General features: G+C 46.3%; 1 protein-coding gene and 1 non-coding gene across 2 annotated transcripts; one reads left to right on the top strand and one right to left on the bottom strand.

Annotated features, from left to right (window-relative positions):
• The first annotated feature begins 25,174 nt into the window (after nucleotides 1–25,174).
• HEY2 (hes related family bHLH transcription factor with YRPW motif 2) lies at nucleotides 25,175–36,600 on the top strand. Its single transcript, XM_029596534.1, has 5 exons — nucleotides 25,175–25,324; nucleotides 26,722–26,800; nucleotides 26,899–26,982; nucleotides 30,213–30,294; nucleotides 34,525–36,600. The coding sequence occupies exons 1-5, from the start codon at nucleotides 25,242–25,244 to the stop codon at nucleotides 35,199–35,201; spliced, it is 1,005 nt and encodes a 334-aa protein (XP_029452394.1). The 5' UTR covers nucleotides 25,175–25,241; the 3' UTR covers nucleotides 35,202–36,600.
• A 34,747-nt stretch (nucleotides 36,601–71,347) lies between these two features.
• TRNAE-CUC lies at nucleotides 71,348–71,419 on the bottom strand. The gene has a single exon. It is a non-coding gene; the product is annotated as a tRNA-Glu (tRNA).
• Nucleotides 71,420–71,860: the final 441 nt, after the last annotated feature.

Genomic DNA, 71,860 nt, shown 5'->3' with positions numbered 1-71,860 from the left:
TATATTCTGTCTCCTGTCAGTCAGCCAGTTTATAGTCCACTCCACCACCTTGGCACCGAGTCCCAAGCTTCTCATTTTATTCATGATCCTCCTATGCTGGACCGAATCAAAAGCATTGTTGAAATCCAAGTAAATCACATCGAGCACTCTTCCTTGATCCAATTTTCTAGAAACCCGATCAAAAAAATCAATTAGATTTGTCTGACAGGACCTTTCCCTGGTGAATCCATGCTGCCTCAGGTCCAGCAACCCACCGGATTGTAGATAGTTCACTATTCTTTCTTTCAGCAGTCTCCATTAATTTTCCCACCACCAAGGGGAAATTATGTTCTGTGATTTTTGTTCTTTAGAATAGTTTCTATGATTTTCCCCAACACTGAAGTCAGGCTCACCAATCTATATTTTCAAGTGTCATCCCTGGAGCTCTTTTTAAAAATTTGCATTACATTGGCCATTCTCCAGTCTTCAGGTATAATAGATAATTTTAATGATAGATTACAAATTACTAATAATAGATCTGAAATTTAATATTTTATTTCTTTCAGAACTCTGGGGTATATACCATCTGGTTCAGGTGATTTGCTGTTGTTTAATTTATCAATCTGCCCTATTGCTTCTTCCAAATCACCGTGATTTGCTTCAGTTCCTCTGAATCATCACCATTTAATACTGTTTCCAGAACAGGTATCTCCCCCAACTTCCTTCTCAGTAAAAATCAACACAAAGAATTCATATACCGGTAGTTTTTTCACTGTGCCTAATCTTCCCAAAGTACTCCGTTTACCCTTTAATCATCTAACCGACTCCCTTGCAGGCTTCCTGCTTCAGATGTTTTTGAAAAAGGTTTTATTTTGAGTTTTGCCTCTACAGTCAGCTTCTTTTCAAATTTTCTTTTTACCTACCTGATCAATGTTTTGCATCTAACTTGCCAGTGTTTATACTTTTTTCTATTTTCTTCATTTAGATCCTTTTTTCATTTTATGAAAGAAGTTATTTTGGCTAAAATAGCTTCTTTCACCTCATCTTTCAACCATGCCAGCAGTTTTTGGCCTTCCTCTTGCCTTTTTTAATGTAAGGAATACATCTGGTCTGGGCTTCCAAGATGGTGTTTGTAAACAATGTCCACAGTTGTTGTAAACCAGGTATGTACATTGGTTCTATGTACTGACACTTACCAACCTAGTCCAAGCCCTATATGAGAGGGACAATTTTTATGTATTAATCAGTCTTCTCAGCTTACTGCAGAACTCTTGAGTATCATGCCTGCAGCTTCTTCTTCTTATCTGCTACAAACTTTCTTCCTGAAGTTAATCACATTCATCATTGGCACATTCAGCCAGTGCACAAAAGTGCAACCAGCAAAACTGAACCCATAGAGAAAAATAGACTATGGAGTTAGATAAAAGGGAAGATTTATCAAGCCACAATAGTTTATCATGGGAGGTGCAAAATATTGCAGGGGGCTTTTCCCGCAATGTTCTGTCCCTCCCCGATAAAATATTGCAGCCATATCAATGTGTTCTTTTTTTATCATAGAAAAACTGCATGAGAGAAAGGAAAGTGGCAGAGTCCGCAAAAACACACAAAGGTGGCCCCGTTCACACAAGGCTGCCATTGTTTTAAACGGCCAAGCGGCCTGACACCATCCCCAACAAAAAAAGTGTCAAACCCCTCCCGATAATCTAGTAAGACCCCCACTCACCCATTCCCCACCACCTCCAGAATAAAACTCGCATGGTGATGCCCCGCCCTCTTCCCACACCCCCCTTCTTTTCAGAAATCCCCTCTGCCCCAAGCAATGACCTCCCCATTAGCAGGACCCTCCATGCCCCTCCAACCCCCTTCCAAAAAACCTCATAACCCTGCTTTTTGTTAAAAAAAAAAAAAAAAAAGTGGGGAAAAACAAACACATGGCTCTTCCATTGTCATCTTGTGACAGCAATTTGGGGGCAGCACCAGGGATGGGTAAGAGGACCTTCAAATCTGCCCTTTACTAGTGTAGCAACCCTGTAGGTTAGAGTCAGTAGTCTCAACAGACCTTACCCCTGTGAGGTCAGTGAAGGTAGGAGATTTTAAGGAGCTGTGGCCCTCACCAGTGGGAGATGCCATAGGTCTGATAAAACTCTTGCACCCGTGTATTGCCGGAGGAGTCTAGGAAATCTGAGTTGGAAGAAGACAGACTGCTAGCCGCAATCTGAGGGTGAGTGGCGCTGGAGTGGGACCTTCTCACAACTGAGAAGAGTCTGGAAGAAGAGCGGAGTCCTGTCCAGGGAAGGATACTGAGTGCTTCCAGGAAGGAAAGAGGTCCAGGGGTCTCAACAGGGAGATACGAGGTTGCTAGGAAGCAGAAATGTTTGGCATTCCTCGTTTGTCGTGGGAGAAGTTGTGGTGAAAGGCTCATTGAGAAGAGATTTTGCACTTGACAGGAGTTTTGAGAAGGGAATAAACGGGTTGAAGAGGAGTTAGCCAGAAGCTCTCCAGAATTTGTGAAACCGCTGAGAGGAAAAAGAAAGCTGCTTTCAAAACAGGTACCTGGGAGGACTCAAGGAAGGAGGGTCCCTGTCCTGTAGAGCTGACCTGTTTGGAAGGGCAGTTGTCATTGCTCCTGAAAGTGGCTGAAATTTCATTTTTGTGCTGTTTTAGATTTTGTTTGCTGTTCGATTGCACTAGCCATTAGCGTATTGCTGTTGTAGATTTTATTTCTACCTTCCATCAGTGCTAGCAAACAATTTTTATTTTGAACAACAGCTTTGGAGCCATGTGATGATATGTTTGTGTTTTTGCCTGGGTCGATGAGCAGAAGAGCCCCAGTGAGGAAAAACCCTAAGGGCCTTGAAGAGTTAATTGTTTTGCCTTGAGAGGTCATGGGGCCCTGCACTAGACTAAGAGCACCACCCCCATCCCGTGAGCCCCTGTGTCCAGGACCAGATCAAAACAGGGACTACACGTGAGTAGACAGAGACTTGCCCTGATGACTCTATTGGCCAGCAACCCAAATCTCAGGGAGCAGAGAAGAGTCTGCTTTCTGCTTCAGCCCCCTCCTCTCACAGGGAGGGTGCAGGGACCAAGAAGGGAGAAGCTGGACCTGGAGCAGACAGAACAAGAAGAGCCATTCTGCTCCCCAATCCATCCCCTCACCTCCTGTCATTTCCCCCATCCCAGCCTTCCTGGCTGGAGGGAACAGGATAGGAGGAGGGGGTAAGGCTACAGTGGACAAAGCAAAGAAGAAGCACTCTTCTGTGTAATCCCAGCCCTCCTCTCCTGTTGTTTTCCTCTGGTCCCCTGTCCTTGTCGCTGGAATGGACAAGCTGCATCCCTCTCTCTCTCTTCCTCTTCCCTGTAGGACAGGGGAAAACTAGGAGGGGAGTTGCAGGATTAGTCTGTTTATTTCTATTTATAATTTGTGATCACTTATTCTCTATTTGATGCAGGGTTTTTTTGTGTCCTGTAGGTGTGAGAAACATGAAGTATTCTGCTGATGCAAGAATCCCCAAACTATGGCCCAAGAGCCAGATGTGGCCCTTGGCTGAATTTCACCCAACCCCCCTCCAGCAATCCACTGCTACCACCAGCTCAGATTAAAGTCAGAAGTGCAAGGGGCAGCACATCTGAGCAGCGTGGGCAGGGAAGGCTGGTGCAAGGCCAGCACTAACTGGCTGTGCTACGCGCATTGCTAATGCTAGTGCCGCGGATGCAGATGGAGCCACTTGAGCTGACGCGGCTCCCCCTGCAGAAGCAGCTCCGCCTCCATAAGGAGCTTTCAGCTGCTGTGGAGGGCAGTGCAGGCCACGGGGTGGAAGGGACTGGCAATACTGAGCTGCGTGGATCTGCACTGCTGGCAGAGAAAGCCAGGTAAGGACGATGGCTCCTGGAGCTCCCAGCCACGCTGCCATCTCTTCGTAGCTGTGAGGGGAAGAGGCACAGACATCATCCTGTAAGGACGCGGGCTTTGGAGGTGCAGAATGCAGAACTCCTCATTAAACCAGATACCAGGTCTGAGTGTCTCTCCCTGGATCAGGGTCCTCAGTGGGGGTTGTTATGCAAGAGAGGGGAGGGAGAGGAGGAGGAAAGGGAGAAGGGGTGGAGGAAGCAGATGAGAAAGAGGAAGAAAGTCGAGATGGAGCAAGCGTGTGCATGGGTGGGGTATGGGACAGAGAGTACACACAAAAGCACTCCATCCCACCATCTATTCACCCTCCGCCTTCCCTGCACTCTACTGGTAAGACATTGGGGAAGAGGGGGCAGGCAGGGAGCAAGGTTGTTGGAGATGTATTAGGGTTGCCAACATTGGAAAAATCTAGAAATATAAATGAAAATGTCTGCCACGCCCCTGCACCCCTGGGAACCCTTCTTCCTGCCTCTCCCCTTCCCTAGTATTTAGAATCATCTAAAGGGCCAGACATTATCCGCATTCCCCCCACCCTTCTCAGCAAACAACTCTGAGGGTCTCTCGCTCTCCCTCCCTTCCCTCTCTCCCCCAATTCAGCAAACTCTGAAAAGTTCCCTCTCCCAGCCCTCTCAGAGATTTAAAATGTCCTACGTGGCCCATCTCTCGAAAAGTGTGAAGAGGAGACCCCTGTGCTAATCTGTAGTTTCTGCACAGTCCACCGGGTACTGTTTTCACAATAGGAAATATCTTGCTAATAATAAAATAAATATTTAACTCACCTTTCCAAATAGCCCTCAAGGGAGCTCACAGCATTTTTCGAATTCATGTACAGCAAGTCTCTTCCCGAAAGGGATTACAATCTATGTGTGTACCTGGAATAATGGGAGAGAAAATGACTTGTTCAAGGTCACACAGAGCAACAGTGGGGGACGTTGTTTCCCAGGCTCACAACCTATTACTCTAACTACTCGGACACTTCTTTTCCCTGCTAAATGCCACATTGAGCTTGTGTAGGATTTGTGGGTAATCAAGGACAACTAAACTAAACTAAGAATAATAATGCTGCTCTAAGGCCCAATATAATATTTGCATTACTGCCTTTTCCTAGGTAGAGTTGTTGCAGTTTGAGTTCTGAGAATTAGTGCCGTTTTAGTATGGCAGGTTTGCTACATAAGGTTCTGAGTCTCTTGGCTATATTGTAAATTCGGTGGAGCAGATGCTGTGTCTTATCTTGAGCACTTCATAATATCACAATCTGATTTCCAAATGAGGATCTTGTGACGTAAACCTGCAATCTTCTGGCTTTGAATAAGAGACTCTGCCGCACAGGTGAAGCTGGGCTCACAGAAGAAGACTACTTACACTAGCCTGGTTGCTGTAATTTATCCCCTTATCCCTTCATCTTATCACAGGGGGATTAAATAATAGTGTCAATCTTGATTTCTCTCTCTCTTGATTTTTAGTAAATGTTTCCCATGCATCATGAACCCTAGTTCAACAAGGTTTTTCGAAAGGAACTGTTTAAACTATTGATTACAGAGCTCTAGACTATAAAAGCAAAAGAAAGCTCCAAAACAAATATCACAACCCGTCTGAAAGGGTGAGTCCAGTATGGGCTCTCCGCCCAGAAAGTCATCCGTGGCAAAAGCTCAGGAGTCACTACCGTGCGTCCCAGAAAAACCTATGGTGGCTAGGAATCCCAGGAAAAGGTGTTGATGAACGTGTCTAATCTTGTTTAAATGCTTGGGTAACTGACAAGGTGGCCATGCCAAATATTACTTTGCTGTTTATGAAGCTGAATATCTTCTTTACAAAAGTTCTCCTGTGTTCAGTGCACAGACCTTCCCTCGTAAATCTTAGGGACACAAATCCCGACTCTGCTCTGTAAATACCTAAAAGAGAAAGACAGAGTCTAAGGGAAAAGCAAGCTATGCAACGTGAGCTATTAGCTCCATGTCCTTATGGGCAGGTGGTAGCAGATCTGATTTTAGTCCCATTGCCTCTGTGGACCTGTAGTTTCCCAAGGAAGGGAAGAGCACTAGCCCGAAGATGCAGTGGAGCAAAACAAGAACTGGCTCTGCCTGCCTCTTAGAGCAAGGGTAAGCAAACTTTTTGAGCCGTGGCCTTCCTCTAGCCATGCAATTGGTACATTATTTATATCTGCCATTTATTTATTTACTTACTTACTTATTTATTTATTTGATAAAGGCTTAGGTTGTGTTGGTCAGTCACACTGCTGTGTCTGTGTTTAGCCACCAGGTGGCTCCTGGAACAATGGAAGGTGCACTGTTCAAAGGCAATCCGCTTCGTCTGCAAAGCCCTGTCAGTCTTCCACACACACAAGCACATACCCAGGCACAGACAGGCCACACAAACATACACACACAGGCAGGCACAAGTGCATACACAAACACACCCATACTCATACACTGGCACAGGCAGAGACACATACAGAGATGAGCAAACACAGACACATAAACACAGGCACACACACACAAGCACACACCCAGACACAGACAGGCCACATAAACATACGCACACAGGCAGGCACAAGTGCATACACATTCACACACTCACACATACACTGGCACAGGCAGAGACACACACAGAGATGCGCAAACACAGACACATAAACACAGGCACACACACCACATGTACACACACGGGCACAATCAGACACACAAATGTTCCATGTCGCTTTCTTTCTAAGTTGTTCTTAGTTGTTTTCACAATAGCTTGTAGTTTATTATAGATTACCCGTTCATTATTCACAATATGTTCCATGTAAACCGCCTCCCTGGCGATAGTTATCCATGTTAAATGTGAACCGGAGTGATATGTATTGTATACAGGAACTTCCGGTATATAAAAACCATAAATAAATAAATAAATAAATAAATAAATAAATGCAGGCAGAGGTACACACACAGAGGCACTGGCAGATGTAAAGGTAGGCACATACACAGAGGCTCCCAAACACACATGCACACACAGGAATGCACACACACATGGACTCCAAAGCACATAGACACAGAGGCAGACACACAAACAAACATAGGCACAGGCATACATACACAAGTGAATACTCATAGGCACACACACAGGTACACACATAGGCAGGCAGGCAGAAGCACAAACAAACCGGCACAAGTAGACTCATACAAAGATATGCACAGGCAAACACACATGCACAGGCAGACACATACCCAAACACACACACATAGGCTCCCAAACACACATAAGCACGCACACATACACAGGCTCACACATACACACATATACATGAGTAGGAACACACACACAGCAAATGCACACACACAGGCAGACACACACACAGGTAGACGTACCCACACATAGACACACACACACACAGGTGCATGCACAGGCAAGTACTCCAAACACAGGCAGGCACAGATACATATACACACATAGGCATACACACACACACACACAGGTAGAGACTCGCACACACACACACACACTCTCATACAGGTTCCCCTAAACACACAAGGTATATACGCAGGCAGATACACACACATGCAACACAGGCGCACACATACACACCCCATACACACAAACACAGGCTCCCATACCCACAGATACAGGAACATACACACACACACACAGGTTCCCCTAAACACACATGGTATATACGCAGGCAGATACACACACATGCAACACAGGCGCACGCACACACACCCCATACACACAGACACAGGCTCCCATACCCACAGATACAGGAACACACACACACACACACAGGTTGTTGTAGACCAAACTACCCGAGAAACATTGGGCAATTTTCTCTAGTATATATATATATATATATACATACATACATACATACATAACACACACACACATATATGAAGGGTATCTTGGATTTTTGGCCTGCTGTCAAATTCTCTTGCCAACCAACAAGCTCTTGGACCAGATGCCAAGCCACCAGGAGACATACAGCTAACTGCTAACCAGTGGCTCAAAGCCCTCATTTTGTTTCCCTTCAGACTGCAGAAAGGAGCTAGCATGCATGCATACACAGAAACATGGGCATGGAGAGGCAAATACCCCACACCTAGAGAAGAGAGAAACATATACCTCATACCCAGACAGACACAGAAAGATACAGACAATCCACACCCAGACATAGATACAGATAACCCATACCCAGGCAAATGCAGACAAAACACACCCAAACACAGACACACACACAGCGCACCCAGAAAAACACAGATCTATTGCATTCAGGCACACCACACACAGACAGACACACCACACCCAGACACGGAGAAAGACACAGGCAGACACACCACACACACCAGACAAACACAGACAGGCTGTGAGCCCTTTGTGCTGCGGCATAATTGATGAAGCCTCGAGAGCGAACCCACGAGGCCTATGCTGGCAGCTGGTGATGGTCTGGAGCTTGAGCCGTCTCCCCCGTACGTTGAGCCCTTGGGTTCTGGCAGCCGGCAGGACTCAGGCAGCTCCCTAGGTCGGTGAAGAGAGCTAGAGTCCAGGGCAGGCAGCAGACTAAAGGAGTCAGAGACAGGCCAAGGTCAGGGCAGGTGGCTAGCAAGAGTGGCCATGTCCAGGCAGCAGGCAATCATGGTCAGGTCGAGGTGGCAGGCAATCATGGTCAGGTTCAAGTGGTAGGCAATCGTGGCCAGGTCTAAGCAAGGGGTCAAGAGCTAGAGATTGAAACCAAGGGTGAACAAAGACATACTGAAGATGTGGACAGGATGGACAGGATGAAGCAAGGCTGGAGGAGACAGGGCTGAAAGGCAAGGCTAGACGAGGAAGGCTGGAAAAGACAAAGCTGGACAAAGACAAGCTGGAGGAGACAAGGCTACACGAGGCAAGGCTGGAAGGCAGAAACCAGGATCACAGAACAACAGGAACCATGAACGCGGGACACCAGGAACGAGAGCAACATGTACTGCAAGGCAGGAGACCTGTTGCTGAGCAATGCTAGGGTGTGTGGCTGGGGCTTATATACCCAGCCACATGACATCATCCAGAGGCACTGGCCATTGAGATTCCCACTGTGAGACCTTTAAATGGCGTTACCACTGCACAAGAGGAGGCTGGAGGTGACTGTTGCCGGTTGCGGGATCCTTCCCCAGCTGGCAAACATAACATCCAGACCTAGTAAGATGGGTCACATGCTACAGACAAATGGTAGGAGCTGGGACATTTTCCCAAAAATTTTAGGTTGTAGCCTAAATTTTTAGGAGCTGGGAAAATCTCTTTCCCAACCTGACCAAGATATTTTTGTTGTTGTTGTTGTGTTATCATTTTTATTAATTGTTCCTATTTTTTCTTTATTTTTGTATTTTTTCGTCTTAGTTTGCTCATCTTTTTTATTTTGTCACGCTTTGTTTTGCTTATTTAACATCTTTAAACTTTTTCCTTTATTCTTACCCTCACCTCCACCCAGGGATGGATTTAGGATTTTGCCACTGCTAGGCACTTTGATACTTTTACACCCCCACCCTGTCATAGGGAAGCAGAGAGCTGTTGTCTGCTGAATGAACTTCCACAGAGCTGGAAGGCAGCGAATCCTAGCCAGTCTGCTGCCCCTAAGTGTTTGCCTCCCTCGCTCCCCTCCACCTTCTCCCTCTGGTCTCGCTGTCCATTCCTCTGTCTCCCCTACCTCACCACCTCCTCTCCTCCTCTGCGATCTCTCCTCCCGGGGAAGGGCCTGCAGGCAGCAGGAAACCCTTCTGGGCCGGGGGCCTGACGGTGGCGGCTCTTCCTGGGTCGTGGAATACCACAGCAGCTCCTCCCATGTCTGGGCCCTCAGCAGTGGACAGAAATCCTTTCCCGGGTCCACTGCAGTGCAAGGGGCTCTTCTCCTGAGTCCATTGGAAGACGTGTGGCTAAGCCATGGCGTGCTTACGGCAAGGTCACTATGCTCCCTCCCGCCTAGGCTTACAGTGCCTTAGAGTCACTGAGACTGGACAGTGTGGCCTTTTTTTTTACTTCCTCAATTGATCAACCAGATGGTGCATCCCCTTCAGGATCATTTACAATCTCCTGGGGAAGGGGGGGGGGCTGGGTTCCTCTCCTTCATTTGCATATCCCTGCCTTAAGGCATGGAGCCCTCTAATCACATCATCATGGTACAAGGAACAAATAATCATGAGAGAGAAAAAAAGGCCCTTATAGTTGTACTACTTTAATAGATATAGAACAGAGTACGACTACTTCTTATCATTTCTTTTTTTTTTTAACCATCTATTTATTGGAGTCAACAAATTCATGCATAAACATTCCAAAATGAGCAAGTAAGAAAATATAAAAGTATGACCCAGTTTTACATAGAAAAATACACCAGTGCAACTCACATTCTCAATAAGTCTCCACAAACACTCCATACACAAACCACACACACACACCCAGAAAGCCATCCCTGAGTGCAAATAAATCAAGTACAATAAACCAATATGAAGTAATATAAAACAAAAAATAATGCAGAAAACAAAGTTAAATCCATTAGCCAGTTCTTCTGACAACCGATCAGAGCTGAAAATAACCTTGTTGTGCAAGCATACTCCAAAAATGACATAGCTCCCTCTTCTTTGATATTTCTAATATTGCAGTCTGTTGCATATTTTCCTTCTAAAACTGAAATGTAGGCAATTCATCACTTTTCCAATAAGCCTTTTTGCCAAGAGAAGAGAAACAAGGAAGATTTTCCTGTGTCCATTCGGTAGTACCTGATTTCTGTCAGAAAGGTTCAAGTATATTAACTTACCAGACTAGGCAAATGAACAACCAAAAATATTATTTATTTATTTATTTATTTATTTAAAGGATTTATATACCGGAGGTTCCTGTATAATATACATATCACCCCGGTTTACAAAGAACAGTAACTATCGCTTCAAGTTAGCGGTTTACAATGAACATGGTTAATCCAAATAACAGGAAAATATATATAATAATGTTAACAATTAAGAAGTAATAATAAATAGATAAAATAACAATTAATAAATAAATAAAAAAAAAATATATATATATATATATATAAATAAATAAATAACAGTGGACATCCATGAAATAACAGTAAATAAGATAACAAGTTATGTGAAATATGCTGGGGTAAACGGCTGATATGTGACTGACTTTCTACCTGCTCTTAGCTCTGCGGGAATGCTTGTTTAAATAACCAAGTCTTAAGTTTCTTTTTAAATGTGGAGTGGCATGGTTCAAGGCGAAGGTCTGTGGGAAGTGAGTTCCAGAGTGAAGGGCCCGCTGTGGATAGGGCGCGTTTTCTCAGCGCGGATTTAGCTGGTTGGGTGATTAGTCTGTTTTGATAAGCGCTTCTGGTCGGTTTCATGGATGTGTGTAGTTGAATTTGGAATGTTAGCTTGAGAGGCGCGATGTTGTACAAGGCTTTATGTATCATCATTAAAGATTTGAATTGGATCCTGAATTTAATTGGGAGCCAGTGGAGAAGAAGAAGGATTGGGGTAATATGATCTCTTTTTTTGGCATTTGAGAGGATTCTTGCTGAGGCATTAAGGACCATCTGAAGTGGTTTTGTGGTGCATGCTGGTAGGCCTAAAAGGAGGGAGTTGCAGTAGTCCAGTTTTGTGAGTATGATGGCCTGTAGTACCATTCGGAAGTCTCTGTATATTATTATATATTATATATATTATTATTATATATTATATATATTATCTGTATTATATATATTATATATATATATTATTATTATATATTATATATATTATCTGTATTATATATATTATCTGTATATTATTATATATTATATATATTAGCCAAATAAGCAAAAATGTATCTCCAAAAAGATTGCAATTTATGGCACTCAGTGAAAGTACACTCTGGCTAGTACATTTTAAACACAAATCAGAGTCCCAAAATTTCATCTCAACTCCCACTACTCCAGTAATATTAAGTCAAAGAATTTTAAACTGAATTTATCTCATATTGGCAGACAAAAGGTACTTATAAATTGAAAAAAAGCATGAGAAATATCTACATCTTCGAAGTGATTCACAGATCCCCACTTCACAAGAAGGCCAGCTTGGTTAAATGGGCAGCTTTCACATTTTTTTTCATCATGATGACCCAAGTACTGATCTCGTTATATTTAGGAACAGTATCTGTGAAACTTTCATCATTATCTGTAAATACTATCTGAGTAATATCACCTTGGCACATTTGTTGACTGTAGTGTTGTGCCTGCAAATAATAAAAAAAACCCACTAGATTGGATATCCGACTGATCCCTCAACTGTTGAAATGAGGTGGTCCCGCTTAATAAAAGTGGGAGCAGAAAGGAGGCTGGAAACTACAGGCCAGTTAGCCTCACCTCGGTGGTGGGAAAAGTAATGGAATCACTGCTGAAAGAAAGAATAGTGAACTATCTACAGTCAGAAGAAATGCTGGACCAGAGGCAGCAGGGATTCACCAGGGGAAGATCCTGTCAGACAAATCTGATTGACTTTTTTGATTGGGTGACTAGGGAATTAGATAGAGGAAGAGCACTCGATGTCATCTACTTAGATTTCAGCAAAGCTTTTGATACAGTCCCACACAGGAGGCTTGTGAATAAAATGAGAAGGTTGGGAGTGGGTGCCAAGATGGTGGCCTGGATTGCAAACTGGTTGATGGACAGAAGACAATGTGTGACGGTAAATGGAACTTACTCTGAAGAGAGAGCGGTGTTAAGCGGAGTGCCCAAGGATCGGTGTTGGGACCGGTCCTGTTCAATATCTTTGTGAGCGACATTGCGGACGGGATAGAAGGTAAGGTTTGTCTTTTTGAGGATGATACTAAGATCTGCAACAGAGTGGACACGCCGGAAGGAGTGGAGATATGAGACGGGATATAAGGAAGCTGGAAGAGTGGTCGAAGATATGGCAGCTGAGATTCAATGCCAAGAAGTGCAAAGTCATGCATATGGGGTGTGGAAATCCGAAAGAACTGTATTCGATGGGGGGTGAAGGACTGATGTGCATGGAACAGGAGAGAGACCTTGGGGTGATTGTTTCACCGACTTCAGGTCATTAGACACTATGTGAAAAGGCGATAGCTACAGCCAGAAGAATGCTGGGCTGCATAGAGAGAGGAATATCTAGTAAGAGAAAGGAAGTGATGATCCTCTTGTACAGGGCCTTGGTGAGGCCCCACCTGGAGTACTGTGTTCAGTTCTGGAGACATCTCCAAAGGGACAGAGACAGAATGGAGGTGGTCCAGAGAAGGGCAACCAAAAAGGTGGATGGTCTTCATAAAATGACTTATTAGGAGAGATTGAAGAACCTAAATTTGTACACCCTGGAGGAGAGGAGGAGCAGGGATGATATGATACAGACTTTCAGATACTTGAAATGTTTTAATGATCCATGGTCAACAACAAACCTTTTACGCTGGAAAAAAATCAGTAGAAGTATGGGTCACGATTTGAAACTCCAGGGAGGAAGACTCAGAACCAATGTCAGAAAGTATTTCTTCACGGAGAGGGTGGTGGATGCCTGGAATGCCCTTCCGGAGGAAGTGGTGAAGACTAAAACTGTGAAGGATTTCAAAGTGGCATGGGATAAACATTGTAGATCCATAAAGGATGGGAATGAAGAGTAGAGCCATGGGGGTGGCTTGCTGGAATGTTGGCTACTACCTTGTGATTACTACCCTTACTCAATAAGTCTTTGCATGGTTAATGAAACCCCAACATTGCTCTCTGCTTCAATGCCAAAGGGAAATGTGGAATAGAGGATTTGCATTCAGATAACAACCAACAAGGACTGAACTTCACAATCTGAGTAAACAAATAAGCATGGGGGTAGCTTGCTTATCACGGCGGTTACTACCCTAAACAAATTAAGCCTGATAAATCACTTTGAATACATATACAGCATTGCTCTCTGCTTCTACAGCAGGGGGAAATGTGGAAAACAGGATTTACATTCAGGCAACAACCAACTAGGACTAAACTTCACAATCTGGATAAACAAATAAGTGTGGGGGTAGCTGCTTATTATGGTGGTTAATACCCTAAACCAATCAATCCACATTATCTACAAAAGACAGAAATGGAGAAACAGAATTATTTTGTAGACACACACCCCCCCCCCCCCCCCCGCATGTCCACACTTTCCTTATAGCAGTTAACCAGAAACTGGAACAATGTAATGGAGCCAGTTTACCCCAGGATAAACGTAACTAATTACTGGGCTTATAAGGTCGAGTCCATTCTGGTTTCAAACCCTCTACATCAAATTTAGTAACCAAAGATATCCAGTCTTGGGCAAACTAACATAAACGGGCAATATTATAAAGTCACAAGTCAATTAAGGGTAGCCAACCCACTTTCGTATCATCCTTCACAATGTCAAAGCTCAACCACGCTCTTCTATTATGCCAAATAAAAGCTGATATCAATGATATAAAACTTTTAACATCTGATCTTTTAATCCACAAGAGCATCATCTATAAAGAATAAAGTAGCTTGGGCAAAACCATCATTTTAACTAATGCACATCCACCTATAACCAAAAGTGGAAGAGATATCCAGTGACCCAATAATGCTTTGATTTTATCCAAAACAGAAACAAAATTCACAGAGTACAAACTTTTCCTCATATGAGCCAGTTGGATACCCAAATAACGCATAAAATCCATGGCCCATATTAAAGAAAATGGTCTGTCCCATTGATCCTTGAAAGGCTTATTTAAAGGAAATGCCTCAAATTTATTATAATTCACTTTCAATCTAGAAAAGGACTCAGAAAGGATAAAATCATTGATACTCTCCGAGAGACTAGTTTCAGGATTGCCCACAAATAATAATATGTCACCTGCAAATAAACTCAGTTTAACTATTTTCTTTCCAATCAAAATCCCTTTGAAAGAAGGAAAATCATGCAACCTAACAGCCAGGGTTTCCAAGGAAAGTACAAACAATAAAGGGACAAGGGGCAACCCTACGGAGAACCTCTACCCAAAGCAAAATGAATAGACAAGGTTCCATTAACCAATAATTGAGCCATGGGATTATTATAAAGTAACTCCACCCCAAAATTATATTTTTTTAAAAACCCACATTAAATATGACCACTCTACTCGATCAAATGCTTTTTTGGCATTCAAATTAACCAAAAGCCCGTACAGGTTACCCTGTTTGGTGGTTGGGAGAGCCATCAAAGCCTTTAACAAATTAAAGGTGGAGAATCTCCCTTTAATAAAACCCAACTGATCTGAAGATACCAAGGATTGAATTATATTCAACCTGCATGCCAAGATTGCCATCAAAATCTTTATATCCTGATTGAGAACTGAGATTGGTCTATAGGATTCAGGAAATGTCAGATCCCTTACAGGCTTGGGAACCAAAAAAACAACTGCGGCCAGATTATGTTCTTCCTCAAACAAACCAGAGGTCTGTGCTGCATGAAGGAGTAAGAATAGAATCACCCCAAATTCTGTAGAACTCAGTCCCGAGCCCATCTGGCCCAGGTGCCTTGGGGAGTTTCAACTGTGTAATAGACCTTTTTATTTCCACTTCTTGAAAAGGAGCTTCTAGATCTATTTTACATGATTCATCCAGCTGAGGAATATTTAAATCATGCTGAGCATGTAAATAAGAGGGTTCAGCAGTATAAAACTTTTTATTGAAAGATTCAAAAGTGCCCAGAATAGAGGAAGTGGAAACATGAGTCTTATCTTGATAAATAGATTGTTACAAGTGTCTTAGATTTAGAATTTCTAACCAGTCTGGCCAGGAACTTGCCTGACTTGTTACCCCATTGAAGAAGCTTGTACTGAAAAAACAACAAGCTTTGCCATGCTTTACGATCTACTGGTGCATCAAGGTCTTTCCAAATGGCAGTAATTTGTTCTTTAATAAGGGGAGAAAAATCATGAATATGAACACGCTTTAATTGCGATAACCTTTGGTAAATTCAAAGACGTGCTATTTCTCTCTTTATGTTTACATGCTTTGTATGATAAATGACTTCTCAAAACGGCCTTGCCCACATTCCAAATGGTTATAGGCCCAGTTTCCAGCAAGGAATTGAATTGCTTCTGCTCCTCCCAGTTTTGCCTCCAAAATTGTACAAATACCTAATCCTCATAAAGCAAAGGAGTCACTGTCCACAGAGCAGGCTTGATGCCTTCCCTGCCCCTGTTGACAAGGTTGCAACTACCAAAGAATGATCAGAACATGGCCTCCTAACAACTCACTAAAAGTGAGCTGGTCACAAAGTAAGTCAGACAAAAGAATATAATCCAGGCAGGAATACACATTAAGTACATGTGGAAAGAAAGAGAATACTCAGTCATCCATGTATAAACTAATCCAGGAATCAAACAAATGCAGTTCTTTGCATTAAAAAAAAACTATCCCTGATTTCTTTTAGGGGATCTTGAAGGTTTGCAATCAATCAGAGGATTGTATGTGATGATGAAATCACCATTGGTTATAAGAGAATAGCTTTCCCACAAAGTTAACTTGGCTGGAAGATTAGTAAAAAATAAAAAGTCTGAGAATACTGGTTAGGGGCAAACAACATTATCAAGTAATATTTTCTTCCCATAGTGAGCCCATAACAATTATATTTCTACCATTAGGATCAGCAATCTGGCATTCCAGTTCAAAAGGAGTATTTTTGTGTATTAAAATAGCCACCCCCTCATTGTCTAGCAGAAAAAGAGGAGAAGTAACATTGTCCTACCCATTTTTCATGTTCAGAGTCAGAGTGAGTTTCTTGGAGGAAAGCAATGCTAGCCCTGCACTTACAGAGTTCCATCAACACCTCTGTCCTCATAATGGGAGAATGTAATCCATCTACATTTAGAACATAAGAAACTGCCATGCTGGGTCAGACCGAGGGTCCATCAAGCCCAGCATCCTGTTTCCAACAGAGGCCAAACCTGGCCACAAGAACCTGGCAAGTACCCAAAAACAAAGAAGATCCCATGCTACTGATGCAATTAATAGCAGTGACTATTACCTAAGTAACCTTGATTAATAGCCATTAATGGACTTCTCCTCCAAGAACGTATTGAAACCTTTTTTGAACCCAGCTACACTAACTGCACTAACCACATCCTCTGGCAACAAATTCCAGAGCTTAATTGTGCATTGAGTGAAAAAGAGTTTTCTCCGATTTCTCTTAAATGTGCTGCTTGCTAACTTCATGGAGTGCCCCCCTAGTGAACATAAAGGGTTATCAACCATTCAAAACACAAGTAAATGTAGAAAATGCAGCATCTACTGTGATAGGCTAAGGAGTCCTCTCTCTTGCCAAGTCCCTCTTCCTGAAAAAAAAAATCAGATCATTTCCCCTTCTCCAAAAGATCAACAACATGCAATAAACCAGCCATAAAAGCATTCATACACATTCAGCCTTACAACAGCCATGCATGCTCCCCAACCTTCCCACCAATACCTCAAATATCCCCCCAAAACATGCCCTAAGTCAATTTCCCCAAAAAGATGATTAGGAACCATCAAGCTTCCTATTCCAAGGCTCTGCATCTTTCTTCCACAGAAGACAGCCAGCTTCCCAATCATGATGAGGGAGCTCCAGGAATCAGCGGCCTAAACTGGAACCATGAGAGCATCTATTGAACATCAACCACAAATGAGGATACTTGCCGTGTATAGGCATCACTGCACAAAAGGAAACTATGACTGAGTTGCTGCAGCTGCACGACACATCAGAATGTGTCCAAAAGAGCTTTAATCTCTTCCATGTTCGAAAGCACTTGGATGTCGCCTTTTATTGAAAACGCGCTGGGAACTGAAGAGAAAACTTGACGCCCTCTAAAAGGGTTGAGTACAATACGAGGCATCAGGTCACATGCTGAAAAATCTGGGAAAATCAACAGCTTATCTTTTTCATCCAGTTTGCAATAGGCATTTAAGAGTTTCATTTTGTCGGTAAAATTCAGGAACTTCGCGATGACTTGCCTTGGCTTGGGCATGGCTGACGTAACAGGCCCCAGGCGGTGTTCGCGCTCTACCAAAATCGGCCTTTCCTGCAAGTCAACGCCCAGGGCCTCAGAAGCCAGTCTTCGCACCACCAAATTAATTCTGGCAGACCCAGGAGTCACACATATTTCCTCTACTTCAATTTTCTAAATCATCCAGCTTGTCTTCCAGTACTTGATTTTTTTTTTTTTTTTGGCTGCAACTGCATCAGCACTGTTATCCAGTGATTCCAGGCACTCTTCATGACCTCCCTGATTGATAGTGGTCATAACTGAATGATGATTTTCTAGCATTTCATGCAGCTCATCAAGGGAGGACTGAAGCTTTGGAAGCTGATCATTAACCGCAGCCAAAACAGCCTTTGTTAACTCCCTCAGCAGATCCTCCGATATCCCCGCGGTCGCCAAGCTTTGACTCCGGCAACATCGTGTCATCCAGGGCACTGCTTTTTTAGCTCCTGTTCTTTTTTGTCAACCTGACATTTCCAAGGATTTTTTAGATGTATGAAAAAAAAAATGCCTCGGAGGCAAAAATATAGCCACAGATTCCAGAGGGTAGTTAGATAAATACAATTTACCGCCAATTCCCAGGGAGCTCAGATGGATGATGTCCGCTCAGACAGCCAGAAGTCCACTACTTCTTATCATTTCTATAGCACTACTAGATATACAGAGCACTATACAAGTACAGATGCGACACAGTCCCTGCTCTGTGGAGCTTACAGTCTAATCAAGAGACAAAGACAAGACAAGAGGTTTCAGGGAATATATTTATTACTTTTTTTTTTATTTGGCTAAGGCCTTATCATTGGGAGCTCAAGGCAAGTTACATTCAGGTAACCTTTCTCTGTCTCCAGAGGACATTTACTAAGCATCTTTCCCATAGACACAGAATGGGAGAAAAGTCTCAATAAATCAGGACCCTTAGATCGTAAACTCTCTGGGGACAGCAAACATGGGGGGTCAAAATCAACAAGGGTTAAAATCAACCAGGCTATGATCAGGAAGAGCCAGGGAAAGTTGGAATTTTAGGCAGGAGTAGAATACAGCCAGAGAAGCGGCATGCGAGGCCTGTGCAGAAAAGTGCATTCAGCCAAACGCACAGGTTTACCTGCTCTCGAACGCTCATTTTGTGAGCATAAGTCTTACTGCCGATGCAGCAAGTTTTATGCCTACAAAGCGAACGTTCATGCAGTCAGCTTAGCGCCCTTGCCTGTAAGTTCCATGCTAATAAGGGTATTAATTATTATGCCCTCCCAATGCAAGAGGTGCGCTGGCTGAACATGCATTCTTTAATGCTGGAAACCTTACGCCTGCTCAGAGGTGGCGTAAAGTTTCCAGCTTTGCTATCTGGCGATAGACAGGCAAAAAAAAAAAAAAAAAGAAAAAGTTTGCCGAGGCTGGCCAGATAGCCAGATAAGTACGAACTTATCCAGGTATGTGGCCGAGGTTAGCCTAAGTGGCGGCAACATGCCATCGGCCTGACTGTTCCTGTGGCGCGTCCCTCACTCGCCCCGAGTGCTGAATGCATGTTTTAACTCATCAAACGCACATTTTAACTCTCCCTGCATTAGCATATCATTAGCTTACTGTATCAGGAGTTAAAAAATGCAATCTGTGTACTAAGAAGCTGTGCGCTGGATTTCAGCTCACAGTTTAACACAGAGATTATTGCAGGGAGCTTGTTCCAGCATGGCATACTTTTTACAGCTGAGCCCATAGAAGGTCAGACAAGTTTGCAATAAACTGTAGATAACAGTTTTAATGAAGGTTTGCTTAATTTGTGATCTCCTACCAGCTGATATTTATTCCCTCTTGTCTATTCTTTTTTAAAAGCCTCAATACATTTTTCAGCATACAGCTTCTTTGTTGAATGAAAAATTATTTCTAGGAACTCGGGTGCTTGGATTGCTCAAGAAGAGTAGAGATTTGTTTGGGTTTTCTAGTTAGAACGCTCAAGTCGTTTCTAGTAAACAAGAAATAATCTCAAGCTCCCTACAAGCTCAACCCGGGGGGACAAATTTAAGCACTGAGCAAAAGGCCTATGGTCCATTTGATTCCCTCGCGCCCACCGAGTCACCCAAATGTGGATGCACCTTTTAAACATCCCCCCGAGAGCTTTTTGAGATGAATCGGTTTCTAGACGTATTCCTGCCTCGGGCAGGAGCAGCTCGGGCTCAGACAGCTGAGGCTGCTGCTACCAAGTGCACGTGGCTCCCGTTCCATCTCCATGCAAGCAGATTTAAGATTTCTTCCTTCATTCCCTGATTTTTCCCAGTAGCTTTCTCTTGCTGTAACCTTCCCTCTGCTCTTTCCTTGTTTTGAACTTCCCTTCTATTTTTGCCTCTTTATAGGCACTTCTTAAAGGATAAGTGCCTCTTAGGCTTATCCTTTTAAGAAACAGTTCTCTGTCTCCCCACATCATTCCTCTGTTTTTGTTACCGCAACTAACATTTTTTTTTAAATTGAGATACATACTCCATTATTCGATAAAATAGTGTAGTGGTTATATCGTTTTATTTTTCGTTGTTAAACTTTATTTCCATACCTCAACCAATAAACTTTCAGAAGGTCATAATCATCACCCAAAAAATAAAGCACCCAGTATGAATATATTCTTTGTATACTCTTACACACTTGATTCTTGTGCCTGTTTTTCTATTTCCTCTACATCCCTTTTTTTTAACTCACATTTTCCCATTCACATTAACAACAGAATTGGAGCTGACTCTTATCATTTTCCAATTTCTTTTTCATAAGCCCCACATGGTTTTGCCTTGGCTGCAGCTCTCTGTACGCTCCAGGGAATCCTGTTGTGTGCCCTATAAATCAGTGACTTTGACAGGTCAAAGTTGGTAACTTTGGAAAGAGAGGTTTATAGTGTACAAAAGCGCTTCCCTTGGAAAGCAGCAATTTCTGGGGGCCTCTGTGATATTTCTAAAGCATTAGCCTGTAGATTGCTTGTTAAATGTACTTCTAAATTCATCATTTTTCAATATTCTCCCTGGGGAGTGGCCATGTTTGGAGCAATGTCACAAAAAAAACCTCCCCACTGGCAGCTGCCTGGGTCATGAAAATGTGCCAGCCCGAGGTCACAGCCAGTACTGACCAATCTGACCCCCCAAGGGTGATGCAGTTTTGAACTGGCTCACTATTACTCTGCTGCGGTCAGTACAGTTGGGAAAAGGTGAGTATATCAGGGAGGAGGGGAGCTCCTGAAATACATTTAAAAAAAAAAGTGACAACGGTAGAAGTTATAAATAACATGGAGAGATTATTATTGCTCACTGTAGGGTGTGAACCTTAGAAAGGGTAGAATGTTCTCTTAAAATGCATTAAGGGAACCTTTTTACCCTACCAAGATAAAAGTGTACAGGAAAAAAGAAGATTAGGAATGGAGCCCCTGGGGCTGCTCCCGTGTTTAAAAATGAAACTAGGTAAAATCCAAAAGAAATGATGAAGGTCCGGCTTTGCTATGTATTATTTTCATTAGGAAAAAAAAGATCAGTGGAATGAATTATTATTATTATATTATATATGTGACACCCAATGACTCAGTAAACCAGTCCTGATCTGCTGTCCTTAAGCCTCGAGGAAACCAGCGAAAAACGTAAAATCTGCATCGTGGGTTCATTGGCAATAAAATAAAATATCTCAACTTAAGGAATATCTCAAACGTGGAAGGAGAACTGCATATGTAAATCCAAGGACAAACTGTCGATACACGGGGATCGTAAAACTCTTTTAAGACGCTGTCCTAGGGCAGAAGTGAAAATAAAGAATAAGGTCGAACAAAAATTATAATCTTCGTGAAGGAACCGCCGAGCAACAACCTGAAGCCCTGAATAAAGGAGCTTTGCATCCGCCCAAATTGTAGCGTGCGTGCCCTGCAATGCTTCCCGAAGCATCTGCAAACAAAGCAAAGGGTGCAAGTCAGCAGCAAAGCCCCCTACTTTCCGTATCATCGTACAGCATAGTCGGATGTACAGAAACAGCAGGGGCAGGGACTGCAGGCACCGAGGCCCAACCCGGAACGCCACGGCTCGTTTAGCCCCCCAAATACCGGTGCTCGGATGTACCGATTCTATAACTTAATACTTGCAAGGATTTGCTAGAGAGAGTTTTGAATAAGCGATCGGAGAGATCCTGGGTCCTGCGAAAGCTGTTTTTTAGGCAAGACATCTTGCATTTTTCTCTGTAATTCTTTCTTGTAGTTTATCTTTTTTTTCGAAAGGAGGAGGAGAAGCAAACAAACCTGCGAGCCCTTAGTGGGGGGGGGGGGTTTGTTTTGGGTTAATACCGTCTCAGTAAATGCTCTGCAGAAAAGGAGGTCCCGGGCTAAGGGGCAATGAGCCGTGAAATCCTCGGCCTCCTGCAAAGAGCCGCAACAATCGCCCCCTGGCAGCCCAGCAGCACGCAACGTGCAGCTAAGCAAACAGACGGAGGCCCCCGGCCGCCTGCGCCCTGTTCAGGAGCCTTCCTTTCACACTATTTAAAGAGAAAAAGAAAGCGTCTTCTAGAAGAAGTGCAGAGCTGTAGCCTTGGAATGCGTTCTGCCAAAGCACTTAAGGAAGTCCTCGACATTCTAAACCGAGAAGGAAAGGAGTTTGCAAAAAAATGAAGTATTTTTTTTTTCCTATAGGAAAGTTTTAGGTGCAAGATATTTTTAAGCCTTTGACATTTCGAGTTTCGGTTCGCTCGGCTCCCCCGACGGTTTTACGGTTCCAAGCTCAGCCGCCACTCCAGCTCCAGCAGGCAGGGACCGCGCGGCTGCCCAAACACAACCCGGCCGCCCCGGGGAGAGTCGGAGCGTGCCAGCTACCCCCCCCCCCCCCCCGGCAGCAAGGGTAGGGGGCAAGTCCGCAAGGTGGGGGGGGGGGGGGGGAGCGGCTCTGTGCCGGGGGACAGAAAAAGAGTGGGAAAACGGCGCTGCAGTTCAAGATCGGGCATCTTCTTACGAGAAGCGGTGAAGCCTTGCACCCCCGTTGTAAGCGGGCAGGCGATTTTCTGTTGAAATCCGGGCTTTTTCTCGTCCCCTTACACCGCTTCATTTTACAACCAGTTCGAAGTGGCGGGTTTGGGGTTTTTTTCTTGGAACCTCGGCAATGACTTTAGCATAGTCCTGTAGCATTTGTAATACCGTAGTAATAGCTGGAAGAAGGGCTGCAATCTGCCTATTAAATAAACGTGCTTTTAAAAAACATATATATATAAATGCCAATGCATTCTGTTCATGTGAATAGAAATAATTGTACATTATTCAACATTTACGCAATAAAACCGAATTGCAAACCTGTTGCTGATGCCCGCTTTGTAACTTTTTTTAGTGAAATGGGAAACGCCTTCTACAATGCCATCTACATTTCATTCCTCCTAACAAAAAAATACCCCCAAGCCCGGCGCTGCGGAAATGCCCCAGGTACAGCAGAGCCCCGGCAGTGAAGAGGTTAAGCGCGTTAACCCTGCTGAGGTTTGTGTCCTTTCTGTACTTTCCAGCCCTGACAGCTCGTGTAATTCGAACAGGTTAAATTACAGAAAACCAGGATGAAAAGTCTCCGATTTCGGTTCACACGGTTATAACACAACGCCGTGCGGTGGATCCGGGGACAAAGTCTTTTGTTTTCCAATAACAAACGCTGATTGAAGTTTCTTTTTTTCTTTTTTTTACAGCAGGGTTAATCCTCCCGCTCTGGCAATGGGGGCATTACCTAATCTACTCCCCGATGGGAGTCGGATGGCCCAAGCGTTAATCCCCCCGCGTTTTGTGCAGGCTCTCAGTCAAACAGGCCTAGAAAGGATCCGTCCTCTCGGTCTAGGCAGAGCTCAGCCCTTATTTCAAAGGGAGAAATGATCGGCTCTTCCTCCCGGTCTGTCACGATGTGAATGGGGAATAGCGTTAGAAGTTAACGGGATCGGTGGAGCAGATTGTACAGGTGGCTCTGGGCATCCTCTCCACCACTGGAGATGCTTGCTAAAAAAAAAAAAAAAAGGGGGGGGAGATGAAGCGATCCGTGACTAGAGGCTATTCAAAACTCCCTTTTATTTCGCTGCAAAGACTTATTTTTCTTGAAAGACTGATTTTTAGGGGGTTTTAGTAGTAGCTTTCCATGAAGCACTCAGTCGTAAAATAAAGGTTGCGGTGCTTGATCCTAGCGCTGCTTCCAGCTCAAGACGGAGGCAACAAAAAAAAAAAGATGGTGAGAAAGTGTTAGGGCACCTAAATCCTGCACTCCCGCTGTTTATTTATTCCCTTAAGCATCACAAGTTCCGAGTTAACCCGGTCCTAAAACTATCCCTAGAAGGAAACTAAAGTAAACTTGTTTGCATTTTAGGTATGCAGGGGAAAAAAAACAGAGCAACGGATTATTAGCAACAAATAAAAGATCGAAATATTGCAACGTTCTAAACATGTTTATTAATCAAATATTTTACAGCAAATACTATTATATGACGTTTTACTAATGGAGTTTTAGAAACCGTTCTCTTCCTCAGATTCCCCATCAGTTTTCAGCTTCTCTTTATCGGCAGTAATAAAACAGGCTCTTCTTTCTTTCCTCCCCCACCTAGGCCAGGACAGAGGCACAAGGATCAGCTTTGATCCAACTACTCTGCAGTATTTTTTTTTTTTTTTTGCAGGTCCCAATGGGAAAGCGCATCCAGTGCGCCCAAAGCTCATGGGGCGGAGGTTACAACCCCACTTCTCCCTCCCAACACCGCTCAAACAATACGCAAAGAAAAAAAAAAAAGGCATGAGCCGGAGGCTGGAAGGACTCCCCAAGGGAAAGGCTGCATCTACCAGGCAGTGTGTGGCGAGCATCGCCCGCCGCGCCACAGGGGCAGGAAGGAAGGAAGGCGGGCGGGCGGGGTGCTCGGTGTTACTCCTAACTAATGACAGGCACAGGAGGCTAACAGCTCCGCTACACACACACACACACACCGACACACACTCACACACCGACACACACTCACACACACCCTCCCGGGCCCTGCATGCGCCTCGCCACCTCCCCCTTCCTCAGGTGCTTTCCCACGCTTCCCTGCCCGCCCCTCAGAATGTCTGCCGCGACGCACGTTCCTCGCCCTCCAGCCAATCAACGATCTAAGAGCTCCAGAAGGGGCGGGAACCTCCAACTGCGCCTCTCTCACACCCCTCTCCCGGTGGGCGGGGCGGAGTGCCCAGAACCCGTGAATTAGGACTCGGGTGGGCGTGGTTCTGCCGGAGGTGGGCGTAACCCGGAGGGGGGGGGGGAGGGGATGCTGGCCACTGTGGCCTCTGGCAGGATGTGGGCGGGTTCGGGGGCGTGGCCTCCGCGCTTGAGGCTGGGCGGCGGCGTGGGAAAGGTCTGCAGTGCGGGCTTAGCGCCGCTGCCGCTGCTGCTGCACGATGAAGCGGCCGTGCGAGGACCTGAGTTCCGACAGCGACATGGACGAGACCATAGACGTGGGCAGCGAGAACAACTACTCGGGGTGAGAGCGGGCGTTCGGTGCACACGTGGGGTCCGGGGAGGGAAGGGGGGGCACAGCACTGAGAGGGACGGGCATAAGGGTCGAGGATTCTTCGGGCAACCCGAGGGGGGGTCCATGGAATGGTGGCATCCGATCGGCCCACAGTGGATATCTTGGACCGGACGGAGTTCTTGCAGAGTAGAATGTGAGCGTCTTTTTTTTGTTTTGAAGGAGGCATCTGAACGCCGCAGCCGGAGGGTTTGCGACTTGTCGGCCTTGGGCAGAGTGTGTCTTTGGGAATCTCTGCTGCATCTTCTTTTTGGCTTCGGGGTTTGTCAGAGGCGCAGGCTACCCGGCTTCGGTTCACCTTGCCAGCTGCTGGTGCAGTACGGCGGGCCGGTTAACACCACTCCCGGCCTGCATCTACTACACCCATCCTACCCACACCCCCTTCAAAAAAAAAGGGGCACTGGATATATAGGAGGAAAGACTCCTTGCCGGATAAGTCAGTGGTTTTACATTTCAGAAAGTGACCTCCCTGACCTAGTTGACCGCAGTGCTATGAGAATCTACATTCACAGACTACATTTACTGAATAATGTGTTTTGTCCAAAAATTGCTTAAGGTTGGTTCACACATGTATTTTCCGTCTCCTCAACTTGTGGATTTTGGAGGGAGGGGATTTGGCATCCTTTGCTTGTACCTGACCTGAGTGTTTGAGGCTATGAAATGCTGTGATATTGGAGCCCGTTAGTAAGATTTCAGTTACTGTTTGCAATGATTGCATTCTGTGGAGGAGGAAGGAGTTCGGATTCGCTGATGGCTAAGGACGTTGACGGTGTTCATATTTAAAAGCGTATATATATATATATATATATATATGACTGCTGATTTTTCAAAATTAGCTTTATGATCATATATATATATATTTTTTTTACTGGAAATGAAAACTAAAACAGTTTCAGAAAGTGAAACTAACTTTGGAAAGAGCACATAACCCCCCCCACACAACGCACACACACACACACACACACACACCCCCAAAAGTGAAAGCAATATTTGCGGAGGCTTTTGCTTGTAATATTTTTTTTTGGGGTAGCCAAAAGTTTTCCCTAACACACAAACGGGCATGTGCATGGCGGAGGCGAGGACCTGCGGTGGAAGGGTTCCCCCACCTGTAGTTGCAGCCAAACGGAAAGTTGGCAAGGAGGGGGAGCCCACACAGGAGTGAGCCTGCAGCAGGGGGCGAGAGGGCGAATCGCAGCCCCGGGGTTTTTGCACCAGGCCACGATTATTACTGCTTGACTAAATCTGGGGGTCGAGCCCTGAGCAGTCCTCTCTCTCTCCCACTCTCCACCCCTGAGGTGGCTGTGTGCCGTACCTGAACCTCTCCCCCCCCCCTCTCTCTCCCCCCCCAGGCAGAGCAGCGGCTCTCTGATCAGATCCAGTTCTCCGACCACCAGCTCTCAGATCATGGCCAGGAAGAAGAGACGCGGGGTGAGTGTACCTGCCTTCCCCCCCAGCCTCAGGGAGTGGCTGTGCTCGGTTCCGTTTTCACGGTGTCTTATTTATTTATTTTCTTTTCTTCTTCCCAGATCATAGAGAAGAGGCGCCGGGATCGCATCAATAACAGCCTGTCTGAGCTGCGGCGACTTGTGCCAACCGCCTTTGAAAAACAAGTAAGATTCCCCCCCCCCCCTTCTCTCCCTGCTAAATGGGGCTTCGCTTTTAAACCCATTAAAATAATATTGCATGGTGTCCTTAGCTGGCACGGATCAGGCATTTCCAGAAACAGCTTTGTTGTGGTAAAACGACTGCAGACCTAATCCCTCTGGAAGTGGAAAAAAAGAAAAGAACACGTCTTTTCCATTCTTTTCTTATTTTCTCCCCTTCAGGGTAATGTTTGAGTTGTCTCTGTTCCTTCTAGAAATTCCAGTAGTGGTTTTGTTAAAAGAAACAGAGAAGCAAACAAAAAGAACGAGAGAATAAATACAAACAGAACATTTTGCAGTTTACTTTGTTATAATGAGTTAGTTTCTGTGATTTGGACTGAGGGTCATCTCATTATAAATGTTTTGCATTGAGCTTCTTTGGGAAGTGAATAAAGGGTTGTACAAAGGCACTTACATTAATTTCAAGACTGCATCAACCTATGGGCCTTATAAAGGATTTTGCTACAGGTACAGAATGGCAGGGGATGGGGGTGGCGAATCATTTCTGAATCCTATGGGTCTTACTTATGTTTGGTTATCACACATCACATTTTTAGAAGATTTCAGTTTCCAACCAGCAGGCTGATCAAGATGTAATTAATAAAAGCTAAGCTACCAAAATGAGCTAAACAAACATGCTAAATGGAAACATGTTCCCATGTTATTTGAGTGCATCGGGGCTTAAAGTCTCGTGTAATCACCAAAAAATGTTATTGCCTGCTGGCAGCCCGTGCGCTAAGTATATAAGTGGCTGTCAAAGCAAGGCCCTTTTCATAGGGCATGGCGGTGTGGCGTGACCAGGGCAGTATCAACCGGAGACAAAACGGGCAAGAGACAACGGTTGTTTTGTCCCATTGTGGTGTTCAGTTCATGAAAGCCGCAAAAAAAAAAAAAAAAAACCACACACACACACACACACATTAACCCTCCCTCCGAATCCCACAAAGGCTTTGGGACTCTCCCAGCAGAATGCCGCTCGGTTAGGTCACTCTCCGTGAGACAGCCTGCGCCTGTGGCTGACGAGAGCTGCAGGAAGAGGAGAGACCCACTAGTGCAGTGGTCCCCAACCCTGTCCTGGGGGCCCACCAGCCAGTCGGGTTTTCAAGATATCCATAAAGAATATGCATGAGAGAAAATTTGCATGCACTGCCTCCATAACATGCAAATTTTCTCTCATGCATATTCATTGTGGATATCCTGAAAACCCATCTGGCTGCTGGGCCCCCAGGACAGGGTTGGGGACAACTGCACTAGAGTCACAGATAACACCAGTGTGTGCGCCTGCATGGCCAGAGCAGAGAGACGGCACATAAAGCAAACCCAGAGCTGCTCTGCACCAACGCCTTCAAATGATCGCTTGCCTTATTCCGTTTCTTAAAATTGGAATGCCAGGATTGTGAATGCTGGCGTTTTGTTTTTTTTTTTTTTAAATACTAGAGGTGAATAATAAATCAGTATTTATTTATTTAGTTAGTTGATCACATTTCTTTGTTGCTTTCCAAAGGCGTAACCCAAAGTGCTTTTTAATAAAATACAAGGTTTAACCACAAACCTTGGTACCGAATCTGTGGTAACCGTTATCTAGTTTGACCTGCAAATCCTGGGTACTGCCGGCCTGAGGTTGATGGGAGAGCATGTAATCGCTTCATGTTACCTCCCCCGCACCCTCCTCGTCTTCCCTGAAATATTGCCATCCCATTCGAATTCCAGGGAACTGTGGACGAGACCCTTCCAGCTTGTATATCAGGACCTCCGGTCTGGAATGCAGCACTTCTTTAAAAAAAAAAAAGCGGGTGAGAGAAAGGTGCTGGGCTTTCTGACTGCTAGGGGGGACACTTCTCATGTTACTGGCCCTGTTCTAGGACAGCAGAATTAGCTTGCTTACTCCACATATTAGGTGGCTTCTTTCTTGGCTCTGCCATGTTTTGTTTTTTTTTTGTTTGTTTGTTTTTGCTCTTATTCTTAGGTTTCCTTTTTTGTTCTATGAAATGTTATTTCTTAGATTTTTTTCTTTTTACAGGAAAAGATGTATTCCTTTTTATAAACAGCTCCCCCACCCTCAGGTTGTTTTGTGTCTCGCCTCCTCGGAGTTCTTGCTTCACCCCATATTTTTTTGCTATCCATACGGAATTCTGATCAGGATGTTAGGAAGGGCAGCGCCGCCTGGGAGTTACTCGCGTCCAGAAAGGTGGGAATGGCAGAGCAGGAGGCGCTTTCAACCCCCTTTAAATACCAAGTCCCCGATTGTGATAAGATGCACTGGGCTGGTGGCTGCACAATAGCGCACTTCCATTCGAAGCCCATGTTAGTCAAGGCGTTGGCTTTCACTTCCCTAACGCAGAGAGCTTAACTCTTCTTTGTGCTGAAAAGTTAACTCCTGGTCCGAAGTGGAGTAATGTTTCTGGGGGCTGAGGCTGGAGTTTCTGGTGGCGGGGGTCCTGTACTCGCCATTTACACGCAGAGAACATTATTTGTGCACAGACCATGTTTTGTGCGCATAAAATAGGGTCGTGCGTTCTATTCTTTTTTTTGTGCACTGGATTCCTTTCTGATCTGGCTGGCGCGGTTGTCTACCAGGAAAACTGGCTCTCGCCAGCCCAGATTTTCTCCCTCTTTTTTTCCCTTCAGTTTTCATCCCCTCCCCTCCCCCCCCCCCCCTCGACTCTAAAAATCTGGTGCTCACCAGAGCACTTTTTCCCACTGTCCTCTCTTAATCTTTTCCCTACCCTTCACCATTCCCCAGGGAGCAGTCCTTGAAGACCAGCCCAGATCACCAACACATGCCACACACATGTGCATGACACCCCATGCATGCCAGGAGCATTAAAAATAGCACAGAAAACGTGGACACAAATCACTGAATCCCAGAATCATGCTAGGTGAGGGGCTTCTTTTATTTTTTTGCGAGGAAGAGGGGTGGTTATTGCCCTTATCTTGTGCCTGGTGTACGCCACAGAAATTCAGCAACGAAACATTTGAAAAAAAAACTTTGGATTCAAAACGCACTCAGAACAGAAGACGGGAGAGTCTGGGAGGCAACCGATGACGGAGGGAATGCTGCTGAGAATGTTAAAGATCGCTGTGGGAAATTGAAACCATCGGCCTAGAATGAATGCCCCCATTTGGAAGGGCAGCAGACGAGAGCCTGTGGTCCTTGCGGGACTGTTAACAGTTTTTATGCCTTTTTTGTCTCACAGGGATCTGCCAAATTAGAAAAAGCAGAAATACTGCAAATGACAGTGGATCATCTGAAGATGCTCCAGGCCACAGGAGGCAAAGGTAAGATGTACGATCTCTCTCTCTCTCTCTCTTTCTCTTTTAATACCAGAGAGAGAGAGATCTCAGCAGACAGGCCTCCGACAAGCTGTGCTAGGCAGTGCCAGATTAAAGGAGTGGAAATCCATGCTAATGGCAGGATTGAACTCGTGGGAAAGAAGCACTGGGACAAAAGAAGCACTTGACCCTGTGCTTGTGTTTGCTTTTATAACACTGTGGGAGTGAGGGCTTCATGTGCTGACAGCCCAGGCTGCAGATTTGTTTGGGGTTTCCAGTTTCCAGCACAAGAGAGAGAGCAGAGAGCCCTGAGAGCAATGCAGGGAGACAAAACAAACAGACAAACATAAACAGGAGGGCTTGGGATGGGAGGGGGACAGGCTGCCTGTATGCGGCAGAAAAGCCAGCATCCTGTCTCAGCCCAAGGAAGGGGAGCCAGGAGAGCCTGCGGCTCGTGTGTTTCCTCTGTTCTTAAAGCAGCGGGGACTCCCATTGGCTGCAATATTTGCGCTCGGCCGGAGAGGAGGAGGTTACCTGGCCCTTTTTCTATTTAGGGTACAAAAAACCCGCAGCCACGTAAGAAGAGCCGCAGACCGAGAACAGAGTTGAGGGCGAGCTGCCGGCAGTTCCATGGCTCCTCCCTCTGGCTTTTGCTCCCCCAGTGGGACGTCGTGCTGAGGGGGCCACCGCTTTCGGGTGTGGTTTTTGGAGCAGCAGCTCTTCGGCGGCCTGGAACGTGGCCCATCCCAGAGCAGGAGCTGGACCCTGGGAAAGGCGCGTGGGCTGCGGGCTTGCTCCAGGATTCGGCTTTCGGTCTCATTCCTCTTTGAGTTTTTCTCCGCTTCCTGGCCACCCGGATGAAAGCCGAAGCACGGCAGAATCTTCCCGCTGAGTCTGCTCTGCAACTAATAGACAGCTTGCAACGCGCAGAAGAAGGCACAGTGTGTGCGCATTGCTTTAGAGGGAGCCTGGTTGCTAGTTAAAATCCACCCATTGGGATCCCCCCCTCTGTATGCTTCTGAATTGTATTTATTCTGTGAGGGATTGTTGGTGCTTAAGCCTTTTGAAAAGCCCTGGGTGCTGCTGTGCCGCTCCTAATCGGAGCACCTCCCCTCAACCAACAGGCAAGCCTGAGACGTTAAGCAGGGCACAAACAGCTTAAATAAAAAGGGGACGGGAGCGCGATAAGAGATGCAGACAGACCAGTTGGGAGGTGGTACCACAGATCAGCATGCAGAGCCATGTGGAAAACCTTGGATAAAAGGTGATAAGCAAGCTCAACATGGTGCCCAGCCACTCTTAAGTGACGCCCAGCCTCAGCCACAGCCCATCCAGCCCTTTCAATGTATGCTAGCACTCGCCCTTATAACGAAACATTGACACTTTTCACAGACCCCCTAAAGCTGCTTCTATCTTCTCTACATGAGGCTGTTCCTGCATTCATGAGAGTTAATGCAGTCTCCAACCAAACCTGCAGGCCGACGCCATGCCGTGCGCTCAGGCTAGCGCCCAGGTTAACCCATGGTTGGATGTGCGTTTTGGACACGCGTCCATAACCCCTTATGCAATAAGGGGATTATTAGCGCGTCCAAAATCAGCGAGTAGCTAATAGCGCTCGTCACATGTAGATGCCATATTGATGAGGCTGTTAGCTGTCACCCCCTTGTGTAAAAAAATAAGTGTGCCTCCGATGCGCACACTTTTACTCTCAAAAAATTAACGCCGGCCCCGGAGCTGGTGTTAAGTCTTGAGGAGCCCCAAAAGTTAACAGGAAAGCAGAAAACTCTGCTTTTCCATAGTTCCTCTGACTTAATATTATGGCGATATTAAGTCGGAGTAACGTAAAAAAAAAATTAATAATAAAAAAAGTCGTGTGGGCAGTCAGGCTAGGAAAATGCACGCTCAATTAACGAGCGTCCTCCGTGTTTCCTCACCCATGCACAGCCCCTTCTCCTGGGCACCCGATCCCATGGATGCACTGGGGACGCACACTTTATCTTCAGCATGTCCTTTTTAGTGTGACGGCTCATTTGCCCATCGCATCGAGTGCCCAGCAGAGGTGATTGTGCGCGCATTAAAAAAAAAAAAAGTGCGTCCAGTTTGGACGTGCGTCTTTAGCATGTCTGTGTTGCATCAGCCTGCTGGAGAGCAAGCAGTGAGATCGGTTTCCAGCCAACCCTATGGGCAGAGAGAAACTCTCCACGTAACCAGGCTTGGTTAGCCCTGGACACTGGCAAATAAGTGCTTGGCTTTTAGACCAAAAAAAAGTGAGGAAGTGTAATAAATTTTATATTAAGGCAAAATCCAGAGGAGATCTAGGAGTAAGACTCAAAAGAGAAATCAAGAGAGCCAGAAAAGGACAGGCAGGTTGATGCATTGTGGAATCTATTAGCACTGGTCACCTAAGGATAAAAGAGGAAACACTATTATGAGTGTAAAATTAAACCCTGTTCCAACGTCAGGTTGTAAATGGTAGATGAGCGATGATGAGTTGCATGAAGCAGGAGCCAGGTAATACACATACCTGGATTAGTCTGCTCATGGCGAAGGAACAGAGGGTGGGATTCCAGTGCTTCCTTAACCTGGCCTGGTGACCCTGCAACACATTATGTATAAGAGATCTTTGCCCAGCATCGCCTCCGTCGTGTGTTAACTGATCTCCTGCATATTTGGAGTGGATATGCTGAAAACCCGACTTGCTGTGGAATCAGTAGGAGAGGCTAGGGAGTTACTGCCCTAGCTCCTTCCAGTCAGCTCAGACCAGCGGCCGTCTCAGTTTTGCTGAGAGGAGTGCCTTCCGTAAAAAGGAGGTGCTTAAGCCCCCGACTTGGTGCTGTACAACCCCACACAGTGTCTCTTTCTGGACCCAGTTTGGCCGCATTGTGGACGCTGATGGAGAACTCTGGCTTTGCCAGTTGGGTCAAAGTTTCGGCCGTCACGTAATGATGACAGCTGTTGGCCGGACTCCGGGGGGGGGGCCATGCACCAGGTTCCAGAGGGAGCGACGCTGTGGCCCCTGGCTAAGAACCAGCATGGCCGGACTAGGTGGGGGAGGGGTCCTGTACAGTAGGGGGGAAATCCCCGGGTAGTTGGAAGTGAAGGCTTATGTTGTCCTAGGCAGGGTAACAGCAGGTTTGCTCAGAGGGAGCAGGAGGAAATGCCAGAGCCACGGGGTGGGGTGGAAATTAGAACGCGTAGGCCAGAGCGAGGTGAACCTTGAAGTGGGAGCTGAAGGTTGGGAGATAGCATCCATAGCCTCGCTGTAAGGCCTGGTGTTTTGGCTTCCCAAACTGGTTTTCGAGCAAGGGCTCCCGCTGTCTTGGCTGACATCCTGGAAACAGCAGTGCCGGCCTTTAAATACTGCGGGAGGGAGAGAGAGAGTGTGTGCGAGTTGGTAATGCTTAAGCGGCCTTCCTGCACGAGCTGTCCCGGGAGCAGTGAGCTGTGCGTGGGCCGGGAGCCACGGCTGCCAGAGAAAGGAGCTTGCAATCCAGAGGCAGCGGTTCCTCTCTCTCAGGAAGCAGCCTCCCGGCGCTATTGGTAACAAAAGGAGCTGCTGTGGGCCAGCTCTGCAGGTTAAGAGTTGCCTTACAACACAGCATTGCCACCCCCCCACCCCCACCAAAGCAGGAGGCACGGCACGACAAGCTGTTTCCAGTTTGCTGCTAAGTAACCCAGCGTGGCAGGAGAGCTTTAGAAATTCACTAAGCAGATGATACTCAAGTAGAGGGTGGTTCTTTCTTTTTTCTTTTTTTTTCGTATTCAGTCTCCCCGAACTGTCAAAGCAGAGATCTGAAAAGGCTTTTCTTGTAAATGTCAACGCAGGGACGGAGGCAGAGGATATTACCCGGGGCGCTTTCATCTTCCGGGCCATTCCCCCCCCCCTGCCTGCGTACGTGCGTTAGAGGGCAGGGCGGCTCCGCTTGCCCGTTATCATGGGAGGAAAAATAAAAAGCTGGCCAGAGAGCTTCAACGCATGAGGAGAAGTAGCGCTACGCTCCCTGGGTCTTGCAGAGCTGAAAGGGGAGGGGGGAGGTGTGTGGGTCTTAATTTGCACGCGGGTGGCATTGAATTCCCAAGGAGAAGCCCCGCCCCCCTGCTCAGCTGCATTGAGGCAAAGGAAGGACCCAGCCCACGCTGTGTTCTGCTTACAGGGTGCACGCCGGTTTCCAGAAACCGTGACTTATCTCTTTCTCTCTCTCCCCCCCCCCCCCCCCCCCCCCCCCCCCGCTACAGGATATTTCGATGCCCACACCTTGGCGATGGACTTCCTGAGCATCGGTTTCCGGGAGTGCCTGACGGAGGTGGCCAGGTACCTGAGCTCGGTGGAAGGCCTGGATTCCTCGGACCCCCTGCGGGTGCGCCTCGTCTCCCACCTCAGCACCTGCGCCTCTCAGCGGGAAGCCGTGGCCATGACGTCCTCGCTGGCCCACCCTCCCCACTCGCTGCACCCCCAGCACTGGACGGCCGCCTTCCACCACCTGCCCGCCGCCCTGCTGCAGCAGAGCGGACTGGTCTCGCCCGAAACCACCCCCTGCAGACTCTCCGTGGCCTCGGAGGCGCCGCCGGCGCACGCGTCCGCCCTGCTCACCGCCACCTTCGCCCACGCTGACTCGGCTCTCCGGGCGCCCTCTGCCGGCGGCGGCGTGGCCCCCTGCGTGCCTCCGCTCTCCACCTCCCTGCTGTCGCTCTCCGCCACCGTGCACGCCGCTGCCACCGCTGCTCAGAGCTTCCCGTTGACCCTGACCGGCGCCTTTCCCGTGCTGCCGCCGGCCGCGGTGATGGCGGCCTCGGCCACGGCAGCCCTCAGCCCGCAGCTTGCCGTGTCGGCAGCTTCCAGTCCGCGGCAGGGCAGCGGCACTGGGAGCGGCAAACCATACCGGCCCTGGGGGACTGAAGTGGGAGCTTTCTAGGTCCGGGGTTTTTTACGCATTCAGAGCGGCCTTGTGCTTCTCACAGCAGGGACTGAGCACGCTCTTACCTCCAACACCAGGAAAAAGATCCGCGTCCACCCAATTGTGGCCTTAATAGCAGCCAGGACGTGGCGTGGGAGAAGCAATGCCTCTTTCAGTTTGGATTCTCCAATGTGGACGCGTGATACTGTGGACACTAGCAGATCCCAGATTCGACTCTCTGCACCAGCATTAGCCTTACCGTTACGCAGAAGTTCACCCAGATGCAGACGTTGACGGAAGCTCTCTTATGCAACTGACTGTTCACGAAGAAGTGACTTCTTGAGGCTGAACCCACAATGCAATGTAAAATGCTGCAGTTCTGCCATTGCCTGCCCAGAACACCTCCTCTCTGCTCGCAAGGAGCAGGCATATGAGTACGAGAGAGAGAGAGAAAATCCTAGTCTGGGCTCCTCCTGTAGGACACCTTCTATCCCTCCCCGCCCCCAGCCCCAAGGAAAAGCAGAACATCAGAACGAGAGGGCAGCTGGGTTTATCCATAACGGCTCCTTGGGGAAAGCGGTCAGGCTGAGACCCCTGTGTGTTTGGTTTACCTGCAGAAGCCTGGTGTCTGTGCACAGGATTGCTAAGTGCTGGCACTCGTCCCATTGGTGCTTGGATTAAGAAACATCCATCGGTGGGCAGATGTGTCTCTCTCTCTCTCGGGGCTTTCAAATCCTGGCTCTTGCTTTTCCCTGCGGGTCTTCGGCTGCCGGTGGGCCCCGCTTCCTTCCAGCCACCAGAGGCCGGGTGAGCCGCGAGATTTCCAGCCGATCTTCGTTGCGTTTGGGACGGTTCTGTCAGCTGCCTGCGTTGGAAGTTTGCACTCTTTTTGCACTCATCATTGGCTCACGGTGGCGGGGGGGGGGGGGGTGGACTTGATTTACCTGGATTTTCAAAGCTCGACCTGGAACACAGAAGCGCTGGTGAGCGGTTGCCCCCCACTCCTTTGTGACACAAGTTTGCTCTCAAACCAAAAATGAATGTAGTAAATGGACCCCATTGCCCAGACCTTGCTTCCCTTCCCCTCTGCGGCACGTGAATGGAAACTGCGTGAGGTTTTGGGAGGAAGAGTGCGGGGTTGTTTTGTGCTTGGGGGAGGGGGGGTGTTTTTACATGAAGACACAGCATGTATTATGCACTCAATTTTCTCTGCTGTGTGGAGAAAGCAATAAATCATAGGAGAATGTTAAACATTATGCAAACTGCCATAACCTTAAATATGTGTTTTAAAAATACTGTGCATAGGCCCCCCCCCCCCCCCCCCCCAGTTTCTCCCTGTGTGCATTATTACTACTTCGTAACCTTTTCTATGCAAAAGTCTTTTACATATCACTAATTAAAGGAAGTTCCTTTGTGACTATGCTTCTCTTTCTTTGGGTGATGAGTGGCTGTTGCAGTGGGGATCTAAGTCGCCTTTTGGGGGGGGGGGCGAGAAGATCCCAGTAGGCTGCTGTGCAGCATCAATCCTCCTTTCTCTGTAGGGCCAAGACTCGAGGCCACCGGCGCTGGACAGAGCATCTGGAACTGGAATACGAACGCAGCATTGCTCTCAGGCCTGGAGCTCGTCATGCTAAAAGCATGGGAGGCTGTAGCTGCAGCTCTCGTCTCCTCTGGGGGGCGCTATTACACACAGTTGGGCATTCTTTAGGTGTTTGAAACGGGCTCAGTGTTTCGGGGATGAGTCGGCTTTTATTTTGGATGGCGAGGCTTGGGAATCCAGGCAGTCAGAGGGCTGATTTCAACACAACTCTGAAACTTGTGTGAGCAGTGGCACCAGCTGTGCACCTTTCATAAATATTCAAAGCTCAGGCCAGCAAACCCTTTTTGTTTACTGGACACACGTGTGGCTGGCTTCCCGGAGTGAAACTCCGGCGGGGCGTTTGGTGAAAGCGGTTCCACGCTGGGAAAACCCGTCACAAATGCGTTAAGCCGGTCCAATAAACAGATATTTTGTACAACTTGCTGGCTGGTCTTTATTTCTACCTACCACTCCCTAAAACTGGGATTAGCATGAGCAAGTGACTGAGGTTGATCCACAAATTGCGGTTTGCTCGCTGCCTGGCAGAGTAAAGCTGGTCAGTGTGCCCATACATGTGAATCAGCTGCTACGTTTAGACGCTCTGGTGCTACTGGAGTTGAACAGTAGGGCCTAGGGTCTGCTCTGGCTTCCAGAGCTAGGGCACAGTGTGCCTATTCCTCCAGGGGGTACGGGGTGGTGCAGGCAATGCCTCCACTTTCCTGTCCGTTGGAGGTCATGACAATGCGACTCGCTTTTCTGGCCTTATAGCAGGGCCACTTCCAGGTGGTCTGTCCTAGCCGTCTTTCAGGTGTCTAGCTCATTTTTTTTCTCATCGTTCTCAGCAAAGCCCAGAATTCGCATTGACTGGAACTTTTAGAGAAGGGAAATGTTTTGCTTCCGTAAATAAAGAGGATAGATAGGTTTTTAAATTCAACAGTAGCACTTTCTTGTTAAAATAAATTGGGGCCTTTGCTACCGTGACTTCTAAAACTAGGATCACGCTTCTAACGTTTGAGATGAAATTCTTCGACATGCTTGTATTATAATTTAACCAAAGCCCCAGGAGAGAACGCTGTAGAAAAGGAATGTCAAATTCTGCTCTCTGATGGTCACCACTGGGCCTGGTTTGAAGGAGAGCCAAGTATGAGCTGCTGCTGCTTGCAAATACAGGTCATGAATATTTATAGTGGATGTCCTCAAACCAAGACCTGTGGGTAGTCCTGGAGTGTCAGAGTTTGACATCTTTCCACTGGAACTTTGTAAATAGGTCACCAGGTGTCCCGGTGACCAGGGTCAAACAGGTCCCAAGGAGCTCACTGGTCGACACTCGGGATCTTTGCAGGGCACAAGCTGACTTGGAAAGCTGTACTGGCTACAAATTATCGGAGGGTGGATCCCACTGCTCAAACATTGGATCACCTTCTCATGACTTTTGCATTTCTGTGCTCTGCCCCATTTTATATTTAATTTAATTCCAACAAATTCTGCCTTGTAAGCAACTCATTTCTATTTTCTTTTAAAGTGGCAGTAGCAAACTCTCTTATTTCTATTTTTTTTTTTTTTAAATTACATTCTTTACTATTTCAGATTTGGACAGAATTTCTTTAAAACAAATAGGGCTTCTTGGTTTCAGTTTTTATTTTGTTTATCCTAGGAATTTCAATATTACAACAAAAGTTAAGTCAGTTCAGAAATGACTGTTATAAAACACAGGAAAAAAAAATCTATGAAAAAGTAATTTCTCCACTGAATTTTTTTTTTATTTGGTGTAACATTGAAACTCCCAGGAAAAATAAAATAACCGAAAACGAAGGTCCCTGTCACAGAGAAGACAGACCAGTCCATATCTCCACTGCTTGCATTCAGGCTGGCTAATGCTTGCAGCAACCCCGTTTTATATCCCGCTAAGCTGCTTACGGGGGGGGGGGAAAATCCCCCTCCCGCCACCGAGATTTGCAATTTTCTGGGGTGCAGCTGTGAGAGGCCATTGGAACAGGTCCGCATAAGCTCCAAAAGATCTGCATAGTTCGGGGGGGGGGGGGTTGCTCGAAGCAGTGAAAACGCGTTTCACGTTGCCCATAAAAATGCCCTTCTTTCATTATGTTTTTTCCAGCAGGTCGCATTACTTCTCAGTTTTTTGTTTTTGTTTTTCACAAAGGCACGGAAGCGACGTGCATCCACAGCCAACGCTGTGGATGCACGTCTCTCCGTGCTCCCCCCCCCCCCCCCCCCCCAGACTCACCTGGTCCTTCGCAGGTCTCCAGTTGTTTGTGCAAAAGGTTCCGAATACGCCACGCGTTTCTTGTAGTTGGGGCATTGTGCCAACGAAGCCGTCGCCAGCTGCTTGTAAGCCAGCAGTGGTGGCTTGCGTTGAACCAGCACGGTAAAAGCCCAAATCAGCTCTCTTTCCACTCTCCCCCCCACCCACGTCCTTGGCACCAGCTCCTAAAGCAAGGCTCATCTGTAGCAAAATTACAGCTTGGGAAACTTGCTGCAACAGCCTTACAAGTCCAAATAAGAAAGGGAAGTTGTACGTTGAGTCTTAAGGATAACCCTGGCTGTAAATATTCCAGATGTGCAGTGATATTTAAATGTTGTGACTCTGAACTGCTACAAGGCTATCAGCTGGCCATTCCAGATCCAGCAGTACAAACATAGGTCAGCACTGAGAGATCCAGAAACCATAGCTTAACAGAGCGGTTTGGTGCAGCTGGTTTTGCCTAAGCTATAGATGTATTTTGGCCCAGGCACGACACTGTGGATGGCGTACAAGGGCAGGGCCTGATCCAGCTGTGGACAGCGAGTCTTTTGACGGTGGCAATAAGGTGACCTTTACGTGCTGCTCTGTCACCCTTCAAGCCTAATAAATCCCCACAAAGGATTCCCAGCCACTAAATCACCACCGCATCATTAAACCTTTTTTTCTTTCCTCTTGGGCACTGTATGTGCTTGAGGAGGAGAATGTGGCTGACAGCACACAGTGTCTGCTGCCCAGGGATGACCCTGGGAACCAACCTTGCTCATAAATCCCTGAATTATCCGGCTCACCCTGACCCGCTTCTCACGCCAGAGCGGCTCCTTGGATGTGGCCGATCACGGGATGGCCGGGAGCTGTGGCCAAGGGCCGCCACACAGGGGCTAGCACCAGCCAGAGACTGCTCCCCCCGTGCCTTTAGGTTTCTCTTTTCCAGGCTGGCAAGGCCCGCGCTTGCTTCCCTGTACGAGAAGCTCGGCAGAGGAGCAGCAGGACCCCCTGTTCGGAGAGCTAAAAGCACAGACAGAAATTAACGTGCACAATACTTTGTCATGAGAAACTTAGCCGATTGGTTTAGCTCACAAATGTGCCCGGCTGCCAGGGATATCTGGGAAAATTTGCATTTCACTAGGGAAGGCAGAATTCACTCAGACGGTAACTTTCAAACCGGCACATGGGCGCACATGCATCGGTCCGCGTCCAGAGACGCGGCTATTTTCTAACTTGCACGCACATATGCGCACATGTTATAAAATAGCCTGTCCGCGCACACGTGTATGCCTGATTTTTAAGTGGGCGCACGCACGTGCATGCAAATGCCACTTCTAGCACATAAATTGGATTTTAAAAGGGGCACAGGCCCACGCCGTTCCCAGTTTTACCAGTTTGTCCCCGGTTTGCACAGTTAAGAGAATGAGGTCCTCCAAACCACCACCCCCCCCCCCCTACAGTAATAGCCTTCACTCCCCCCCAGTTAACCCTGACCCTTAAAAACCCGGAGATCTGCCTATTTTTCTTCCATTTTTTAACTTGCATGTCATCCATAGCAGGCGCGCGTCGGATCGCGTGAGTATTTACGCGCACATCTCCTGGCCATGCCCCGCTCAGACCCCATCCACACCCCACCCTTTTTTTTTTTTTTTTGGGAAACTTCCGAGTTGTGCGCACCGCGGGAGTCACGCGCGTATCCTGGCAGCTTTTCAAATCTGCTTGGTGCGCGAGCCCGGCGCATGTTGGCGCATCCCCCAATTAATGCGCACGTCGGGCTTTTAAAATTCACCTTTCGGCACTTTCTGCTGCACATCATGGGGCAGATTTTCAAAGGGCTACCCGCGTAAGATACGCGCCTAACCCCCGAAAAGCTGCCCCTTCCGCCTCCTGCGCGCCGCCGAGCCTATCTTGCATAGGCTCGGCGGCGCACGCAAGCCCCGGGACGCGCGCAGGTCCCGGGGCTTTCCTGGGGGTGGGGCATTTCGGAGCGGCCTCGGAGGGAACGGAGGATGGCTGCGCGGCTCGGCGCGCGCAGGCTGCCGATTTTGCGCAGCCTTGCGCGCGCCGACCCTGTATTTTATAACAAGCATGGGGCAGCGCGTGCATGTTATAAAATCGGGAGTAGATTTGTTCATGCCGGGTTGCATGCAGCCGACAGGACCTAATGTAATCATGGACCAGCCTGAAACCAGTTGTGCCCCAATATTATTCACATTTCTTGTGTAATTGAAAGATATTTATTTATTTATTTATTTATTTATTTATTTGTGTTTTTCTATACCGGCATTCACGGAAGTTCGTATCATGTCGGTTTACATAAAACAAGGGGTGAGCAATACATTATAACGTACATAGCTAAAACGTAAGAGTATACATTACAAAAGTATAACAAGTGCATAGAAGAAAAAGTTACAATAAAACAGGGGTTATTCTAACTGGGATTAGAGTTAGAGGAGAGATAAAAAGTTTAACAAGAAGTAAAACATTGTAGTGATTGGTTGGTAGTGTCTGTTTCAGTTTAATAGAAGATGCTCAGTGTTGCTGCATTTGATGGAAGTGAATCATTAAGGGTCCGGAAATGCTTCCATGAACAGCCATGTTTTAAGTCTCTTCCTGAAGGTTGGAAGACATGGTTCCTGTCGTAATTCTAGGGGGATTGAGTTCCATAGTGGGGGACCTGCTGTGGAGAAGGCCCGATCTCTCAATGTTATATGTTGGGTAGTATTGTTCTGAGGTACCTGTAGATATTCTCTATATGCTTCTCTGATGGGTCTGTTGGAGGAGTGTTTTTTGAGAGCTATTTGTAGATGGAGTGGAGCCAGTCCATGGATATTTTTGTAGATTGTGGTGAGGGACTTATGAATTATTCTGTAGTGGATTGGTAACCAGTGAAGGTCTTTGAGGACTGGTGTAATGTGATCTCTTCTCCTTTTGTTTGTTAGAATTCTTGCTGCCGTGTTCTGTATCATTTGGAGAGGTTTAGTGTGGGATGATGGGAGGCCTAGTAGGATAGAGTTGCAGTAATCAATTTTCGCAAATATTATTGCTTGGAGCACTGTTCTATAATCATGGAAATGAAATAGGGGTTTTATTCTTTTTAATACGTGCAGTTTGTGGAAGCAGTCTTTGGTTGTTTGGTTGATAAACGATTTTAAATTTAGCCGGTTGTCTATAGAAACTCCTAAATCTCTTACTTTTGAGATTTGCAAGTTGGCTGGTGGGTTTGTAGTGATTTTGCAATTGTCTGGATAATTCATATATCATATAGATAGTTCATTCATATATCATATAGATATTCATTCATATATCATATAGATATGATATCATATATCATATCTATATGATATATGATATCATATATGAATATCATATATATATATGAATATCATATAGATATTCATTCATATATCATATAGATATTCATATATCATATATTCATATATCATATAGATAGTTCATTCATATAGATAGTTCATAGCACGTCCCAGTGTTCCCGAATTATCTTAGGATATTTTTTAAGTGATGTAAAAACAGTCCATGACCTAATCAATGTCAGAGCTTACTAGAAATAGGACCAAGGCACAGCAGGGACACACAAGTAATCAGCACACAGTTAAACACTTAGCTCATGTGTAGTCCTTTTGCTCGGTCGGTTCCATCCAGTATGAGGTGCTCTTGTGTGCAAATGTGTATGAAGTTTCCTGCCGCTAAGTTTGGAGGCACCGTGCACAAAAGACAGAAACTGCGCCTGCCATCAGGGTTATAAACGCCCCAACACTGACAGTGTTTCGGTGGCACTTGCCTGCTGCCGGGGGCTGTAATTTGCGTTTTCAGTTGCATAGCACTGCCAGGTTTACACAGCGCTGCAAAGAGACACATAACAGACAGCCCCAGCTCCTTGGGAACTCACAATCTACTCAAAGCAGACAAAAACGAACGAGAAGCTTTAAATTAAGCGAGGACTTGACTGGGAGGAAATAAACCAGGTGGGTTTATAGGTGGGATTGATTGAGCAAGCCTGCAAAAGATTAGTCCTCTGCTTGCTAAACAATCTATGTTAAAAAAAAAAAAAAGCATCCCTCTGTCTCATGCAGCCTCACCGCTCAACCTCTCCCTGCTAATCTCACCTTCGCCCCACCAACCCCCCTCCCCACTCCTGCCCTCCTCCCCGATCCTCTCCCTGGGCTGGCAGGAAAAGGAGAGGGGTATTTCATATCATGCCTACCTCCTCCTGCTGGGCACTGTAGGGGGGGAAGGTTTCGACCCAGGGGGATAGCGATTGACCATTTCTGGACTCCTGGCAGATCTCGGGCAGGAGCGTAGGTGAGGCAAAAAGTGGGAGAGATGATCCGTGGCCTTCCTCTGCTCTCCACGACTTGGCCTCCTTTCTGAGTTAGCCGAATTGTCCAGGATGTCGAGGGGCCTGCAGAGTTATGCAGTCCTTATCACAGAATGGCAGAAAAACGGGGACTGTCATTTTAATGCACTTGTGACAAGCAAACAGCAGGTGGTGTCATTCAGCTTAAGTAGGAGATGGTTTCCTTAACAGAAGAGCAAGGACCCTTTCCACAGCAACTGTTAAGTCAGAAATGTCCTTTATTGAAAGAATAAGAATCAATATAAATATGGGCAAAGAGGGGGAAGGAAGGTGAACATTTGGGGTGAATACTGCTGCCAATCAGAACACTACACTTCTCAGCAGAAGGAAATCTTGCTATACTTTAAATCTTCATTGCCAAAAAGTGATCCCTGCCCCAGGATCCATCACAACATCTAACGGAGACTACAGAGCTTTCTGGACCCCTTAAATAGATCAGAGCACATTAGTGAAACCCCAGAAAGAAAATGTAGTTATTTCACTGTTATTTTGGATTTTTATGTTATATTGAACAGAAAACTGTATCCTTGAGGCCTTGTATGATATTTGAAAAGTACATACAGCAGGACGTAATATTTATGCATTATCAATAGAGATTATTTATTGATCAGCTGCTCCCCAGGCTACATTCAGAGCAATATCAGCAAAAGTCTTTCTGCAGAATGGGATCTGATTGGTTCTGTCTGCTGGCAGAATTCAGACAGATTCACAGGCTTTATGAGGATTTTTTTTTCAGAGCGATAGGGAGGGTATTTACAGGCCTGCTATCCAGCTTCCCACCCTCCCTCTCTCCACCTAACAAGACCTCATACTATACACCTCCTAGACACACAAATACATATTGCATTCTGAAAGGAGAAGGTAAACCCCGCCATACTGCAAAGCCACAAGTGAGCAAGCACTGGGCTACGCACAGGGATTCTCCAGTGTGGAGGTGGAAGAGAGAGAGGTTTTACAGCAAAGTGGCTTCGCTCATTTTATTTGCAGGACAGCTGAGGGGAAAAATTAGGGACTTTGGAACGTCTTCCTCGTGTCTTTCAGCGGGTGCCAAATGCGAAGCACCAGCTGGGAACCATTGCATCACCGGTGACATCGCCGTCGCTATTTCTGCTGCTGTCCAAGTGGATATCCTGATTCCACAGAGAGGAACTGGCCGAGGGTGGAAAAACGTCTGCAGATGGACTCCCTCAGGAAACAGGTGGCTGGCTTTGGGTCCCGGGCTTCAGACAGGGGAGTCCCTCAGGGAGTCATTAACTGCGTGCGATAGTAAAAGCAGGTATTGCGATGGCAGCACATCTTCTTGTTAGGAAAGTAAACAAAGGTCAGAGGGCAACAGACCACGGCACTATTTTAAAGGAGTGGCGGAAAATGTAAGGGGAAAAAAAGGTGAGATCGCAGAAAGAGGAAGACAAGCGACAACGCCTGGAAAAGGTAAGAGAAGCTGAGAAAGTAGTGAAAAGAGAAACGGCACAAATGGAAAAAAAAATTAGCTAATACAGTAAAAGGGGAAGTAGAAGGCTGAGAACATCAGGCTGGTCTGTCTGACCTCAGTGGTGACTAAATTAATGGAATTGCTGGTAAAACAGAGGACAGAGCAGGGTCCGATGCAGTTTGGTTTTGCCAGAGGTAGATCTTATCAAACAAATCTAATCAATTTCTTTGATAGGGTGACCAGGAAGAGCACTAGATATAGGATAACTGGCTTTTAGCAAGGTATTTGGCACACAGTTCTGCATAAGAGATTTAGAAACAAATTGAGCACCCTTGGTATGGGCCCTAGATAAGAAAGAGATTGAGTGGGAGGTGACAAAGGGTAGGGGGAACGGAGTTCATGCGGAGGAAAACAGATGTTGCCAGTGGTGTGCCCCAGGAATTGGTCCTCAGTCCAGCTCTCTTCAACATTTTATAAGCGACATTGCAGGAGGGCTATTGAGAAAGGTTGGCCTTTTTGCAAATGATACAAAATCTGCAACGCTCTGAAAGGTGTAGAAAACATGAGGAGGGATCTAGTAAGGCTGAATGAATGATCTAGATTTTGGAAGCTAAGATGTAATGCTAAAATATTTAATCATGCTTTTGGATTTCAAAATCACAAGGGAGCGGTACAGGGGGTGAAGCTCTGTGTAGAAAAAAAAAAAAAGAGCAGGATTTGGGGATGACTAAACATGTGAATACGGTAATGGCAAAAGCCAGGATACTTTGGTGCAGAGAGAGATGAATGAGGTTCTATTGACCCTGTATAAGTCTCTGCTGAGACCTCAGTTCTGAAGACTGCAGCTTCAAAAGGATGTAAACCAGATGGAGTCAGTCCAGGGAATGGCTACTAAAATGATCATTGGTGTCTCTAGCCAAAAGTATTTGGGGATGCCACAGAGGGAAAGCTAGATATGGAGGTGAGGCAAGTCAAAGTGGCATTTCCTCATGTCATGCCCACTACCACAGTGTGACTTCCTGCTTCTAAATCTATAAAAGAAAAGGTCCCAAGAGCCTTGTATGCAATAGAGATACCCCTGGCTAGTTTCAACAACCCAGTAAAACTACCATTAAAAGTCTGGGGTCTATATAGGATGGAACAGAACCTCAATATAAACCCTGCACCTCCAGGTTTTTAATACATGTTCTACATCCACAGAAATTCCCTCAGTAATGGGTGCCGAGCAGAGCTATGGCATTTCCCCTTAGAACTCACTCTACAAAATCCATATTACAATTCTGGGCTCACCTTAGTAACAACAGCACAAGCATCCTGCACTGCCAGATACTTTTTAAAGAAAACCCTCTGAAAACCAGATATTTAGAACCTATGTAGCAAACCTACCGACCCATAACAGCACTAACTCCCAGGACTCAAATAGCAACAACCCTTCTTATGAAAAGGCAGCAGTGCAAATATTACATTGGTCCCTATAACCTCAATACACCTCCTACTGGGAAAAAAAACCGAAAGAACAAGCCAGACTCCTATCGATCCCTACTCATTGTAAAATACCTCCTCTTTGTCACACAAATAGAATACATTCTAGCCCTCACCTAACATGCAATAAGGGTCCACAAATTTGAGACAGAAACATAAAGACAAAAGCTGAAATGGAAACCCTAAGAAGACAGACTTCTATGAGCAGTGCAATACTGGAAAAAGAGATGCAAATGTATTTCCTTTCAAACTGAGCAAATACAAAGAAATTCAAATTGCTAATACTAAAAACTGAAAAATATAATGCTTTTTTGTACCTTTGCTGTCTGGTCATTTTGGCTTTCTGCTTTTCTTATGTCAGTCTTCTCCTGTTGCCTCTTCCAGGACCTCCTTTCCATTTTCAATTCTTCTCTGTCCGGTTGTCTTCTTCATTTCCTCCCCTACATTTATATCTGACATTGATGTTATTTTCATCTTTTTTTCTCCATTTCGTTCTTCTCTGTCTCTATCCGCTCATAGCTAGATTTCATCTCTCCTCCTTTCTGTTCTCAATATCCCTCTTTACACCTCATCTACCCACCAGCTTTCCATATTCCACTCACTCTCCAACTTCCTGCCCCCATCTCCAACTCCTTCCCCAGCCTCCTATTCTCCCATTTTTCCTGTCTCCATAACCTCCCACTTTTACCCTCTACTCACCCTGTCCCCAGCCATCATCTGTCTTCCTCCATCTCTTGTCCTCTCACTTCTCCTCTCCCTGGCCTCCAGCCCCTTAACTCCTACCTAACTTCCCATTCCCACTTTCATCTTCTCCCCAACTCCCTCATTTCCACCCTCACCCCCCTCTCTCATCCCCTCCACAGCACCTTGTCCCTTTCCACTGCTTCTAAATCTTTCCCTACTCCCTCCGGGTCCTTCACACCATCTTTCCATCTCTTCCCACTTTTTTTGTATCCTGTCTCAAATGGCAGCCTAACACACCCCTGCTCATACCACCCACTCACACCCAGTCACTTAGCCTCTACTGTCCCACTAATTCCCAAGTGTCTGCTCGGTCTCTCAGTCCTGACTCTCCCCCATCCTTGAGTCTGCACTCTCCTACCCAGTCTAGGAATCCCTGCTATCACACCCCCTCCATACCTAGGTCCCTACTGGACCCTTCCCCCCCACCTCCCACCATGCAAGCTTATAACTTGTTTTTCCTACTCCCTGGGCCTCTTTCTCTCACTTTCCCCCTGCCTGTTCCAACACAGAGCAAAAAGCAGGAGTCACTATCGACCAGGTGCTTCTTATTTCTATCCATCTGCCGCAGGTGCTTCTAACTCGCAAATGGTTCAATCACTTGCATGATTCGAACAGCTGAGTGCCATACTGGAGACCTTATCTCCCTGAGAGCGGTTCGAACTGTGCAGGAGGAAAAGGCACCAGCACACAAGCAAGGAATGTAGAAGCTCCCGCTCATCAGTGTCTCTTCCATGTTCTCCACTGGACCACAAGGAGGGAATCGGGCAGGTCTTTTCTTCAACTCGTGAAGGCCCAGGCAAGAAACTTGGAAGGGAGCTTTCTCTCCTGCCCTCACCCCCTACATGGCTCCTTCCTAGGCTCTCTCCCTCCTTCTTCCATCCCCCATATAACCCCTTCCCAGATGCACTCCCTCCCACCCTCTTCCCCCACATGGTCACTTCCGAAATACTCTTCCTCCTGTCCCCTCCTCACATTCCACCTCCAATGGCCCCCTTTTTGGTTCTCTTCCTACTGCCCCTCGATGGCCCCTTTCTCAGTGCCTTCCTCTGCATTCTTCAGTGATTTTTCACCCCCCTCATTGCCCCTTCCTGGGTGCTCTTCCTCCTGCCCTCCCCCATGGTCCTCCTGCTCTCCTCCCCCATGGTCCTTTCTTGGATGCTCTCCCACCTGCCCTCCCCCGCCCCTTTCATGGACCCTTCCTGGGTTCTCTCTCACCTGCCCTCCTCTTCACCATGGTTCCTTCCTGAGTGATCTCCCTCCAGCCCTCCTCCATCTGTGGCCCCCTTCTTGCATGCTCTCCATTCTGCCCTCTCCCCCCGGCTCCTTCCTGCTTTCTTTCCTTCCTACCCATCCCTAACCTCTTACTTTATTTGGCTTACTCCAGAGAGGAGTGGACGGGGTGCAGCAGGATAACTGCCCTGAGCCCCTAAGCTACAGGGAATTATGCGAGTCTGAAGCCTAACCAAAGAGAAGCAAATCAGAGCAGCTGCCTTGTTAGACAGAGAGAATCACCATGGGGCACGTTAGTCACGCATTCATAGGCCCTGCAATGGCCCCACCCTTCCCACATGGACACCTGTGCAAGAGAGGCAGGGCAGAACTACTGTAGGGTCTATGAACATGCGACTAACAGGCCCTGTGATGATTCTCTCTGTCTATAGTGGTGCCCGTCTGACGATCACTGCTGTCTGGACCCTGCTCTTTTTGGCTTCGCCTCAGGTGGTGCTGCGGACTCACAGAAGGCTCAAGGGCTCATGGCAGATGCCCTGCTTGCCATCCACCAACCAGTGCTGAAAGTTGGGCTAGCAAGTCGTATTTTTGGGCAGGCACTTACCACTCCTTACCCCTCTGCCCCGACATCACTGATCCTAAAAGAATATGGGGACATAATGTTCTTTCATCCTATTCCGTTTTGAAGGTTTTCTTCAGAAGAAGAGCGTTCCAACCAGTTAATTGCAGTACAATACTGGACCTGTATTTATATTTTACATTGTTATGCTTTTTCCTCTTTAAAATCTACCCCTCAGTGTGGTCTAAGTAATGGGGGCTCTCTTTTCTTTTTTTGGCTGCTTTTGTTCCTTTATCAGGGTTACCTTGAATGTAATATTTGAATTAATAAAGAAATAATTAAAAAAAATGATCACCTTCATGCAGAGGAGGTGAGCCTCTTTCAATGGAAAGGAGGCTCTGGAATGAGGGGTCATGGGATGAGGGTGAATGGGGGTAGACTCAGGAGTAATCTTAGGAAATATTTCTTTACAGAGAGGGTAATGGATGCATGGAACGGCCATCCCATGGAGATGGAGATGAGGAGCACATCAGAATTCAAGACAGAATGGAATAAGCAGAGAACATCCCTGCGAGAGAGGAAGGGACTATGAATGGATGGACCATATGGTCTTTATCTGGTGTTTTATTCTATGTGTATATGTATAAATCACATTGAAAATTGCCCACTTTAAGAGCCAGGGGAAATTATTATTTTTATTTTATAATGTGCTTTATTTTTTTTATTTTATTTTTTTTCTTAGTTTGTTTTATTTAAAAACGTTTTCCTCTTTTCTCTCCCACCCACCCAGCTTCTCCCTCTCCTTGTCTCAGTCTAATCTCTCTTCCCTCTTCCCTTCTGTCAGCCCCTTTCCCCCACACCCACCAGCCAGCCTATTTTTCCTCCCTTGCTCCTCCATCCAACCTCTCTTCTTCCCCCACCCTACCCCCACTCCTTCCATTCCAGCCAATAAATCTACCTTTTCTCTGTGGTCAGTGGCAGTGGCCAAGGGGCTGCCTCAGCCTGCGGCAGATGCTCATCTGGTGGCCAGGGCTGCCCTGGGCTGCGGTAACAGCAACTGCAACTTCTCCTTGTGGCCCGGAGATGTCCTGGGCCATGCCAACAAGCTCCAGGAGCCAGCTTCTAGGTGCCCTGCCGTCCAGTCTTTTTCCATCCTGTAGTCATCCTTTTTGTAGAACAGCATTTTTTATTTTTTTTTAAATCGGGGGTGGAAGGAGGATGTGGGGGAGAGGGAGAGCAAGAGATTGTTGAGGGGTGTGTGTGCAAGAAAGCTGATCACCACAGGTTGTGGGGCTGGTGATGCGGATGACAGAATCTGTCTTGCTGGCCACACTGGTCTGGGCTGGAAGACGCATGGCAGTGCAGCACACATTATTCTGCCTAATTTACAAATCCCTGTAGGAGCAAAGTGCAAGGGCAGGATTCCAGATATAATCATTACAATACTTATTTTCATAGCACTACTGGATGCACACAGCACTGTACAACGGCAATAAGCCTTCAAGTATGATAAGTCCATGCCCCAAAGAGCTTACAATCCAAATGCATACCTGATGCAATGGGAGATAAAGTGACTTGCCCAAGATCACAGAGTGGCAGTGAGGGACGTTGTATCCTTGGTTCTCAGTTCATTGCTCTAACAACTAGACCACCCTCCTCCATAATTATGTAGCCCTACCCATGAAATCGTATTTTTAAGGATCTTTTGTGGAGGGCAGGCGGAGCCAGGTCTCTGGATGCCCATGATAATGTGGGCACCAGGCTTGGCTCCTCCTGTTTGAGGCTGAGGGTTAGAGCGGGGTGGAGCGGCAGTTGTGTTTTTGAATCTTGATTCTTTTGGGTTTTGAACCATGTCCTGATTGGCTGTACCCCAGTGCACCAAGGGATTTGGGCGTGATCCCTGGGGGCTGAAATAAGGGGCGGTACTTTGAGGCCGCCCCTTTCCTTCCAGCATGGCTCCTCACATCGGTTGTCCTGCTTTCCTCCTGGCTTGGCCTGTCATGCCTGCTGGGGGGGGGGGGGGGGAATCCAGATCAGGGGCAGCTGTGCAGGCTCCTGCCGTGGGAGGAGTTCCTTCGGGATCTGGCCAGGATGATGCTGGTAGGCCTTCTTCAGCCCCCCCCCCTCCCCCCCCCGCGCTCCTGGATCGCTGCTGCCGGTCAATGATTCAATCGGTTGGTGGGAGTAGGGCACGGTGCACGGTTCTGTGGAGAGGCAGCGTCTTCCGCGCCCCGGCAGGGTGCCAAATGTTTTTTCTTACGGTGCAGCTGCTGTCCCGTTGCTGCTGTCCCGGATGTTCAGCCTCTTGATCCTGCCTGGAGACTTCTTTGGGCTCTGTCTCTGCCCCTGTTTTCGGGGTCTGCCCCTTTTGCAGTTCAGACTGGGGATTCTTCCTCCTCTGGGGTGGTGGTGGGGGTTGTGGACTTTTCCACTGCTGGAAGGCCTGGTGCTTTTTCTGGCGTGGCTGTGTTGTCGGGCTACTCGGGCTGTGGTCTCTTCTGCACAGGGGGGCCCGGGATCCAGTTTGGCCCTGGTCCTTTGGGTTTGGGGAGAGGTTTGGGCTTGCTTGATGTGTCCAGGGTCTGGGGTGCTGGCCAGTTTTTTTGGCCCAGGGTTGGGTTGGAAGGGAGTTGCTCCCGATCGTGGGGTGTCTGGTGGTAATTTGGGGTTTTCTGCTGTGGGTTGGGGTTTTGATCCTTCTGTTGTGGGTCAGTTGCCTCTTTCTGTGTTTGGCAGTTCTTCTGCTGTTTTGGGGGCAGGGCGGCAGGGTGTGGTGCTGGCCGGAGGGGGGGGGGGCAGGCTGTGGGGGTCTGATCTTCTTTTTCAGATGTAGAGTTGTGGTCCCTCTGGAGGCAAAGTCTTGGATCGCCTTAGGCCTTCCAGGCTTGAAAGCTGGAGGAATCAGCAGGACTCGACCGTGCGTCATATGGGCATTCCTTTGGCTGTCCAGGGTGTGGTGTCTTCTGAGTCTGGCGCTCTTCAATTGAGTCAATCTACTGTGCAGCATCATGTGAGGCCTTACTGTACTCAGGAACCTGCTGCTCTTTATTTGCTCGGTGTGGTATTGTTGCTGGTGCTGTTGTGTCTGTTCCTCCTGTTGCTAGTGGGGTTTCTAATATTCCTGTTAGGGACGGTTCTGAATTGTCTCTAGTGGGTTCTTTGACTGTGTCGTGTGTGGCGGTCGTTGGCACTTGTAGGGATTCTGAGGAGTGGTCAATGCTGGGGGGGAATGGGGCATCTGGGGTAAGTGGCTGAGGATGTTTCAGTTGATGGCCCAGGTTCAGCGAGTGTCTTGAATGAGGAGGGTGCGAGTGTGCAGGGGGGGCTGGAGGTTGCAGTGGTGCTGATAAGGTTAAGGGTGGGAGGCATAAGTGTAAGCGTCATGGGGGTCATAGAAGGTCTAGTAGTTCTGACTCCAGTTCTTTGTCTAGTTCTTCTTCGTTGGAGGATAATGATAGGGTGAATAGTCAACCGGTGTCTGTGGGTGACAAAGGGGCTCCGGCTTTGGTTGCCCTTGATGAGTTGTGGGAGGAAGTCTTCCATTCGTGTCAGAAGCAGATTAAGAAGCAGAAATATATTGATATATTTTGATTATTGGAGGGTAAGCGGGGAAAGTTAAAAGAGAAGAAAAAGAAGTCTGTTGATTTTCCTGGTGTGAAAGTGAATGTTCCTTGTAAGACATTTACTTGTCACTGTTGTTATTGTTCAAATTGTAAACCGAATTGATCAGTAATTCTGTTACTGGAAAGTCGGTATAGAAAAGTTCTAAATAAATAAATAAATAAATAATGTTCCTCGGACTACATTGAATTGGGTACAGTGCTTTCTCTGACTCGCCAGTGTGGTGGATCATTTTGATCCTTCTCAGTATGACTCATTGCTTGCAAATGCGGATACTATTATTGGGGATCACAAGGACTGTGCGGGTGGGCCTGGCTCCATTATAGTGAGTGTTTTAGGAATAAAATGGCAGGGAAATAATTTGATGCGTTGGGGGACTCAGGATGTTGGTCTCTGGTTGAAGCAGATGACTAATAAGGCACATGTGGCCGGTCCCTCAGTTTCGAGTAAACAAGGGCATGTTGGGCAGGCGGGTGTTCAGCAGAGTCGGCCCTTTCGTGGGCAGGGTGTTGGGGTTGGGCAAGGGAAAATGGCGGCTGGTACCTCGGATGTCTGCTGGTGCTTTAACAGGTCCAGGTGCCTCTTTCCCGACTGTAAATTCAAGCACCTCTGCTTGGTCTGTGTAGCCAACCACCGTGCTACCAAGTGTCCCAGGAAGGCTGGATCTGGTTCTGCAGCGGGACCTAAGTAATTTCAGCATGGAGAGAGCTCCTACTCCTGTTTTTCTGCTATGGTTGTTTGGTTGGATTTATATCCTAACCATGCTGCTGCGGGTTTTTTGCGGGACAGTTTTACAGGGGTTTTCGGATCCCGTATGCCAGTCCTTTGGAGGGTGGGGAGGTTCCAATTTGGCTTCTATGTATAAGTTGGAGGGAGTGGTTCATTGGAAGCTGGTTGAGAAGTTTTCTTTGGGGAGGATTGTTGGTCCTTTTGTTGACTCCCCTTTTCCTGGGATAATTTTGTCTCCCTTGGCTGTGATTCCTAAGAAAGAGTAAGGGAAGTTCAGATTGATTTATAATCTGTTGTTCCTGGCGGGTTCTTCGGTCAGTGATTTCATTCCTATGAGGTTTTGTACTGTGCGCTACGCTTCTTTTGATTCTGCGGTTCAGTTGGTTCGCTGTTGTGGTCCAGGTGCCTTGATGGCCAAGGTTGATATTGAGTCTGCCTTCCATCTTCTTCTGGTCCACCCTGACAGTTTTCTGTTGTTAGGCTTTCAGTTTTGGAACAGGTATTAGTTTGACAAGTGTATGCCTATGGGCTGTTCTGTGCCCTGTGCTTTTTTTGAGATGGTCAGTTCTTTTGTGCATTGGGTCACGCAGCAGGCGTCTGGTGCTAATGGTGTTGTTCATTATCTGGATGACTTTTTGTTTGTGGCGCTGGCGGGTTCTGAGGTTTGTGCTACTATTATGGATTGTTCCCACAGTGTGGCTTATATTTTTGGTATTCCTATTACCAGGGAAAAGACTGAAGGGCCTGTTATGCGTCTGATGTTTTTTGGGCATTGAACTGGATTCAGTGGCTATGGTGTCCCTTTTGCCATTGGTTAAGGTGGACCAGTTGAGATTGTTGGTGGCGGGCGTGGAAGGTTACGCTTCGCTAGATGCAATTTTTGGTGGGTAGAGTCAATTCCGCTTGTCGGGTCATTCCTATTGGCCATGTCTTCTTGTGGCATTTGTCGGCAGTCATGTCTGGGGTTCTAAAACATCATCACCATATTAGGATTACCCATAGGCTGTATGAGGATCTGAAGGTTTGGGACACATTTCTGAGTGGTTTTAATGGTGTGTCAATTTGGCAAGTGGAGCTGCTATCTAACCGGGATTTGGAACTGTTTTTGAATGCTGCTGGAGCTATTGGTTTTGGTGTCTACTGCCAGGGGGCTTGGAATGTCACTGCGTGACCTGAGGCTTGGGTCGCTGCCAGCTCTACCAGGAATATTACCTATTGTTGTTGCTTTGGTTATTTGGGGTGACAGACTGCGGGATAGGAAGGTGATTTTCTGGTGTGATAACTTGGGGGTTGTTCAGGTCATAAATAAGTTATCTGTTATGTGCATTCTGGTGGCTGACTTGTTGTGCAAGTTTGTCTTGTGTTGTTTACAGCTGAATCTGTTGGCCTTGGCTCGTCATGTTCCAAGTGTTCATAATAAAATTGCTGAATCTCTTTCTCGTTCCAAGTGGGATCTCTTTTGGAAGCTGGCACTGAATGCGGATTGTGAAGGAGCAGTTGTTCCTGATTTCCTTTGGCACGTTGGTATCTCGCAGCATGGAACTTGTTGAGGGCTTCAGTGGCGGCATTGATGTGAGCTTCCTACACCAGTGGGTGTTCTAAGGTGGTTGGTCGTGCGGTCAGGTTTCAAAGGACTTGATGTCTGATTATATCATTTCGGCTAACGAGTGGGTCTTATCTAGATCGTCGGTTGTGGCTCATATTTTGGGTTTGTCCTTCTTTATTAAGGCTCATGGCTGGGGTAATCCCGCTGATAGTTACATTGTTAAGCATTTGATGGTTGGCTGGTTGAGGTGTGTGCCGCCGTCTGTTGATGGCAGGCTACCCATCACTCATAATTTATTGTTGCGGATGTGGGAGTGTCTTCTTGACATCTGTTTTTATCCTTTTGAAGCTTGTTTGTTTTGGACTGCTTTTGTGCTAGCCTTTTTTGAGGCATTTCGAGTTGCGGAGTTGGTGGATCATGCTGGGACCTGTAGTGATCATTCTAGCCTGTTTGTTTGGAGGGTGACAGGGTGCGCCTGAAAATACACTGGTCGAAGACGGATCAGGCAGGGAAGGGTTCTTAGCTTGTTTTATCTGCAGTGCCCAGGTTGTTGACTTGCCCAGTCGCTAATTTCCATGCGTATTGCTTGTGCGCCCATTTGGGGTATCCCATTTTTGTTTCATGCTAATGGCACCCCTCTTACCAGGTACCAATTTGCTTTGGTGTTGCAAAAGATGTTGGCAGCACTTAATCTAGGGGGTGGTAAGTATGGAACTCATTCATTTTGCATTGGGGCAGCTACCTCTGTGGCAGATTCGGGCCTTTCTGGTAGTGTAATCTGTCACATAGGTCACTGGAAGTCTGGGGCATTTGCATCCTATGTGTGTAGGGATAGGTCTTAACCTGGATATGGGCTTTCTTTGGTTTGTTTGCTGCATTCATTTTCTTGTTTTTTCAGGTGGCAGCCAATGTGAACGAATTGTTTGGATTATTGGCCACTCTTACGTGGTTTGGGTACATCACTGGGCTGCGAAGCGGTCTTATTTATTTATTTATTTAACATTTTTATATACCGCAATTCATGTAGCAAAGTTACATATCATTTCGGTTTACATTAAAACAATAACAAGCATATAAGAATGCAATTACATTACAACAGGGGAGTGAACTAGGATAAGAGATGGCTCTCATCTTGGTCTGGTTTGGCATGGAGTATGAGTGAGATGGCTTGGGCAGCGTGGGATGCGCTGAGATCAGTTGCTGTCCTTCTTGACCAAGTGGAAACCTCCTGTGGTGTTGCTGATACATCTTGGAGGCAACAATCTGGATTTTCGGTCCTGCCATTAGCAATTGGATGCAGCCCGGAAGGACTTTTCTGTTTTGATGTCTTGGTTGCCTGGTATGGTTTTGTGTTGGTCTGATATCATTCCAAGGCCTGCCTGTATGGGTTTGAAAACCTGGAGGCATTGTAGAACTAAGCTGAATGGGCAGGTTGGGGCCTGGTCAGATGCCTGTGGTGGGCTGCATGTTGTGCATGTTTGGTCCTGGGATGTTTGTGTGGGTCTCTTTGGTAGGGATGGAGTGCACCTTTCTGTAGTTGAGAATGATCTATTTAATAATGTTCTTCAGGAGGCCTTGGAGGGTGTCTTTCTGTTGGATGTCTAGGCCGCTTCTTTGTTGGTGGGCAGGGGAAGGCTAGGTGTTACCTAGCCTGCCCCTGTGGCGGAGTTATCAGAGCTATGGTTACTTTTGGAGTAATGTCTAGGAATCCGTTAGGTGGCAAGCTACCTTGATGCTGTGCACCCTGAGTATATGCATGTGACTGGGTTCAGTCACATGGAGGGGACTCCTTGCTGGGCTGTGATGGGGGCTCTGGTGAGTGGCGGGATGCTGTGGAGGAGATCATCTTGCTGGGGCATGGCGGATGTACCCATGGGGGGGGGGGTGTAATTACTTTGGCATTTGGTAGCTCTGGTGAATTGTTATATTAATAAAGCTGCGGCCTTTTGACATCCCAATCTGTTGGCTGTATTATTTGAGGTTGTGTCCATTTTGTAAAGGGAGTCGAGGGAGAGAGGCCATGAGTCCTGGTTGCCCATATTATGTGGAGGGCAGGCAGAGCCAGGTCTCTGGATGCCCATGACAATGTGGGCACCAAGCTTGGCTCCTCCTGTTTGAGGCTGAGGGTTAAGTGGGGGTGGAGGGGCAATTGGGTTTTTGAATCTTGGTGCTCTGGGGTTTTGAACCATGCAAGACACTGGTGTGTCCTGATTGGCTGTACCCCAGTGTACCAAGGGATTTGGGCATGATCCCTGGGGGCTGGAATAAGGGGCAGTACTTTGAAGCTGCCCCTTTCCTTCTAGCATGGTTCCTCACATCCCTCTCTCCCTCTCTTGTGGATTTCTTTGTAATTGTCGCACATTTGGGGTGGCAGAGTTACCAGAGCTATGGTTACTTTTGGGGTAATGTCTAGGAATCAGCTAGGTGGCAGATTACCTTGAGGCTATGTACCCTGAGTATATGCATGTGATTGGGTTCAGTCACATAGAGGGGCCTCCTTGCTAGACTGTGGTGGGGGTCCCGCTCACTGCGGGTTGTTACAGGCTAGGTGGGCTGTGGAGGGGAACATCTTGCTGGGGGTGGGGGTTATTGCTTTGGCATTTGGTAGCTCTGGTGAATTGTTATATTAATAAAGCTGTGGCCTTTTGACATCCCAATCTGTTGTTGGCTGTATTATTTGCAGTTGTGTCCATTTTGTAAAGGGAGCCGAGGAAGAGGGGGCCATGAGTCCTAGTTGTCCATATTATGCTCTTGTAACTAAACAGTTTACAAACTTCCAGTTGCTTCCCTTTCAGAGAGAGTGGGAGATTGAGAATCCTCTATTTTTATTTTTTTTTGTACTAACGTTTTATTGAGTTTTATAATAGAAAAGATACAAACAGATCAGGAGGTGCGTGGCACTGCAACACCTCCCAACTTGCAGTCAGTCAAACTTTACCATGTACAGCCAAGAAGATATATTCCCCCCCCTCCCTTAGATCCCCCCCCCCATTTCCCCACCTTCCCATGAGGCTCTGATTGAGGTCCTGATGCTGTAAAGCAGTCAATGGTCTCAACAGCAGGAAACACCAAGAGGCATCCATCTGTAAGTGGCACACTCGAGTGAGATTCACTTAGTCATTAAGCAGTCTACTCCGGGCTCGATGTGGAAGAGTTTGAATGTAGGGTTCCCAAACAGCCAGAAATCGACTCCGATGACGCGGCGAGCTGCGTGACGAGAGATATTCCACGTGCATGAGCGAGTAGAATAAATTTCTCCAAGCCCAAAACGACGGAGGTTCTAAAACTACTGTAGCTCTCTTCACTGTGCTCCTCCACAAAAGTTTATCCATCTAATGCATATGAGTGTTTTTGGGGTCAGAAGGTCAAATAAACAAAGCTCCTGCCAGAGTAGCAGCTTCCAGAAAAAAAAAGTCTGCCCTCTGCCGATTATAAAGATCTTTCTACATACAATACGTTCTCTTCTAGCTGCACAGCACTCCATTCAAAATCAGGTTTTCTGTCCCTAGTGGGTTTTATGAAAGTTTGGCCGGTAAAATCTCAGTTTTGCTTGTAGCAATTTTTGCTTAATCAATTTTGGAAGCCAAATTTTGGGGGGAAAAAATTCTTCATGGAATCTGATTGCTTCCATGTTAATATCAAGAGCAGGGATGGTCTTTGAGTGCTGCAAAACAGGTCGGGTCTTCAGCATTTCCACTATGGATATTCATGAATACATTTGCATGCGCTTGATCCCAGATCCAGGGTTAATTTGTTGAATTTGTATTTCCTGCCATGCAGGCTCATTTGTGGCCCTGGGACTGGAGTTTGCCATCCCTGATTTGAAGCAGAGAAAGAGAACAATCAAACCACAGAATGGAGCCCTGCAGGGATACCTTGCGCCAATAGCTTTGCAAACAAGAGCTCTGGCTCTTCCTATAGTTCCTAGAATCTATTTGCTGCTTTTTTTTTCATAACAATTAGAAATTCCTTAAGTAAGTGTAAGTTCCTGTTTATTTTCAAATGTTACTACAATTATGGGTTACATAAATTATCTGAGAAATAAATACTCAGAGGTCACTAGATACCAGGTATATAACAAATAAAAAAGGCATCAACCACAAAAGTCAAACAAAGCATGTAAAATGATCCACTAAAATTGGTGATTAGTGAACAAATGTATTTCAACAAATTTGATGAACAAAAAAATTCACATTTTTACAAATAATGAAAAAATATTTTTAAGGCAGGAAAGACTTCCTAGACCAAGCTGGGCTTAATGTTTTCAGCACAAGTCAAAAATGTTTAATCATTAGTCAGAAAACCTCCCAAATTTATTTTGGTTTTATTACTATAATCTATAAAAAAAAAAGTTCAAAATTTGAAAAAGATCACTGAAAAGTTCAAGTGGAACAAGCTGAATTCAGAAATAAAGTAAACAGACTTAGGGTCTGATTCACGAAGACTTTTCTCCCATTCTATGTCTATGGGAAAAATGCTTATTGAATCAGGCCCTTAGCTTGAAAACTCCTTGGAGAGCGATAGCAAAGCAAAATTTCAAACTTTACAAGAATTCTCTGACATAAATTTGCAGAAAAATATCTAAAAGCAAACAAAGCATGACAACCCCCCCCCCCCCCTATAAATGAGTTTAAATATAAAGGGAGAGCCCCTTATATAATGTAAACCATTGTGATCATCTTTTGGAACGACAATATATAAAATGCTTAAATAAATAAATAAATAAATCTTTTGAGTTTTACAAAGCTTTATTAAGTCAACAATATGAAACCTCTATACAGTGGATAATCTACACATGTGAATCCCCAAATCACAATATGCCTCTGTCTGTCTCTGTTCATGAAGAACAGGAGGGAAAAATCGACAGGTTTCTCATCTTTCACCAAAATTCTTTCAATTTGTCATGGAAAGCAAACGACCAGGAGGATTAAAACATATGTGTAAAGCCAGTGTGGCCCTCTGCTGACCTCTAGAATTAGGTGATGGTTATAATAGGGAACTTTCCTCCTCAAGGGAGGTTCTGGGAGTTGTGCTTGGGACAGGGGTTTTCAACCCACTTGTTGGGACACACCTAGCCAGTCAGATTTTCAGGATATCCGCAGTGAATGTGCATGAGTTACGTTTGCATGTGCTGCATCCATTGTATGCAAATATTTCTCATGCATATTCATCTGGATATTCTGAAAATCTGACTGGCTAGGTGTGCCCCGAGGACTGCGTTAGGGTATGGTGAGAGGGAGTTCCTTCCGCTAAAGGGGATGGGTTTGGGAGGAAGGTGCTCAAGGTGCTTCTCCAAGCCCTGAGGGGAAGTTGAGTGAGTTGTTTTTGATGTAAGGAGTAATGGGATGAGACTCCCATGAGTTAGAAGTCTGCAAACTGAGGATGAGGCTTGCAGCCTTGGATGGGGTCTAGATGGGTTCTGGGTTTGAGAAGATCTGAGAGTTAGAAGTATTGAAGAAGCCCTGGGAGGTTTGTAAGAATCCCTCAGTTAACAAGGATATTTTTGATCTGTCTTGGGAAATCCACATCTTGAGACAGAGATTTTCTTTCAGAGAAGAGTTTCCCGTGTGGGATTTGAAGTCCTGAAGGGTAAAGAACCTTGGTGGGATTGGATTGGAAACTGCCCCTGAAAATTGGTCAATTTTGAAGTGAAAAGAACTGTGTGAAGTTCTGAGTTATTGGAAGTGAAAATCTATACTTGACGTTCTGGACTTAGATTACTTGGGGTGGATATTCAAACGCTCCTTATCTGGATAAATCAGACAAATCCAGTTAAGTACCTGCTACTGAATATCCAAGCTATGTTCAGCAGCTACTACTTAGCCGGATAAGTAGTTATCCGGCTAAGTAGATAGCCGGATATCTTGGGGGTGGGCAATGGGCAGATCTAGGTGGGGAAACTTATCTGGTTATCTTAACTGAATAAGTGCTATATTCAGCCTTATCTAGTTAAGTTAACCAAATAAGTTAGACCTGCTTAATAGCAGGTCTAAAGTTATCCATATATATCTTATATGGCTAACTAGAATGTATGGTTATATTCAGCAGCCTAGCCGTTCTGCTGAATAGCCCTTCTAAGTTATTTGGATAAGTTATATCTGTATAATTTAGATAACCGGATATCTTTGAATATTGAACCCCTTAAGTTTTTTCCCATCTCCATTCTGTTCTGATTGGACTGTGACTTTTTTGAACTTCTGGAATAAATTTAGTCTTTCTTTTTGGAATAATGCTTTGATGTGGACCTCATTTTTTTTTTTTACCTCATTGACTACAAATCTCCTCTTAGGCCTCACAGCTTTGCTGTTCCCTACCAGATGGTATCCAGGTGTTCCAGGGCTACAGAAAGGGTTTTCCCCACCTTTGTATTCGCCAAATTTGATTCACGATGGGAAAGGGGGGTTTCACCAGCTAAGTTTCACTAGGCTGTAACTTCAGGAGTCTTCTAGAGAGGGGAGGTTCAGTAGGTGGTAGTGTTTGGAATAAGTGATAAGAGGGGTCCATCCCTCCAGTGGGTGGGTAAGCCAAAATAATATAAAAGGTGACTCCATGAGTCATTGAGTGAAAGTCTGAGTAGTGGCCTGGAGTTCTGAGACAGACGTAAAGTCAGTCGGGAGCTGGGCTTGGCTTTGGACTCTGAACTTCTGTAGGAGAGGGTTTCCTCCCTTGCAAATGGTCGCAGACAATTAAGGAGGATTCTTCCCTTTGTCAAAAGGAAAGGATTGGTCTGTGACAGCCTGCTGCCAGTGATTTGTCGGTAAGACATAAAGGAGAATTTTCGTCATTCCATGAAGGTCTTAAAGAAGAGAGAGCTGAGCTGGTAGAAAAGAGGAGATTCTTCTAGCTATCATTTCTCAAGCAGCCGGAGAAGTTTAAGGGAGTGGACTCTTGAATTGTTTTGTCCTGTATGTTACCTAAACTATTCTTTTTCCCTGCATTTTCTTGGTAATGCTGAACATGCCGAATGATTTTGCGGACTTTAACTTCTATTGGAACACAACACATGGTGTGGACTGGTTTCTTCTGTAATGCCCCTGGGCCTTGCAGGTGAATCCTGCGCTCCGCATCGCAAATTCACGCATTTCCCAGGCTTTGCAGCAAGTGACAAACAGCAGTTTCTGAAGGTTAACCCCCTTGTAAGAGGGAAGGGTTACAAATGCATCTACAGTATTAAGAAAAAGATTCTCTACTTCCTTTATTCCTCCGGGTCGCCAAACATAAGCCCCAGGCTCCCAACTGAAAGAATCCCAAGATTATAGAGCTCTACCTGGGGACCACGTTGTCTGTGAAAACCTGCAGTCTCCTACACAGACAAATATTTCTTTCCACTGGAGTCAGAAGGAATCACGTCCGCCATTGATAGTTAGAAAAAGATGCCAAACACTGCAGTTGTCATGCGTCTGGAACATCACTCTCCACCAGCTTAAGGAAAGACCACCGCACTGACACCATAGCCAAGGACATCGCCTCTACAAAGGAAACTTAATGTCTCCATAGTACAACCCGGGAACAAGTCTCAGTAGTCGGGTTAGTTACGTTCTATCTGTTCCAGTGGGTGGCTACAAGCAAGTGGAATATCAGGATGCCATGATTTCCTCCCTGGTAGCTTAATAAAGACAGCAAGCTCTGAGCTGCTTTTTACCTCAGCACAGGAGACTCTAACTAACTGCCTTTGGTGGTTTTACCTAATTTAGCTAAAGAGTGTGGTTGCTGTGTTAGTCCACGGGTGTTAGCTCTCAAAAGCTAGTCAAGAAATGTATTAAGTTAGTCCAATAAAAAAAGGTATTACCTTATTTTATTTCCATGTATTTTTAACCTTTATTTCCGTGCACTCAGTTTAGCTGTATTCCCATAGGTTGAAAGTTATTTCTCAGCACATCAAAATCCCAATAGTTGCTCTGCCACTATTTTTCATTTTATAATTTAACCTGTTTCTAGCTCGTATATTCCGCCAACTGCTTCTGCAGTGCCGACACCTCATGCTATGTAATTTCTGAAGCAATGCAATGGGTAAAACTAGAGCGCCACCTTGTGTTATACAGTTTTATTTGTATTTTTAAGATGTACTTGGATCCATTGTTATTGTATTTTAGCTTATGTTGAGACAGATTTTATATTTTAGATGAACCATTTTAAAAGTTACCCTTCTCTTATATGCAAATGTAGTAACTAACATGTGATTTGTGTTGTAAACTGACGTGATATGTATCAACATGAATGCTGGTATACAAAAAAAAAAATCACTAAATAAATAAATAAATACATAAATAAATAAAATATTACAATGATGCTTTTCTGCCTCTTTTGCCCACAGAAAATCTGCATGAAAAACACATACATTGGAAGATATGTTATGCTGTTATTAAAATAAGATGATGCAGTGTTTAAAACACATTCTTTAATCAACTAGTTCTGTAAAAAATACTATTGTGCCAAATTCAAAATGTCCAAATAAGAACATAATGCTATACTGGGTGAGACCAATGGCCAATCAAGCCCAGTATCCTGTCTCCAACAGTGACCAGTCTAAGCCATCTTGGAAGAAGCATGGATAATTCCTTCGTGGCATACATAAAATATTGAGAGGCTCTGACACTGTTGGACTACTGATTTGGGTCATGCAGATGGGGAAGTGGACCCGGACTAGAGGCAGTGGGGTAGGTTGGTTCCTCTGGAGCTGCACAGGGAGATTCCTTCTTTGATCTCCCCACTACAAACCCTGGCCCTCTCTGTCCCCGTTTCCCTTGTTGCTGGCAGCCAAAGGGTGCCCCCCAATCCACACTCTACCATGAAGCATAATTGAAATAAATAACTTTCATTTCTGGGGTTACACGCCAGAAAGCTACTTACAAAAGATTTTAGAAAGGGTATCACAATGTAGCTGAATAATTCAGGGTTCAACAGGACTCAGAGCCATGATGCAGTTTACAAAAGTCCACCAGCAAACTGTGCTCCTCAGTTTAGAGAACCATTTTCAACACGCCTCACACCTTTTCAGTACTCCACGTTTCCTTCTTCCAACCACTCCCAGCAAGAATGCGTGACTCACTTGCCCTGATTATTCCCACATCCTCGGGGCCACTAACCTACCCCAGCAGTCCTATGCTCCATGCCTTCATCTCACAATCTCCTCAGGGTCCCTCTAATCGAGGCACTTGCACATCCATAGGCCAACAGGAACGCTCCACCCAGGTCCCTGTGCTCTTTTCTCCAGCAGGGTTTAGGACTTCTCCAGCCTCCTCCATACTCTGCTGCTCCTTTGAGTCATTCCTCTTTTTTGGGGAAACCTGTTTTCTCTTCCAGTTTCTCCTCACTTTCCACTCCAGGGTCCCCCGGCCATTTCCTCTTGGGAGGAAATACCACTTTCACCTCGGGTCTTGGGCCTCTCCTCTTGAAAGGAAGAGTCCCTGCAGGGCCCACTCCAATAGGAGGGGTCCAAGGGCCTGTCAGCCTGGAGGCTGGCTCCCTGCTGATGGCTGACTACATCCTGGAGGTTCCTCGGCCTTCCCCCACCACACCTTACTCCGCATTATATATACCTCTAGACCAACTCCTCTAAAAGATCATCTTTCCAGCTCTCTTAAAGGGAAACCAGCAGTAGAAAACCTTAGTAAAATGTATCTGGAATATTCCCATTAACAGGTATATAGCATAGCTCATCTCTGTTCCTTATGCCATCTAGTAGTGGTTCACTGGTACTGCAGCCGAATACCATTTTCTTCTTCCAAATCTCCAACAAGAGAAATGATATGACTCCCCCACCCAAAGTGTCTCCAAATACCAAACGTCTAGATGGGGACGCAATATGTAATAGATCTTAACGAGAAGATCCATTCGTGTTGCTCATTTCTGGCAGTAAGAGGTGGCATTTCCAAGCCTAACTGGCCAATAATTGTTAAGAACATAAGAAGTTGCCATACTGGGTCAGACCAAGGGACCATCAAGCCCAGCATCCTGTTTCCAACAGTGGCCAATCCAGGTTACAAGTACCTGGCAAGTACATTAAGTAGATCCCATGCTACTGATGCCAGTAATAGCAGTGGTTATTCCGTAAGTCAGCTTGATTAATAGCAGGTAATGGACTTCTCCTCCAATAACTTATCCAAATCTTTTTTAAACCCAGCTACACTAACTGCGCTAACCACATCCTCTGGCAACAAATTCCAGAGCTTAATTGTTCTTTAGGTGAAAAAGAATTTTCTCTGATTAGTTGTAAATGTGCTACTTGCTAACTTCATGGAGAGCTCCCTAGTCCTTCTATTACCCGAAAGAGTAAATAACCGATTCACATTTACCTGATCTACATAACTCAAGATTTTATAGACCTCTATCATATCCCCCCTCAGCCCTCTTTTCGCCAAGCTGAACAGCCCTGACCTCGTTAGTCTTTCCTCACAGGGGAGCTGTTCCATCCCCTTTATCATTTTGGACGCCCTTCTCTGTACCAGTGACTTGTTGTTTATAAGCCTTTTCATTGGTTTCTTACACCGAATACAGTTCGTGCGTGACATTTGTGCTGCAACGATATGGCTAGCACACCTTGCAACAAGTTTAACATTTTTTTTTAATGTTCTCCAAGGGAACATTGCCATTACAAGTGCATATTTTGTATTACATTGTTGTTGACTTACTATTTCTTTGAGACAGCTTTGGGTTTGTCTTTCATGCACTTAGTTTCTTAGCTATTCAGTTCCTTGTGTATTTTTTTCTCTCTTTTCTTTCTTTGTCTGGAGGGAGGGAATGTTTCATGTGGGACACGGGCTCCGCTCCCCATGTGTAGGGAGAAAGATTTGGTTCTGTGCTGGAAGAGGGGGGATGGCTGGGGGAGAAGGTTTGTAGAAGGTTCTATATATGATATGGGTTTACTGATCCTGACCTCTGCAATGCTATTTGATGGAGTACACATTCACCTTCACACTTCTTTTTCTTTAAGCTCAGATCCTGGCTGGGAGGTCTAGGCTTTTGATTGAGATTTCTTCTTTTTTGCTTTTACCATGGAATAAATGGGAACAAGATGACGCCCCCACATTTGAGATTTTGCTCTTGGAATGTCTCAGGGGTGGGCTCTGTGCTTATGCATTATAAGATTTTGCAATCTGTACAGAGACCAAGGGGTCGATTTTAAAAGCAGCGTGCGGCCGTCCGTGTGTGTGCGGTTCCTGGCGCGTGCACAAGGCCATCGCGCGCATGCTATAAAATCCGATGGCCGCGTGCTCATGCGTGCCAGATTTTAAAATCCGAGCACGCATGTGCAGGTGGCGCACACGTGGGAGGGGGGGGGGAATTTTCGGTAAATACACGCAGCGACGCAATCGGGCCTCCCCTAGTTTCCTCCCAATCTGCTCCCTTCCCCCCTACCCAACCTTCCTCCCCTTCTCTTCCCCGCCCCCTAAACCTAACCTAACTAACCCCAAATTCTTTATTTCAATACTTACTGCTCCTCTGGAGCAGAAGTAATCTGTGCTTGCCAGCCGGCTGCCGGCGCACACTTCCCTGGGACAGGGACAAATACCTGGGTTTATGCGCATGGCTGGGCCTTGTGCGCGCCACGTGCATTTTATAAAGGGCCTGGCCACGCCCGTAAACCCTGGTACATGCACAAGTGCTGGACCTCTCCAGAGGGGCTGGGCAGGGAGGGGCAGGCCGGGACAGCGTCATTCGATGCTGTCCCAGGGAAGCGCATGCCTGCAGCCGGCCAGTGTGTGCAGATTACTTCTCCAGAGGAGCAGTAAGCATTGAAATAAAGAATTTGGGATTAGTTAGGTTAAGTCTAGGGGGCGGGGAGGAGAGGGGAAGAGGAAGGAAGGTTAGGTAGGGGGGTAGGGAAGTTCCTTTCCAGTCTGCCGGTGCGCATGTTATAAAATCGGCACGTCCATGGGCCTGCGCCAGAAACCGCACTCACATGGACGGCCATGCACTGCTTTTAAAATCGACCCCTTGAAATGTATTCACTCCAACTACGTTTTATTTTGCGTAAACTTAGACAGGTACTTCCCATTCACCTCCAAAGTTTTGTTCTCCTGCGACCCGTTTTGAATGCGTGGTGCTGATTTCGTCGCATGATGGGACTTACTCCCCAAATTGCTCAGTTTCTACCGCTGCTGGAAAATGAAGACTTTGGTCTGGGATTGCATAATAAGGTGTTTAGAGAGTGGAATGATAGGGGGATTCAAACCATACTGCACGTAGAAGTGAAATGAATCAGGTGCACCCCTTTCAAGCACTAAAAGAGGGGTATGGTCTCAATCCCAAACATTTTTATGCCTAACTCCAGGTAGAACACTATATTCACTCTTTGACCTTGCCTGACCCACACAATCATGCTTGGGAACTCCTCTCAGACTTTCCTGATTTGGAAGATCCCAGTAGACGCAAGATATCTTTCTGGTATAAGTTAATAAGTAAACACCAGCCCGCCTTGCGATGGGATACTTTGAGGATTGAAATAGGGAGTTGGGGACTAAGCTGACCTTGGCATATTACAAGGGATATTTACATGGGTTCAATCTTTATCTGCTCATACTCCACTTATGCAACTCAATTTAAATTCCTTCATAGATTTTATATCGCCTCGGCGAGGGGCAGTATAATATGGATCCCGGGAACTGGGCATTGCCCTAAATGTGGAAATGTTAACTGTTACGATTCCTCCTGTAGTTGGAGCTACGGGAGGCCTCTCACCTTTTTCTGGAGGCCGCTCCGAAGTCGGGGCCTCGCCTGATCTGGTTGCCCAGCTTTTGCTCCATGGCCTGGGAGGCCTTCAACGTCCTCGGGGCCTGCCTGAGCCCCCTTCAGTCTTCACCTGGACTTCCTGGTTTGGGCCCCGCCCTTCTCCCTAGGGGCCGGCCCACAGCTCTCCTCTCCAGTTATAGGGCCAGCCAGGTGTGGCCCATCTGAACTCCTCCCAGGGAGTTGCTTGTTCCTGTCCTATAAAAGGACTTCCTCTTCACTCAGTCCTTGCTTTGGCAATGGCGCTAGTCTACCTAGGCTGTGTCTCCCTTGGACTTCCTGATGTTGCTGCTTGTTCCTGATATTCTAGTCCTGATGTTCCTGCTTGTTCCTGATGTTCCAGTCCTGATGCTCCAGGATGTGGGATCCATGCCTCCGAAAGTTCCTGCTTCTGTTCCGAGCTCCTAGACTCTTGCTTCTGATTCCTAGTTCCAACTCTGGAGGACCCGTGGGGTTTCCACTACCCTGTGCTGAGTGACTTCCCGAGCTTCTCCCGCTCTTCTCGTGGTCCGCGACCAGCCTCTTGGCTGTATAGGGCACGAAGGAGACAGTGTGGTCCATGACTATCCACTGGGGCAGCCCGTTGGCAATGGATTGGTACGGGGCCTGAGGGTCCTGCTCATCCCTCTTGTTCCTGTCTTCGTCCTCTGTGCTTTGCTCCAAGTTCCAAGGCCTTGCTTTCTCCGCTTCAGTCCTGTGCCAACCTGACCTCCGTCCGGCCTGCCGCCTCTGCTGCTCCCTGCGGCAGGTCCGAAAGGGCTGGGAATGGTCGGAGGACTGTTCAGAGACCATCATAATAGTGTGGTCTCCCGGGGTGTATAGGTCGGCGGAGTGGCCGGGACTTGGACCGTCTTCACCACTGCAAGGGCACACCTCACTTCTCTTCCATCTAGAGAGCCTTGGTATGCCAAGCCTCGAGTGCTTGCTCAAGACTGACGCTAGCCATAACAGTTAACAGCACATTAGGTCTCCAATTTTGGACTTGTCCATACTGCACCTGTTTTGGGCTCATGTTCACAACTATCTTACTCGTTTGAGTAGAGTTTCCTTTTCTTTAACGGTGAACATTTTTCTCTGGGATAATCTGCCAGGAGTTCCCTTTCCTAACAGATATGTGAAATGGTGGTGTAGAGTGACAATGTTATTAGCCAAAAAATGTATATATTAAAATGGGGATCTATACCTGCTCCCTGCTGATGGCTTCCCGAGGCGGCATGGGTTCTCATCGATGGCGCCATTGTCACACTGCACAACGCAGCGCACACAACAGCTTGCCCCTCCCCTCGCTGCATAATGACGCTCCTCCTGAGAGCCCCTGCGCTAGCGCGGGAAATTGAGAGTATATCAACCCAGCGTCCCAGCACAAGCCTTGCCTCAGCTACAGGCTTGCTTGTGCTAGTGCTGCCTTATCCTGTGTTTCTTTGCATTCCTTGAGACTCTGCTTTGGAATTGGACTCTGTCTGCCTGCCGCCTGCCACTGAACTTGTTATGATGGATAACTACTGAGGAGGTTGAGAGAGTGGCTTTAATGCTATTTCACATCTAGTAGCCAATATCACTTGAATAACCAACCTTTGCATGTATCTATCTTCTTTCGGCCCCCAGAAGTGCTTGCATTGGTGTTAGCATCAATTTTACCTTAAGAATAGAACTCAGCCATTCCGAAACCTGTGCCCACAAAGATTGTCCTAGTGGGCATACCCAACAGAAATGCAAGAAGGTTCCACTCCACCGCAGCCTTTCCAACATTGATCTGAGGATTCTGGGAATATTCTATGCAGTTTCTCTGGGGTGAAATACCATCGGTATAACACTTTATACCCATTCTCAAAAAGACCCGCTGAAATTAAACCCTTGCCTATATTTCTAAAAATGTCCCTCCAGATGTTCTCTGATATTTCTTCCTGCAAGTCTCGTTCCTATGCTCTAATAAACAAATGTTTATGTTGGGGAATGCAGGGTAATGCAGATGAGAATGAATGTACTCAATCCTACATTTAAGAAGTAATATCTCAAAGAGATAGTAACTCAATAATATACCTGGACTTGACCAACATTACTGAAATAATGATTTTATTTATGAAATTGTAACCGAACTTTATTGGCACCTGTTAGAATGTACGATATCCTAGATTTACTAACCTTAGTCTATGTGCCTATTTGTAAACCGTTGCGATGGTATATAACTTAGCGACGGTATAGAAAAGATTTTAAATAAATAAAATAAAATAAATAAATGTAATATTAAATACATTTTAGATGTGAAATAGCATTAAAGCGGAGAGACTAGACGATCCCCTCATTGCAATCAGTCTAGGATCGAGTTATTTCAATACACAAGTTAGGAAAGATTACAGCCCTTAATTATAAAACCTACACGTATTTCTCAAAAGTGTGGACTCCATTTGTCCAATGGATGTCTAATTTACAACAGAAACCATTGACAATTGAGTAACTTCACTGGGATAATGGAATGTGTACGTTTTCCAAATCAGTAAGCGGATCATAGCATTGTTAGCTCCCTGTACATAGGAACAGGAGGAGGGTGGGAGACAGGAGGGTAAGAGGGTAGGAGGGGAGGAAGGAGTCGGGGGGGGGGGGGGGGGGAAGTTTGAAATGGGGAAAAACTGGGATCACTTGGATACCGTTGGATAACGCTTTCGATACCATTAACCACAACATACTTATCAGCCGCTTCTCAGAAATCGGCATTGCAGGAACTGCCCTACATTGGTTCAAGTCCTACCTTGAAGACAGGCATTACACAGTGAAGATTGGTAACTCAGAATCCACACCCACCCAACTTAACCAAGGCGTTCCCCAAGGATTCTCCCTCTCTTCCACCCTCTTCAACATATACCTCCTACCACTCTTCCAACTCCTATCAGACCTTGGCCTCCCCCATTACATCTATGCCGACGATGTGCAAATCCTCATCCCCATACACGAATCCCTCTCCAAGGCTCTCAAGACCTGGGAAAACTGCCTCAATGAAATAAACCAACTACTCTCCAACCTACACCTTGCCCTTAACACAGCAAAAACTGAGCTCCTATTCATCTCCACACACAATAATACAGCACCCCTTCCCCCCTTGACCTCTTTCAAGCATAATGCACACAACCTTGGTGTAATCATCGATAACCAAATAAACCTAAAAAACTTTATCAACTTTACCTTAAAAGACTGTTTCTTCAAGCCACATGTCCTTAAAAAAACTGAAACCCCTAACTAATAGATCTGAAATTTCATTTTTTAGTTCCCTCAGAACTGGGATGCATACCATCCAGTCCAGGTGAATTGCTACTCTGTAGTTTGTCAGTCTGGCCTACTACATCTTCCAGGTTCACAGTGATTTGGTTCAGTTCAACTGATTCATCACCCATATAAACCATCTCCTGGTATCTCCCCAGCATCCTCATTAGTAAACACAGAAGCAAAGAATTATTTTGGTCTTTCTGCAATGGCCTTATCTTGCTAGTGTGCAATAGGAGTTAATGGTGAGCCTACAGCACACCAGCTGTTTATCTCACACACATGTCCATCAGCAACACCAGGACAGCATGGAAAGCATGGAAAAGTCAACTGTGACTGTGATGCTAAGGGCCGGATTTTTAAAAGGTTATGCGCGTAAATCCGGATATAAATGTAAGTAGAAATAAAAAGGTCCCTAAATACCCTGCAAGTGACACCTGGTTACTGAAGGAAGCTTGCAGTACCTCAAATCACGGCAACGGCAGTCAAATAACATTTCAAAACTATGGAACCATTTAACAAAAAAAAAAGAAATACATTTAAACCATGCAACTTTAATTTAACTTTTTAAAACAGCAGTTGAAACAAGTGAAAAAAATTATATCTATTTAAAATAGGAACAAAAAAAGTTTGGCTTCCCTGACCGGGAATCGAACCCGGGCCGCGGCGGTGAGAGCGCCGAATCCTAACCACTAGACCACCAGGGAACTTCGAACGTAGTGTTCTCACCAATCCAATTCACTTGTTGTCAAATCGGTTTTCTGTTTGCCTTTTGAGTAGTCAGTAATGAAAGTAGGCTTACCATGTGGTTTCACGTCCCACCCTCGCCTCGTGCTGTGCTCGCTATCACCTGCTTGCTCGGGAGCTCTGTGCAGCTGAAAGTATGTTGTGTGAAAGCGCAGCGCTCTATTACGGAATTTTTTTTTTTTTTTTTGGTAACATTTGTACCTGTTCCCTCGCAGAGGTTCCGATCTCCCCCTGTGGTATTTAACTCAGCTGGGCCGGGCCGGGCGTGATAACATAAAGAGCTCTGGCCGTGCTCGCGCCAGGCAGCAGAGAGCGCGCGAGAGCTGGAGTAAGGCGCTGCTGTGCTGTAATGCAAGAAGCCGTAGTTGCCTGCTTGCCCACCCATCCCATGAGATCTATTG

This window comes from Rhinatrema bivittatum, chromosome 3 (genome assembly GCF_901001135.1).
Source record: "Rhinatrema bivittatum chromosome 3, aRhiBiv1.1, whole genome shotgun sequence".
Taxonomy (NCBI): domain Eukaryota; kingdom Metazoa; phylum Chordata; class Amphibia; order Gymnophiona; family Rhinatrematidae; genus Rhinatrema; species Rhinatrema bivittatum.
The sequence above is the reverse complement of the archived record's forward strand: the minus strand, read 5'-3'. Positions and strand labels throughout refer to the sequence as shown.

Excerpts from the sequence above, each read along its gene's own strand:
- HEY2 (XM_029596534.1), top strand. The coding sequence starts at position 25,242 with ATGAAGCGGCCGTGCGAGGACCTGAGTTCCGACAGCGACATGGACGAG. Across the intron at positions 25,325-26,721 it reads AGCGAGAACAACTACTCGGG|GCAGAGCAGCGGCTCTCTGA; the intron begins GTGAGAGCGGGC and ends CTCCCCCCCCAG. Across the intron at positions 26,983-30,212 it reads CAACCGCCTTTGAAAAACAA|GGATCTGCCAAATTAGAAAA; the intron begins GTAAGATTCCCC and ends TTTGTCTCACAG.